Source organism: Eulemur rufifrons, chromosome 7 (genome assembly GCF_041146395.1).
Source record: "Eulemur rufifrons isolate Redbay chromosome 7, OSU_ERuf_1, whole genome shotgun sequence".
NCBI classification, from domain to species: Eukaryota; Metazoa; Chordata; class Mammalia; order Primates; family Lemuridae; genus Eulemur; species Eulemur rufifrons.
This window is the reverse complement of record NC_090989.1, coordinates 249,418,622-249,490,710: the sequence shown is the minus strand read 5'-3', so window position 1 is coordinate 249,490,710 and position 72,089 is coordinate 249,418,622.

Sequence of the window (72,089 nt, the reverse complement as noted above, 5' to 3'; positions counted from 1 at the left end):
ATAATGTTGTTGAGGGTCATCCATGTGGCAAGCATCAGTACTTTGCTCCTTTTCATTGTATTCCACTGTATGGAATAACACATCTTGATATTCACCCACTGGTTGATAGACATTTGGTTGTTTTCAGTCTTGGATGTATTATGAACTGTACTGCTATAAACATCACATAAAAGTCTTTGTGTGGGCCTGTGTTTTCATTTCCCTTGGGTAGATTCCTATGAGTGGTATTGCTTAATCATGTGTTAAATTTACATTTAAATTTTTAAGAAAGTGCCAAGTTGTATTATAAAGGCACTATACCATTTTACTTTCCCTTTTACAATATGTGATGCCAGTTTTCCACATTCTCACCAACAGGTATTGGTGTCTGTTTTTATTAGAACCATTCTAGTGGGTGTGATGTGGTATGTCATTGTTTCAATTTGCCATCTCCTAATTATGATGTTGGACATCTATTCCTGTGCTGATTGACCAATTCAAAGTTTCTTTAATGAAACGTCTATTTAAAACTTTTGCCCATTTTTGAAGTAGGTCATTTGATTTCTGGTTACTGAGTTATAAGTTTACTTTATAAATTTTGAATATAAGTCCTTTATCAGATATAGGATTTGCAAGTATTTTTCTCCCAGGCTGCATCTTGTCTTTATATTTTCTTAAAGATGCTCTTTGAAGTACAAATGTTTTTAATTTTGACCAAGTCCAATATAACAAATTCTTCTTTTATGGATGGTGCTTTTTGTATAGTATCTAAGAAATATTTTCTAATCCAATCACAGAATTGTTCCATTTATTATTTGTTATAAATTTAGATATTAGGTCTCAGATCTATTTTGAGTTTATTTTTTAGTATGATTTACAGAACAGTTTAAACTCATTTTTTTATATGTGGATATTCAATTGTTCCACCATAGTTTGTTGAAAAGACTATCATTTTCCCATTAAATTAGTTGCTTTTGATCCTGTTTTGAAAATTAATTGACCATAAATTTAAGAGTTTATTTCTGGACTCTCTATTCTTTCCCATTGATCTATATGACTATTCTTTTATCAGCACCACACTCTATTGATTACTGTAGATCTATAATCAAGTTTGAATTGGGGAGTGTAAGTCCTCACATTTTGTTCTTTTTCAAGATTGTTTTGGCTATTCTGTGGTCTTTGCCTTTTCATATGAATTTTAGGATTAACTTCTCAATTTCTGAAGGAAACAAAAGCCTGCTGGGGTTTGGATAGGGTTTACACTGAATGTGTAGATCATTTTGGAAAGAAATACAATCTTAATTATATTGAATCTCACAATCCATGAATGTGGAAGGTCTCTTCATCTATTTAGATCTCCTTTTCATTTCTCTGAGCAGTGTTTTACAGTTTCCATTTCCAGGTCTTGTAATTTGATAATTTTCCTCTGTTTTCTTGATGCTAATATATATGGAATTGCTTATTAATTTCATTTTCAGATTATTCATTGTTAGTATATGTGAATATAATTTACTTTTTTTATTGATTTCTTATCCTGCAACCTTGATGAATATATTTATTTTTATAGTAGCATAGTATAATACCATAAAATGGAACTTCTCTTTTTATTATTTTTATTTTAAAAAATAAATTTTATTGTGTATATTTAAGGTATGCAGAAAGCAGTCATGGGATATATACCCATAGTAAAATGTTTACTATAGTGAAGCAAATTAACATATCTATCATTTCACATAGATATTCATTTTTGTGGTAAGATCAGATAAAATCTATTCATTAAGTGGAAATTCCTAATACAGAACAATTTTATTAACTCATGAATTAGATTTCTAGACTTGTTCATCCTACATATCTACTACTTTTTATCCTCTGACCTACATCTCCCCTTTTCCTTCCCTACACCCCTCTGCCCCTGGTAACCACTGTTTTATTCTCTCTATATATTTGACTTTTTTTTTTTTTTTTTGAGACAGGGTCTTGCTCTGTTGCCCATTCTACAGTGCAGTGGCATCATCATAGCCCACTGCAGCCTTGAACTCCTGGACTCAAATGATCCTCCTGCCTCAGCCTCCCAAGTAGCTGGGATTATAGGTGTGTGCCAAAACACCAAGCCAATTTTTCTACTTTTTTCTTCAATTTTATTTTATTTTTTTCTGGAGATGAGGTCTCACTCTTGCTCAGGCTGGTCTCTAACTCCTGGCCTCACGTGATCCTCCTGCCTCCCAAAATGCTATGATTACAGATGTGAGCCACCACACCTGGCTATATTTGACTTTTTAAAAGCAATTTAGATTTTACATACAGGTGAGGTCATGCAATATTTTTCTTTCTGTGACTGGTTTATTTCACTTAGCATAATGTCCTCCAGGCTCATCTGTGTTATAGCAAATGGTAGGCTCTCTCTTTTTTCCAGGCTTCAAGGCTAAATAATATTTCTCTGTGTGTGTGTGTGTGTGTGTGTGTGTGTGCGCGCGCGCGCACGTGCGCATAACTTTCTTTATCCATTTGTCCATCTGTGGACACTTACATTTTTTTCCATATCTTGACTATTGTGAATAATCCTGTAATGAACATGGGATTGCAGATAACCTTATGATATAGTTATTTCATTTCCTTTGTGAAAAGGGATTGTTGGCTCCTCTGGTAGTTCTACTTTAATTTCTTCAGTAACCTCCATACTGTTTTCCATAAGGGCTGTACCAATCTACATTCTCAACATCATTTGTACTAGGTTCCTTATCTTTAAATTGTAATAGTTTATTTTGTTTACATATTCTTTATAATTTTGCACATATAGGGTTATATCATCTGTGAATAAAATCAATTTTATTTCACGATTTCCAAATGATGTTTCCAAATCCAATATTTTGCTGTTCAACAGTATTTTTTTCTATTATTTTTCTAATTTTTAAAATATATAATACAAATTTATATTTATAGGATTTAAGTTTTCTGTGTATGTTATTTTACATCTAACAAACAGTAAATTCATCCCTTCCAATTATTATACCATAAAGATAATTTTGTTTGACTTTCCAATGTAAATAAAGTCTAATAGTTCTTTAGTAGTTTTATTGAATTGGCTAGAGTAGTCAGTGTATTGTTGAATAGAGGTTGATTCTGGGCATGTTTGCCTCATATTTGACTCTAACAATCACCTTTAATGTTTCATTGTTAATAATGGCGCTTCTGTAGATATTGGAACAAAAGCTTTTTTGAGGGAGTTAGTGCTGTATCACTTTATCTCTTTACATAAAGAATATTTTGGAGATTTTTTCATATATTAAGGTAATTATATTTTGGTCCTTCAATCTTAGTATGTTGAAATACATAATTACATTAAATTAAGTATTCACATATAGACTTAACGGTGTTTATGTTATATAATTTTTTGTTGTTAATCTATTTAATCATTATTTTTAAAACTAGATATTTTTTTTATTTCTCTCCCTCCATTTATGTTCTCTTTGCATTGTTCTTCTCTAATTTTGGTATCAAAGTTTTATTAACTTCATTGTAGAGATATTTTGGCAATATTTTTATTTGAAAAGTTCTCTATCCTCATGAGTCTTATAAGAAAGGCCTCTTAATATAGAAGCTGAAATTGCCAAATATTCCTGTTCTAAGTCTCTTTTTCATGAAGCCTGTGGACATTCTATCTGCACTCTTAAATTACTTCTCCACTCAAAGTCATGAGTATCAGATTATGAGACAAATCATTCATTGCCAAGGTCAAGAATTTGCTGGAAGATTGAGGTCCTGGGATAGTGGTGATAGCATAATTAGAGCAGTCTCCAATGTTCAGCATTTTTATTATCATTATTTTCACCATGATATTCAAATATTTAACAAGGGCTGAAGGGCATTGATTAGCTTTAAGGGACACCAGACCATAAATAAGTGGTGCTTCCTAATTGTTGCATACGCACTCACTGTGCAGGTGGGGCCTGGTGATAACAGTGTTCTCAACATTTATTTGGTGTGGCTCTGAGCATTGCTTTTGTATGTATAGCCTGCAAACAAACTCTCCAACCCTTTTCATGACTGTACAGTCCTCCCAATATCCCTTTAATACATTTATTTTCTGCTTACATTATCTGAGTTTATTTCTCCTTTTTGCAAACAAAAACCTTGTGCAGTGGTGTGCTGGAACCAGCTCCTACTAGCTTGCAGGAACCCACAGGGTACATCTCTTTTTGACTCTGTATTTAGTGAGGTTATTTTTAATAATTCTGAAATAAACCATGCTGGAAATATCTGCATCATGGAAATCAATAAATTCTACAAATCAAAGCTTTTGTTGCTAATGTTTGTTTTTTGAAAGGCAGTTATTAAACATTTACTGGTATACCACTGCTTGACAGACACATTCATGAGTTGGATAGAAGTTAATATTGCTTATGAGTAAACAAAACGCCAACACAACTTGTATCAACAATGACGAAGATACTTTTGACCAACTCCAGAGAAAGGGAAAGCTATAGGAATAGTTAATTTTACAACTCAGTAACATCTTAAAAGAACCTCAGTTCTTTCCATCTTTCAGCTCTTTTCATTTTTTTATCACAATATGGATATTACAGACACAAAAATACAGTACAGTAGTAGAAGAGAAGCTATTTATAATTCGTTTTAAATGTCAAGGAGAATTTTACTAGAAACCCTAGCAGACTGTCTCCTATCTCTCATGCTTATCCCTAAACCAAATATTGGCCAGCATAAAAGGACTACCATGTCTAAAGAGATACAAGTAGACCTACCATTTGATCCAGCAATCCCATTACTGGTGATCTACCCAAAAGAACAGAAGACATTCTATAAAAAAGACACCTGCACTCGAATGTTTATAGCAGCACAATTCACAATTGCAAAGATGTGGAAACAACCCAAGTGCCCATCAATACATGAGGGGATTAAAAAATGTGGTATATGCATACCATGGAGTATTACTCAGCTATAAGAAACAATGGTGATATAGCACCTCTTGTATTTTCCTAGATAGAGCTGGAACCCATTCTACTAAGTGAAGTGTCCCAAGAATGGAAAAACAAGCACCACATGAACTCACCATCAAATTGTTTTCACTGATCATCACGTAAGAGCACATATAGGAATAACATTAATTGGGTGTGGGGCAGATGAGGGGGGATGGGTGTATACATTCATAATGAGTGCAATGTGCACCGTCTGGGGGATGGACATGCTTGAAGCTCTGACTCGGGGCGGGGGGCAAGGGCAATATACGTAACCTAAACTTTTGTGCCCCCATAATATGCTGAAATTAAAAAAAAGAAAAAAAAAGAGGACTACCATGATTGGTTTAGAAAAACAAAGACTTACCTTTGAATGGGAGAAGAATGTTATACAGATAAAATCCTGGCTCTGTCAACAAGGGAGAAAGGGGGGAGTAGCTGCAAGGCAGAAAATCAGCAGGGTAGATAACTAGCTGCAGGTAGCTCTCCACTTACCCTCTTCTCTGAAAAAGAAATTTATTTTCATCTTGAAAGTTTGGTAAAACTCAGTTTGAAAAAAACATCTCCACCTGGTACATTTTAGAAAGAATTTAAAAAGCATCAGGGAGGATATCTATCATGATCAATTTAGGTTTACCATTTTTCCTCTTGGGGATATATGATAATTTCAGGGGTCAATAAGTGATATGGAAAAAATTAAAATATACAATATGCTTGAAGTATTATTTGGTGGTGAGAAGTTATTTGACATGAAAATGGAAAAGGTATGTTTTGATCTGAGTTTTAAGTACCTAAGAGGTCAGTGCTGAAGAAGAAAATCCAAGGTCTGAGAAAATCTCCACTGGAGTGGACATGGTTGATACTCATCCCAAAGGAGCTAGTAATCCATTCACTATTTCTACATGTTGCTTTCCAGGTTTTGGTGTGTGTTTGGGTCTAATGGCATTCACCTGCAGCTGAGAGAACTGCCATCAATCTGTTGAAGGGACTTAGCCCTTTTCACTCAGTGGGGAAAGTACCTGTGAGTTTATTGTGGGGTCTAACCAATGACAGATGGATGAAGTATAAAAGCCCAACTCCCTCAGGTCCAACTGAGAAAACATTGAGGGATAATATATATTCCAGAGATCCCTTCAGGATCAGGATGAGGTTCCTCTTTAAGAGACTTGTAGGAAACCATATCCTTTCTTGACTCTGTCCTCCCCTTTTCTCTCCTGTCTCCCCTACTTTTCTACAAGTTTCCCCAGAGAGCACAAACATTTGTCTGCTTCTGGGGAACCCAGCTTTAAGACATCTTTTCCATACTGTGTGTATGTGTGAGTTTGACCATATGCATACATGGAAGCCCTGATGGCAGGGGAATTATTTAATATTGCGTGATTTTTATTGCTGATCTGTCCCAAGTACTGTCAGTGGAGCCTTAGGTAGAGAAAGGAGTGCAATGCTGAGAAAATAGATCCAAGGAAAATAAAATGAGACTAAAATTAACAAGTTTAAAGTTTAGTAAATAAAACAATGTGCAATAAGTCCATTAGCATTTACAATCCCAAACAAAGGAAGTAGTAACAGAAATGCAATCAGGAAATACAGAGTTTACATAAGAATAGTCCAGGTATTATGTGATGTGAGTTAGAGAACTAACTCTAATTGGCAGAAATGCTAGTGGGAATTAGAGCAGGTTTTTTTCCAGCTTTATTGAGGTATTATTGACAAATAAAAATTATATATATTCAAAGTGAACAGGGTAATGTTTTGATGTACATATAGATGTGACTAATTACAATAGTCAAGCTAATTAATGTATCCATTACCTCACATACATTTTTTGTGGAGAGAATACTTAAGATCTACTCCCTTAGCAAATTTCACGTATACAGTACAATATTATTAATTATCATCACCATGTTGTACATGGAATTAAACCAGGTTTTAAATGAGGTATAAAATTTGGATAGACAGAAAGGAAGAGTGAGATTATTCACTATTTGTGGCACTCTGGGGGACAAAGATGTAAAGGCTAAAGCATTCAAAGACCATTGAGGTGATGCCAATATGTTAATAAAAGTGACAACAGTAGCTAATCATTATTGGAAGTTCCCTGAGCCAAACACTCTTTCAAGCATTTTACACGTGTTGTCTTTATTTACTAACAACCCTGTGAGGCAGGTATTGTTATTCTGCCTTATTATACATAATGAGTCCAAGGCACATGAAGCATATAATTTGCTCAATGATATGTGGAAGATTAATATTCATGAATAGCATATTTCTGGAATAAAAAATTAGATATTATTTGAAGAAGTTGACTAGAAGTATACTTTTAACTTTTAACTCAGATTGAGAACACCGAGTCTTTAAATTTGCAGAGAGAGAAGCTAGAGGGCTCACAGTGTATATACTGTAAGTATGTTAGTTTCATCATATTCAGATTTGTCAGTAATGTAAAATAATTAAGAAATTCTGGGCGAGAAAAAAAAGGGCCAGTTAAGAGGCCTTTACATCCACTTATTCATGAGATAAAGACTTGAACAGCAGCAATAGATGCCAGGCTATAAAGAAAAGAAGAGGTACTTGATACATTACAAAAATAATAATAATAATAATTGAAGGAAGGAGGTGTGTGGAAATGACCAAGTTGTTTAGAGTACTTAGACCTACATTTATTTAGAGCTACATTTGAACATTTCCACCTCCGCCTTTGGGCATAAAGCAGCAATAATACCAGCCTCTGAAGCACAACATTATAAACCCTACTTGAGATCTGAAAATCCATAGGATATTAATTTATTAGCCTGTATTTAAACCTATGTCTCTATAAATCACATGGAATAATATTCTTAGAACATTAATTAAATGGGAGTGAAATGCACAAAAATAAAACTTCAGTAAATATATTGGCTCATCAAAACAATTTATATTGGATTTCTTCCCAGAAATTAATAAGAAGTTAGAAATATGTGATTATTGTGGGCATGATTCAAATTGTTGCAAATATTTTTATCAAATTTTAGATTATGAATACTTTTTTATTAGTTTTAGTGCTAATGTTGTCTATATAACCACAATGTGTATTTTTGTTCATTGGATCATTCCTTTCTTTCTGTGATTCTATATAGAAATTAAGTATTTGAGGGCATTCAAGAGGACTATTTCTCACATCTAAATTCATAGGCCCTTTTCTAGCCCTATAAATGATTATCTTTGTCACAATGGTACTTTTCAGTTTCTTTTTTTTTTTTTTCATAAAACTACAGAAATAGCAACCTACATCTATCCATGATGCATAAAATTATTCTTTTGGTTTCATTTTTAGGTAAATGCACATTTCTATTTTATAATTTTCACTTTAAGTCTAGATCAAGTCCTGAAGCTTACTTTATTTCTGTGTAATATATAATAAGTAGCCTAGCTATTCTTTTTTAGGTACCCCATCAAAAATAAACCTAGTCCTATATAAAAGTAGCACCCATTGGGTGACATATTTTTATGAATTTAGATCTTATATTGTATTACCGAATCTCAACCACCCCATGATCTTGTATTTAGATTCTCTTATACTCCTTTGTTGGACATCTTTTCTTAAGTTGATTCTCATGGATCCTCTTTCAGTTTTATGTCTCTGGCTTTAGATCCTTTCTTGACAATAGTTTGCACTTTTCTTGCTTAGAGGATATTTTCTGGCAGGTATCTTGCCTCTCACATATTTACTACTTGGATGTGATAAAAATATTGCTAATATCTCCAATAATGAACTATAGTCCTGGGAAATATCCCTCAAGAAATTATTCAGAAGACCTATGCTATATGTATAGGTAAAATGTGATTTAAGATTTGAAAATTGAGTCTATAATAATGGAAACATTTTATAGGTTCCTATGGGTTATAACAGGTGATTTATTCTAATTTTAACACATAATTGACTAAGACTGTTAAGATTTTACTCTGGCCAAATAAGTTATAAGTTTAAGTTTGGAGGTAGCAACTACATATATGTTACATCTTTTGAAATTGTCCTATAGTTCTTGGATTTCTTTTTCATACTTTTTTCCTCTTTGTATTTAAGTTTGAAAAGTTTCTGTTGACATATCTTTAAGTTCACTAGTTCATTCCATGTTCATGTCCACTATACTGATAAGCCAAACAAAGTCATGCTTCATTTCTTTATGGTGTTTTTCATTTCTAGCATTTCCTTTTGATTATTTCTTAGGTTCCAACTCTCTGCTTATATTACTCATATGTTCAAGTATTTTGCATAATTGTTGCATTACAGTCCTTAACCTGCTAGCCATAGTTATTTTGATACCCTATCTAATAATTTAAAAACTTTTGTAATATCTGAGTCTGGTTCGAATGGTTACTTTGTCTCTTCAAATTGTGCTCTGTCTTTTAACATGCTTTGTTTGCAATTTTTGATTGAAAACCAATTGGGATATGTCTGGTAGTAGGAGATAAGGTAAACAAGTCTTTAAAATGAGGTTTTTGCATCAATATGGGTAGAATTTGGTCTGTGTTTAATCCTTTTACTGGATGATTAAATTTCCTTTAGTGTCTTTATGAGTTATTTCATTCATTTATTCAATCAATTATCAATTATCATAACTCAGCATTGTTATGATCTCAGTATACTTGTAGATGCTGGGATACAGCAGTAAAAAAAAAATGATGGGTGAAATCCTAGTCCATGGTTTATATGCTAGTGAGAAAGACAGAAAATAATCATTGTAAAATAAATTACTGATATACTGTATCAGATAAGGATAGTACTATGCAGAAAATACATCGTGAGTGTTTAGCAGAAATAAGGCCTATTTGGGGTCATTTGTCATCAGCTAAAAGAAGGGCCAGTCAACATGATTTTATCTTACTCTACCTAAATTCATTTAAGATAGATGCAGAAGGTCTGGGGAGGTATTCCTAAATGGTTGGTTCTGACAAAGCAAGAATGTGGCATAAAATTAAACATATGCAAGAGAATAATTTTAGTTATGGACAATAGATTTTGAATAGTTTAAGGAAGGAAGCAAAGACATTAGGAAGGTGAGGAATGTAAATACATAGTATCTATAATGGAGTACATTTGGACAATGGAATGTAATTCTAAAAGTTTTTGGTAAATTATTTGTGTTGGAGTAAAAGACATAATAAGCCAGGAAGATGGGAGATATTAGTAAAAGAATATGGTGCATGAATGAGTATATTGACATGTTACTGGTTTTGCTAGTAAGGAAAAGGTAGGGTGTAACCATAGATAAGAACAGTTAATAAGGGTGTGATAAAAAGTCACTGGAGGAGAAGAATTTAAAATATTAAAGTTTAGGATATTGGAAACATCATCAAAATGAACATTAAAATCACCAACAATGAAGACAAGAGTAGAGACTGAGGGTGACCCAGGTGCTAAAATATTCCAGGAACTAAATGAAGTCCTCTTGAGGTACGTAGAGGACCAGAACAGAGAGGGGTAGCATTTGTGATGATCTGAAGAAGTACAAATTAAAGCTCAAGGGTTCGGGGGAGAGAGAAGGGAGATGTTGCCAAAGTAGCAATGATAGATGAGAATGTAACTGTCCTATTTCCAGGTCAAATGATACAATATATATAGAAAAAAAGTCAGTTATTCAGCCAAATTCTCCAGTGGCAGAGCTGGACTCACATTCAGATCTTCCTGTCTTGAAACATAGGCTCTTTTTACTTTTTCTTGGCTTTGCAAAACAAAACACATGACTCATGGTCTAAACCTACTTCAAATGGTCTGGGAAATGTAATATTCAAGTGGAACCAAGAAAACAAAATGAACTTGTGAGCACCTCACCATTCTTTGCTACAGGTATTTCTCTCTCTCTCTTTGTGTGTGTGAGTGTGTGTGTATTATATATAGTACATAGTATTTGCATTCTTCTGAAAAAAATGTAGGTCTTGGATAGGATGTGTAAATTTTTTTTTGAAAATACATACAAATATGTTGAGAAAGAACTAAGGAGAAGAGAGTCTAAATATACCAATAAGCGACAGCAAGCTGTTAGATGAGCTCAAATATAAAAACAGCAACTCATATGTCAAGAAATCTGAATGACTTGAGTTGCTTCAAAGGTCAAGAGAATCACATTATCTATGCAGAATCTAGAAAACGTCATGCCATCATAGAAAATTTTAAAAGCAATATAATATCTAAAAGAAGGATTTAAGAATTTTTGCAAGTGAGATCATTTTAGAATACTGTCTTTTACAGATTTAAAAACACTGAGAAGGTTGCCATACTCCATGAGATATTGTGAAACTCTGGGAAGTATCCAAAATAAGGGAACTGAAAGGAAAAGGTTAGCAAATGATCTGGCTAAGTGAAGACTTGGCAGGGGAGTGCAAGCTGAGCAGACTTCCAGCATGGAATGGGAAAAAAAAAACCAGAAAAAGTAGCGCATACCAATGCAATGTTAGGTTTAATTTTAATGATTTGGGAGTCTCTTAGCAGTTAGCAGTAAGGTATTAATGATGACAGCAAATAGACTTTGTCTCCAATGAGATTTGTATAGGGAGATTTTGACCTGCATAGACATTAGCAATATATTTTTAAAGAAAGTGAAGTTAAAAAAATCCCATAGTATTAATTACATATATTTACAGAGGACTGGACACTTGGTACACAAACAAGTCTCTGTCCTATTGAACTGTTTTTTAAATAGCTATGCATCTTTAACTGGAAAATTTTAAAAGAACGAAAAACAATTTCTGCAGGTCACTTATCACTGGTCGAGTTTCAGATATTTTGAGCTTTCTATTACATTTTGCCTCTCTAGATATTATAATGTTTGTAAAATGAACATATTTTTTGAGTAATAAAAATAATACATGGAAAGGACTTATTAAAAAAAGGAAGAAAATTCACAGGGGAGGCTAATCCAAAAATGGTAATATACTTATTTAAAAACTGATTTTTTTCAAACTATTTTTACCATACACGAGGTGAACAGGACAGCTAATACCATCTTTCAGCCCATGGCCCAGAGTGACTGAATTACTTGCCAAGTTTTTACTCCCTCAATTCCCAAAGTAGATCCCAGATGCTCCCACCCCTTGTTCAGGGAACTCTTTCAAATCTGCAGGGGGTTTCAAATTAACCCTTTCAATGTCATACCTCTTCCTAGGAAGCTCAGGATTGCAGACACCTGACATGACTCATAGGGGAAACATAGCAACTGAAGTCCCAGAATGGAGTAGAATAATGTATCCATGGGGTTCTAACCCTTATGTGGACAGTTACATAGCATATCATTTCATAAAAAATAAATGAAATGCTGAAGAATCCTAAACTTTCAGGACTAATCTGTTTAATTATTTATTGAATTTTATTCTTTTTCCAAATTTTATAAAGTTGAAAAAATTATACAATTAACACCCATTTATTCTTTGCTTAGATTTAGCTGTTGTTTACATTTTGCCATGTGTGTATAATTCAATACACAGGTTTATTTTCAAATCATTTGAAAGTAAGTTACAGGCATCATGTCACTTTTGCCCCAAATACTTCAACGTGCATCTCCTAATAAGGACATTTTCACACATAAGGACATATCTTTTACATAACCATCATCTCCTAAAAAAATGGTGCTTATAAATATCATTTGCAATACACATCATATTTAAATGTCCTCTTTTATAAATAGTCTTTTTTTTCAATTCATGATTCATGCATTTGGATGCTATATCTGTTTAGACTCTTTAATCTAGATTAATCTCTATACTTTCTTTTTAATAAAGTTTTTATTTTAAAGCAGTTTTCGATTTACAAAAACGTTGTGAAGATAGTGTACAAAGAGTTCTCATATACCCCGCACTCTATTTTCCCTATTATTGACATCGTACATAAGTACAGTATATTTATTACAAATTATGAGCCAATATTGATTCATTATGATTAACAAATGCCCACAGTTTATTCAGATGTCCTTAGGCTTTTTAAAATCTAATGTCTTTTTTCTTTTTCAGAATCCCATCCAGAATATATTTAGTTATCATATTTCCTTAGGTTCCTCTCAGCTAGCTGTGACTTTCCTTTCTTTTGATGACCTTGACAATTTTGAGGATTACTGGTCAGTTATTTTACAGAATTTCTCTTAATTGGGAATTGCCCGATGTTTTTCCTCACAAATGGACTGTGGTCATGGGTTTTTAGAGGATGACCACAAAAGCAAAATGTCATTTTCATCATACCGTGTCTTGCATTTCCTATGAGATGCTAGGCTTGCCATAACAAGATACTGTAGACTGGTGGCTTAAATGATAGAAATACACTTCCACACAGTTCTGGCTGCTACAAGTCCAAGACCATGACATTAGCAGGACTGATTTTATTCTGAGGGCTCTCTCCTTGGCTTCTCTCTTTGTCTTCACACGGACATTTCTCTGTGCGTGAGCATCACTGTTTCTTTGTGTCCAAATTTTCTCTTTTGATAAGGGCACCAGATAGACTGGATTAGGGCTCACCCTAAGGGCCACTTTTTTACTTAATCATCTCTTTAAGAGCCCTACCTCAAATTATAGTCACATTGTGAGGTACTGAGGGTTAGGGCTCCAACATATGAATTTGGGGAAGGGGCATAATTCACCTCATAACAGGTTCATATGTTAACATGACTATTACTATTGACGTTGACCTTGATTACCTGCCTGAGGTAGTATTCATCAGAGTGTTTTCCTGTAAAATCACCCTTATTTTTTCTCTCTTTTCATACTTTACTCTTTGGAAAGAAGTCACTATGTGAAACCCATACTAAATGAATGGAGAGTTATGCTCCATTCAAATACATAAATTATTTGAAATTCTTCTGCATGGGAGATTTGTCTATTCTCCCCCATTTATTTATTTTATTCAATAATTTATGTATATTAATACAGATTTATGTATATTTATTTTGCACTTTGGGTTATAACCTATGCTTTTTATATAACTTTTTTTTTTTTTTTTTACAGTCAAGGCCATTGTCTTAGAGAATTCTGTCTTTTTTTTTTTTTATTTGTAGTTTTCCCACAGTTAGATTCAGATTAAGTTTTTTTGGCAAGAATACTACTTGTATTACTTAATTACTTAATACATCTCATCAAGAGGCATATAATGTTAGATTGATCCACTATTGTTGATACTAAATTTGGTCATCTGATGAGGTGAGTCTCTTTTGAAAATGAGTATTTTTCTCCCTTTATAATTAGTAAGTAGTCTCTGGGTTGATTCCTGGAGAACACATTCCCCAGCATCTTCCACCCAATATTTTCAACATCTATTTCTGTTATTAGATCGAAAGGTTTCAAAATGATGATTTTTCTAATTCTAGCACTCAGTTACATTAGCTGGCTTCTTTTGTAAAGAACTTTCTTTATTTTCCTTCTTTTTTTTTTTCTCATTCTTTTTGTTGTTAATATGACTATCACTGATGGATTTTTTTTTCAATGCACTGTAATCCAGAGTTTTTATTCTTCTTTTTAAAATATTTTTTTAGAGATGGTGTTCTGCTCTGTCTCCCAGCCTAGAGTGCAGTGGCACTATTATAGCTCACTGCAACCCTCAACTCCTGGGCTCAAGCAATCCTCCTGACTCAGCCTCCTCAGTAGTTGAGACTACAGCAGTGCACCACCAAGCCCAGCTAATTTTTCTTATTTTTTGTAGAGATGAGGTCTCGCTATGTTGTTCAGGCTGGTCTCAAACCCCTGGCCTCAAGCAATCTTCCTGCCTTGGCCTAATGAAAAGTGCTGGGATTACAGGTATGAACCACCGTGTCACCCAGTCTTATTATTCTTTTTTGATGCTAAAATTGCATCAAATTGAGAGCATGGAAGCCCCATTATACTGGCTACTGTGTTCTGTTAGCAGGACTGCATTATTCTTTGAAATCATCCTTTCTCATACATTAGTTGATTTTTAAGGACTTTCTTTTGAGTATGTTGTCATACGGGAGCAGGCAGTTTAGAAGAGTGTAATAATTCTTACTCTACTCATCCCAGTACACATGTAGCACAGACTGCGCTTCCCTCTTCAGGTTTGATAATGGATGAAACTTCTCAAATTGGAACCAGCCATTCTCACAACATTATTTGTTTCTTATCTCTTTAGTCCTTCTCACCTGAGATCAAATACCTCTTGTTCAAATTTATGGTGACCCCATTTTCCATTTACAGAAATGCACCCCCAAAATTATTTTTATATTGTTTAACCTGGTAGAATTTTACAATAAAATTACTCACAAACTATTTGGGAATTTTGTTATTTAATTTTTATTTATTTTCTTGAGTAAAACATTGGTTAGTATGCAAAACTAGGGTAATAAAAGCCAGTTAGTAAAAAAACGAACAAACAAACAAAAAAAAAACCCTGGGTTTTAGGTGTCCTAGGCTCTTGGATGATCAGGAATTTTGTAACAGATTTATACATGGATTTTTTACTAGTGGTAGTGATTAATTTCACTTGAATCAACCATCATAGTTATCTAACTTTCTTGTGACCCAAATAACAAAAGGTAGGGTCAGGGTCTATTACCAGGGAAAAAACTGGCCATTGCTACTAATTGACCAATAATGTCACATAAATCAAATCCTTAAGGTCATATTCTATAAACTCATTTTGAATAGTTAACAATGTTGAAAATCAAATATTATTTTCTGTTACAGATTTGTACAATTATTTGTTGATACAACTATGGTAGTTGTGGAGTAGGAGAATCGGTAGAAAACCACTTTATGTGTACAAGCATCTAACTTACTCTGGAAGAGTCCAGAGCTGAAAGATGAAAGGAAGAGCGAGCTGACATATAAGGGGTTGACTCTGATTTGTGAGGGTGAGAATGAAATATTGTTGTGGAATATGGAGCGTAAGAGGGATACAAACAGGAATGGGGTGTAGAAGATTTTGTGACTGAGGTGAAGAAATTCATAATTCTTATGATATCAAATTGTTATAAAAGGGGTCAGCTATCAGAAAGCATTGAAGTTCCAAAGTATCAGACTTATAAAGAAATTCAAGGAGCCAATGCAGGGCTTTGAAAAGAACTTGGTTTGAACTATATGCACTTTGAATAATGATACAATTCAATTCCAAAATCTCTGGCATTTATTCATGTGATTTTAGGGTCAGCCAGTAAATGGGATTAATATTGATAGCAAATTGGATTTTCAAGAAACACTCAAGGAGCATTCATTTTATTAAATAAAATAGATTCATTTTTTAGGAAATAAAAGCACTTTAAAAATGTGTTGCGTTAGCTTTAATAATATCAAAGTTGGTGGCTATTCGTACTAGTTTTTGTTCATTTTATCACACTATGTTCTTATTCTCTGAGGTCATTTTCAATTCATTTTGTTTGAAATGAGATTTATAAAACATGGTGATGCTTTTTAGGTCTTTTCTAGTTCAGGATTGGAATACACATTTGTAGATAAATCTTTCTCATGCAACTTCTTTACTTATCTATGACTAGTTCTTTGGAAATAAAGAATACATTATTGATTTTTGCAGTGGTTTCTGGGACCATGATTAAGTTGACTATCTTTATTGTACCATGAATTACTAATTCAATACATTCAAGTTAGACAAACATACTTGGCTTTCCTTGATGGAAGATGGATTATCATGATACTTGTTTTTAGGGTAAAAAAAGACATTTTGATTAAAAAGATATTTAGTGTTCTCTCCTCCCCACACACACATTAGTGAACAGAAAGATCATATGAGAATATGTGTTGTTCATCTGAGCTAAAAATCATACAATTAAACAATAAATACCAATATCAATATTTTGCACATGATCAAAGAGAGCTATTGGAGTCGTTATACAGGAGAGAAAAGTGTTTTTTTTAAGTAGATAAATAGATTAATGCAGGTGTCCCCAACACATGTTGAGTTGTATAATTATTTCATTATATATTACAATGTAATAATAATAGAAACAAAGTGCACAATAAATGTAATGTGCTTGATTTATCCTAAAACCATCCCCCCTCTCCCTGGCCTGTGGAAAAATTGTCTTCCATGAAAATGGTCCAAAAATGTTGGGGACTGCTGGATTAATGGACACACATCATCCATACAAATGAATAATTCTATTTTAATTAGATCTATTATGATGGATTCCTAAAAATTGCAAGGTTGAATATGAATATTTTAATGGCATAAATGAGTTGTAAATTAACAAAAATCCTCTGTGGAAGAGACCAGGAGTCCTAAGCAGATCTGTTAGAATCTTGCTTAGGACTCATGGTAGGGAGGGTGGAGATTCAGTGAATAGGTACTGGCTTATTTTCCAATTAAATTATTTGGCTTTACTTAAATCTTTGTTTGCACAGTGCTTCTGTCGGATTTTGACTTTGTCCAGCTGCCTGACTTTCCATGTTACTCAGACATTGGTTGTAATATAATGTGATGTGTTTTGCCTGCTATGAGGAAGTGAGAATAAGTGCGTATGAAGCATAGGCCAAGCGGCAGCCATGGTACAACAGCACGTGTTGCATGGATGGAAACCCAAACTCTGTCTCCATGCAGACCATAATGTGCAAAGGTCTGGGGAAAGGGCAGTTGTCAGAAATTGCTAAAACATATTAGACATGATAGAACACCTAGGCATAGGGTTGAAGGTTTAGATGAGCACTTTTCAAATGTTTTAGCATCAGGGACCCTTTATGCTTTTTGAATATCAAGCTCTCTAAACAGTTTTTGTTTATAAGGATTTTATCTTTTGATATTTACTGGTTAAGGAATTAAAACTGAGAAAAACTTAAAACACAGGAATAGAGCACAGGTTCTATTAGTGAGAATGGAGATGTCATCACACCTCATGTGGCTTCTGGAAATTTTCACTGTATTCTTATGAAAGTATGATACCAAATTGGTGTTAACATCTTAGCATTATTATGGAAATGATGTTGCCCTCATGGATTCCCTGACAGACTCTACAGGATCTCCAGTCATATTTTGAGAATTACTTGTTTAGAAAAATTTTCCACAGAGAGCAAATTTGTACTTAATTCTGAGGAACAGATAAGACTTAGTAAACAATAAAGAGGAAATACTAACTCGATTTCTTATGGAAACAACTAAACCAAACAAAACCATTTGATATGTATAAACTTATGTAACTTCCATATACTTGGTTTTGATGTAATAATTTATAATTTTTGTGATTTAAATACATTCAATATATAACTGGAATCAACTGAATGTCAATCATTGTCTAGAACACTACATCTACCAAGTGAATTTAACATATGCCATGTCTTCTTCAGATAGTTTTAGAGGAAATTAAGCCAAGATATGATGTCTTACTCAGACATGGGGACCTTAGAAGTTGGAATACAATTTTCATTTTAAATCTGGATTTCCTATAATAAATATTTTAAAATAGATGTCATGTTTGTCTAGTTAGCAGCAGTTATAAATTGTCAAATATATGCTTGGTGTGTTCTATTTGAATTTATCTTTGTTCTCTTAAGTTTTATGTACTGACACTTTGTAAGGCAGAAAAAAGTAGTTTCCCATTGGATTTTTTAAATCTATTACATAATATTTTCTCTTTTTTGTTATTAATAAATGTAAAACACAAAAATTGATAGAGGTATTTACATTTAATTGGCTTTCTCAGACTGGATTTGGTTTAGTGGAAAGATACATTTGGAACCAGTCATGATGGTTCAATGTCTTAGAGAAGTCATGTTTCTCAACATTAGCTGTAGTAATAGGAGGAACAGATATTTTTCCCTCTGGGTAAATAGTTACCTATCCTACTTGTACTTAGTAAAAAAAAAATTAATTTATAATAAACAAAACTCTTGTTTTATTATAAATTCAATATGTAATTAAATATGTAATCAATATAAATATATAATCTCTTCCTAAAATTACATTCATAAAATTACTCCAAAGTATTATTTATGGCTATTACAAACTTAAAACTATGGTTACTACAGCAATATTCTACTTAATATACATTAATATATCTAAAGCAATTCTGTGAAATGTATGTGGAAAATATTGAATAAAAAAAGATCAGGACAGTATACCAAAAGTTTGATGGCTTTAAGTTCTAAATAACAATATTTTGCCTCAAAGACTTATTTATATGTTAGCAAATTATCTACATGAGAGGAACAAACTATTAAAATATTTCTGTCAATAGAATTGTATAATTGTGGTAAAATTATACAGTGGAATGATCTTGTCATAGAAATAGAGTCTAATATTACGTTTCCCACTTAATCTCTGTGAACCTTTGTTTTCTCATCTCTAAAATGATTATGCCTTCCTCTCAGAATTGTGACAATTAGAGTAATATTATCAAGGTCACCATCTCAATTTCTAGGCAATAGTGAGTTAGTTTATGCATATATATATTTTAATATATTTATGAATTTGTTTTTTCTAATCTTCTAATTAACCTTCTTTCTACTGAATACAACTTGAATATTGCCAAGTATTTAAATCACTTTAATAACATCATTTATGGAATAATATATTTAGCAATATATGTACATAATATATAATATGTTTATTTTTTTCTGCAGGTCTATCAGTATGTTTGTAACAGTATGATTTCTTTATTTTCAGTAAGAAAATCTTTTCCAATAATATGGCTATGTCAATATTTAAAATACTCCATACTGTAAAATAACAAATAAATGTTCAAATTAAATTATGAATTTAAATAATATAATTTTCTTTCAATAATTATGTATTTCTTTTGAACCATATTTTAATTTTCTTGTCTCTATTATTAGTTTGTTATTATGTTCTCCACCATGAATTCTAAATCATGAGGGAAACTGTGCTATGGATAGCATTGTTTTTGACATTGGAATGATTGTTTTACACTTATTTTTACGTAAATCTGTATTAATTAAAATGCTTAGATGAATGTAGGTAGGTTTTGAGGTACCCTGCGGTGGAAGCTTGATCTGTGGGTAAGTTCTGGACCAGGTGGGTAACACTATATTAGGAGCCCACTTCCTCTAACCCAGAGTGACATAAGTTAAAAACAATCATAGGACAATAGGACAGATTATGCCATTTTTATTCCTTTGACTTAAATTTTTGTTCAAAAATGATGACATCTAAAGATGAACTGAATTTAAAGTTTATAACAGAATCTTAAACATTGGGCCCGGCAATCTTTATTTTTAACTAGCTCCCAAATTGATTTTTATACATACTCATATTTAATTAAGAACCACTGCAGTAACTGAATTTATCATTAATGATTTCTGCTAAATACAAATTTAGGAAAACAAATTGAAGAAGACACATTTTCAAGCCAAATGAATTGATTACCAGTAAAGTAGTCTCAAGAAATTCAGAGAGAAACAACTGAGATACAATTCCAAGGCTGTAGTTATCCACTGTCACAGGTATCTACTCCCTACAGATAGACAGAATACTAGAAGAGAGTCATTTTATACCTATTTTATGAACATAGAATTCAGACATTACTCAGAATAAAAAAAATGTGGTAAAGAAAATTGCTCTTTGTGTTGGCCAGGGTTTAGTGAGTGGAGAGGAAGCACCATATAGTTTAAGAATAAGAGATTTACTACAAGAATAAAAAGAAGTCACCATCTATTCACCCCAAGAAGCCAAGCAGTCTGGCTGCTGAATTGGGATTGTGAACAGAAAGCTCCTGGACATGTTTCGGGGAATTAATTCCTCTCTGTAGTTTCCACCTCTGCAGGTCTATAGATAGGTGAGTGACGGTGGGCATGGGAACACCAAAGGTCAGAGCAGTGACCTTGAGAAGGATTGGATGCAAAGTGAAAGAGAGCACAGCAAAGTTGGAAGCCACTGGGCACTTCTGTCTGCCATCATGTCTTACTATACAGGAAGGAAAGAAGACAGATTTCAGAGAGTTTTGGGCATTGTTTCACTTCCAGACTCCCAATCTCATGCAAATTTCTCTGTTGGCCAACTCCAATCCAGATCCATACAAGGAAGGGGATTCTATGAAACATAGTTCCTGGATTAAACGAACTGACTCAGCACAAACCAACACGCACTCTTAGCATTTCCAGACAAGAAACAAGACTAACTACATAACACTATCTGAATTCAAAAATGATTAAGCATGCAAAAAACAAAACTTAAAGAATAGAAGGCAGCAATTAATAATAATAATTGATGAAAAGAACATCTAAAGAATAGAAACAATTAATAATAATAGTAATTGATGAAAAGAACATCTGCAAATTTTCCTCCAGGAATTAGAAGAAAAGTTAAGCCTTTGCCAGCTCAGAATTTTCAAGAAAGTTAAATAAAGCAAAATCCCTTGAAATCATATTTAGTAAGACTTTCATGATAAGAAAAGAAAGGTGGCAAGGACATATACTAAAAATGTTAGCTATTGATTAGAAAATTTTAAAATGAAGAAGAAATGCAGAAAGGAGACCCTTCAGTAAATGAAATTACTTTTGTGGAAGGCAGGTTTAAGATAAACTTAACATCATAGAGAGGAAAAGATAAAAAAATGAAAGACAATAGAATGGCAGCAGATCTGGCAAATAGATGAAGGAGATTCTAAAATAGATATTATATGGAGGATATAGGAGAAATCCAGCTGTGTGTTTTTTTCAACTGTATATAAATGTAGGTCCAGGACCAGATGCCAATCACCACTGGAGGATGTGGACCTTGAAATGTGGATTGAGGCCACAATAACAAAAGATAGTTGAGACCTCTATAATACTGCTTCTCCAGAAGTATATAATAAACTTTAACAAAGATCCATAAGCATGTAATATAAAACAAAATTATTTTACACAGACAAGAAAAATTCCTAAATCCAATGCCTTATAACTGAAAGAATAGAGGTAACATAGAAAATTAAAAATAACCTAAAATAACAATATAATAGTGATATTTAATATAGAGTATGGAGATAAAAACAGAAACTATAAAAAGTTATTGTGGAAAAAGAAAAAATCTGAAAGTTTCATAGTTTAATAAAAATATTATTAGGCCCAGTTTCACATTGCCCCTGCTCACTGCATCAGTCATAAGCTGACTGCATCAGGGAGTGAACATGCAGAATAGTCAGCTGCAAGAGCGAACATACTTTCTGTTCATTGTGGCAATCATTTTCTTCCTTTTTATCACTGTCCTTTCAGTAGAAACACTCCACATGCTGTGCAGTTTGTTAATGTTATTACTTGTACGTTTTTTACATACTCTTCTAAGATTGGCAATGTCCAAAAAATGCAGTACCCACTAATTAAATATGAATAATATAGTTAGTCCACTCTCAGAAGAAAATTTCCTATCACTGAGGATCTTTAAGTATCCTAGACAGCGGATCTTAGTTTAATGGTTTTTCACCTACATTAGCAGTATATACACTCTGCTTTTATCTATTTTTTCTTTCTAGCCTACCTCACTTTTCTGACTTAGGATGTCAATAAAACTCCTATAAATGCTCCATCAATTAATCACACACAGAGGAAATAGTGATAAGATATGGGTCTGTAAAAACATGGACTTTTTTTTAAAAAAGAGCAATGTCTGCAAATGATATATCTAGTCACATCACTGACATGTTTGTTGAATAAATATATCATTTTCTCATCACCATATGTTTTTGAAAGTGGATGCAACATAAATATTTGCAACTGAATGTTAATATAGATCTCTTCATTTCATCAAAGATGACCTACCTTTGCTCATGTTTTCCATTGTTAAACCAAAAATGCAAGTGAATGTCAGCAACACTATATGTAATAGAATGTTACTTTGAGCTATGAAACTTCGTATTGTTTATGTGTGTGCTATTAGAAAACAATGTGTTTATTTATGAGGTTTTGAGGCTATCCAATAATTATTAAACTATGTTTCTCTGGATAGTAAATGGGATAAATCATTTGTATTTTTGAGAGTACGTAGTTATACTGAGGAATTTTCTGCTCTAGACAGTTATCTAAGATGAAGGCACTGAGTTTTTGAAATATTGAACAGACTAGGAATCACATTTTTGCTTCACAATATGATTTGTCTTTTACTTACTACTATAAAGGTGGAATGTGTTCTCTTTACAAAATGGATAATTCTAGGTGTTTTTGGATTATTTATTATTAAATTTTAGAACTTTGTATTTAATACATTAATAATTCTACTTATTTGAGAAGACTGAAAATTTTGTTTTCTCTTAACATCTGTTAAAGAAATAGATTGTGAAAGATCATATCCTAATTGAATTTGTTCAAGGGGGTTTTTGGAAGTCAATATCTCCTACATAGGGACATAAGATAGTTACAGGTAATCATTTCTGCCACTTTTGAATTTCTGTCTGAGTAAGTGACTGTGTAAATAAGGTAGCTGTTTCCTTGATGGACCAGCATAATTTAATGCCAGTAGAAACTACGGAGAGGAGATGATACAGATTAAGAGACATTATATTACTCCATTTTCTCATGTGAATTTATATTAAGAAGGGTGATTCAGAATTTCATGGTAATGTGGTTTTATTAGTACAGAGTGCATCAGCAGCTTTGTACACAGAATGCCATATGTCCTTTCTGCTCTTAATTTTAATAGTTCAACATTTACTGGAATTTGTAATAAATTACCTGTGTGATAGTAAGATTCCACTTTAATATTAAGTATTATGATTTCAAGTTGTTAATTATTACAATCATATGATCATAGTTTCATCTAGCTTATATAGAATCCAAATTATACTAACCCATATCCACATGTTATAATATTTAATATAATATTTAATATAATATATATAAAATACACACATGTGTGCAGACATGTATTTTATTTATTTTTAAAACCAGGTAACTGAATAAAATGTCTGTTTCAAATTGATGTTTGAAACATCAATTAGGCAAATTAAATGAATACCCAGTACTTAAAAAAATAAAGATTCTAAAATTAGATAAGGGGAAAAAAAGGTAGAAATCAAATTTAAATCCTCTGATAAAGTAGTGAAAAAATTGGGAAGGAATAAATATAAAGAGATAACAAGTCAGTAAAAAGGCATAGTAAATAAAATATATGATCTAATATTGTGAACTAAAATAAAATATTAAGTCCCCCAGCTAACTGAATGGACCCCTTCTTGGCCAAAGGGACTCCAGAAATACCCTAAAGCTGAGTTTTTGGCCATGAGAAGGGAGGCAGACATGCCTTGTCATGCCCCCTTCCTTCCCTGGAAATATCCTTTGAAACTTATTAACAGGTCTAAGGCTGTACAAGCAAAGCTTAAACTGCACCTTCAGATCATCCATTTGCTTAACAGATTACTTGATTCTGGGTATATATGTCTAGTATATGTCCAGCTGCTTGTCTCTGATTAACAGACTTCCTTATTTTAAAACATTCCAAGCCTTGAGACGTAGCTTCATTTCTTTAACCAATTATAAGTCAAAGAATCTTTAAACCCATCTATAACCGGTAATGCCCCACTTTGAGAGGTCCTGCCTTTTTTGGGCAAACCAATGTATACCTTCCATTGTATTCATTTATGACTTTATGTATAATTTCTGTCTCCCTGAAATGTATAAAACCAAACTATAAACCAACCACAGTGAGACCACTTACTCAAGGCTTCTTGGATGTGGCTTTCCAGGCCATGGTCACACATATTTAGCTCAGAATAAAACCTCTTTAAATTACTTTACAGAGTTTGGGTTCTTTTCCATTGACAGTATTTTAAGAGAATAAATAACCTTTGTGAATATAGGATAATGCATGAAGAATAAGATTCATAACAGTAAGAATGGTGCAGTGACTAGGATTATGGCTTTTACATTCAAACAGACGTATAAAAAATGATATCTCTAAACTTTGTATTAGTTTTACAAAGTTATTTTGTGAAGGAATTTGTCCATTTTCTCTCTTAAATGATAAGTGACAGAAAATGAGAGTCACACTCAATTGAGGTTTATTAAGCTAGGACTTTGAGGAAGTGCCCAGGAAAAGCACAACCCACAAAGTATCTGTTGTGGACGAGGCTCTCCATAGAAGGGGTTGAGAAGTTTGCATTTAAGGGAAAAAAGGGTACACAGGAAAAAGAAGAGGGGTGAAGGAGGTGAGCAGTGAGGCAATTGATGGTATTCTTATGAAGTTCTAGTGCTCAGGAAATCTATATGGATAACATGAACATTCAAAGAGGAGGTAGAGTAAATCGTCAATGTTGTGATCTTCTCAGGGTGGGTAGAAGAGTGATCATATCTCTTCCTTGGTTTGCATCTGTGGAGATATACTTGTAGTTGACATTTAAGAGTTTATTTAGGCTACAGTCCTAAGGTTATAATTGACATGCACTCATTTTTATAGGGGCTGTATATCTTGAAGGCTTTTTTTAAGGCTGAAGGAAAGAAGAAATATTTTACCTCAAAATATATTTCTTTGACATATTTTGAGATAGCTGTGGGCAAACAGGAATAATTCTCTAAGGCTGTCTAGGTGGGGAGGTTGGGGGAGAGATTCGCATCTGTAGAGAATCTGTTAAATGCAGCCAGGTCCTGCCTATTTGATGTGGGACAGGTTTGCTGAAAGTCTGACACCCTAAAAAGTCTGAATAAAAACATTTCCCTGAGGGCTGTTATTGTGAGGCTTATCTGCACAACAAGACCACCTTGCTAGCCAGGCTTGCTTTCTCCTTTTCATACCCTGTCCACCAAAAAATCCCTGTTTAGTCATCATCTAAGCCCCTTCATTTCTTAAAAGAGGACCCCTATACTTGACTGGGGAGAGGATGGCAGTGCTTGTGTGACTCAGTTCTCAGGCTCAGTTCTCCCTTTTCCTTACAGCCTTACCAGGTTCATTGCCTGTTGCTCAAGAGGAAGCCAATACACTGAGACAGCAGAGTTACAGGAGAGAAAGAGTTTAACATTGCAGGCACCCTGCTAAGAGATGGGAGGAAGTTCTCAAATTTGTCTCCCCAGGAATTTGGGAGATAGGGTTTTTAAAGATAGTTTGGCAGGCCAAGGGCTAGGCAATTGGGTCTGCTAATTGGCTGGGTTCGGGGCAGAACCATAGGGGTATAGAAATTATCTTCTTTGCTGAGTCAGTTTTTGGATGGGAATCTCAAGACCAGTTGAGTCAGTTTCTTGGTATAGACCCCTGGTTTCTGTGGGTCAGCCATTCTACCAGAATGCAGTGCCTGTACGGTATCTCAAAAACTAGTCTTAGGTTTCACAAGGGTGATGTTATCCATGGGAGCAATGAAGAAAGCTAAGAATCTTTATGACCATCAGCTATATGACTCCTGAGTAGTCAGCAATTATAGGAAAGCAAGGTAGGGAACAATGGCTGGCTTATATATATTTCCCCTACCACAGTTCCCACCTTGTGGCCCTTTATTAATTTTGTAGTTAATTTTGTTTCATTTTGGCATAATGAATTTTTGGGGATCCTGAGATTTTTATTTTTCTTTCATATATCTAACCATAAAATTCATTGTCATATATTTGTTCATAATGGTTCCTCTATTAAGCATTTTAAATATCTATAGGGTCTACAATTATATCCTATCATTATATATATTATTTATTTTCCTACATTTTCTCAATTATGTTCTCTAGATGTTTATCAGTGTTTTTAAACTTTTCAAAGGACCAAATTATAGCTTTCTTATTTTTCTTCCTCATTTTTATTTTCTATTTCATTGATTTCTGCCGTCATTGTTATTTTCTTGTCTACTTGCTCTGGGTTTAGTTTGTTCTTCTTTTCCTTGTTTCTTATGATTGATATTTAAATAATGGATTTAATGCATTTTTCCTCCTCTAATATAAAAGCATAAAACTACATTTCCCTCTTCAAACCACAAAATATATTATTTCTTCTTTTCTTCATGATTCATTTAGATGGATGTTAATTTCCAAATGCTGGAACTTTTCTAAATATCTTATTATTTATTTTCAATTTCATTATATTTTTGTCAGAGAACATATATTTCAATGTTTGAAATAATTTACTGAGAGTATTTTATAGCTTAGCTTGTATTCCAGTTGTACTTGAGAAGAATTGCTTTCTATAAGTATTCAATATAATGTTTTATAAATATCAATTCATATTTTATTATTAATACTAATCACATATATTTTGTCAGTTTTTCTCATTGTGTTTTTCAAATCATCTGTATATCCCTAATCTCCCAAGCAGTTGCCATACCTGGGGAGGAGGGAATACCCTACGAATCTGCCAATCATAACTTAGTGTGCCAGCTGCAAAAGAATGCAGAGGACTCTCAAGCCCATGGGCCCAGCAACATAGGTACCATAGAGTCTGGAAATTGAACTAGAACAACCTGCATGTGTAATTAAGGCTCAGGTCATGTGACTCCCAACAGTCCAATCAAAGTGGTTCCATGGTGACATCTGAATCATGAGAGTGGTCCAATCCAGGCACTAAAGATAAGACACAGACCATAACCAGACCCTTTTTTGCACCCTTCCTTTTGCTTTCCCTTTACTGTGACAGTGCTTCCAGTCGTCACCTGTGGCATATGTATCATGCTCTGTAAACCCATATCTTGCTTTTGCCCTATAATCCTATCTTTCTCCCCTCAATAAACCTCATTTTCCTGCTTGCCTTACTTTGGTGTGTCTGGTCATTCTTTGGCCGTGAGCGCACCAAGAACTGACATTGTCACACTGAAACCTATCAGGTTTCTCAATTACTCTGCTTAGTCCTGCTAACTTTGCTTCATAAATTTTGAAGCTGTGTTATTAGATGCATACTGTCGGGGAAATATAATTAAAAACAAACTCTCTTGCCAATCTAGAAAACCTTTCCACAAAAGTGGGAGAAGAAGAAAAGAGTTTCTTTTTGAATAAGTATTAATCAAGACATGTACATTACAGGCACTCAGCTAAAGGGTTTGCAGTGACAGAAAGAAATCTCAGTGTTTTATGTAGTCAAGCAGTTGTAACCCATTTTATACATATTCTCAAGATAAATGGTAACTAGTTCTTAAGTAAGAGGATTTAATAGCACCATTTGTCACACATAGTTCATCCTAAATTTATCTGGTATTGGGCAGCTGCCTGTGTTTGGTAATTCCCTTTATTTACAGGAAATATGATATTTTTGTATTTTTATGTCAGGACCTAGGTTTCTAGCTTGGAGCTAGCTGAAGTTAGGCTTCCATCTTCCGCAGGAGACTGGAGACAGGTGCACTACCTACCTCCCTTGATGATTATGTCACAAAGTGATGAAGGAGCTCAGGGATTTCACCCAAAATATGACACCTTGGAATAAAGGGTATTCTGAATTAAAAGCCCTTAGAGATCAACAGACTTTCTCTCTATCTGCATAAAACCAGCTGCACCCAACAAAAAGAACAGTTGACTTCCCTTCTCCTCCCTGTTATCTCAATATATTGCTGGATAGGAGATCAAGAATGCAACCAGACTTGGCCCAACCCATCTTAAAGATAATACCTGTCCTTCAGGTTAATTTAATTTCCAAAGAGACTCATTTACCCTAATCACTGTTTCCCTCTCTCCTTTCATTCTCCTAAGTATCTATTCATCCTTTCCAGTAAACATTTATTACCCCTAAACAGAATTAATTAACTACATTCCTCATCTCTCCCTCCCCTCTATAGTGAGGACATACAAACTTCTGGACACCATTCGGATTTTGGGTAATCACTGTGATATTCCTCATGTCCATGATAAATCAATTTGTAATCTATTTATTTTATTAATCTGCCTTATAGTGATTTGATCTTTCAGCAAACCTTCCAGAGGCAAAGGGAAACCTTTTCTTTTCCCACACACTCCCATGTCCTTGAGAAAAAGATTCCTGGGCTTTAAAACTGGCAAAAGGTATTTTAAAAGATTTATATACATCTTTCAATTAAAAAAATTCAAAAATATTTACATATATCTCAAAAGGACAGAGAAAAAGTTTGCAATTACAAATTTTTTAAAGTAAATGCTCTAAGACTGTGGTTCCCTAATCCCTGGTCCTATGGAATGGTACTGGTCCAGTGGCCTCTTAGGGACCAGACTACAGAGCTCTGCCACCCCCTGTAACACCTATCTGCAGAAAAACTGTCTTCCATGAAAAACCTGTCCCTGGTGCCAAAAATGTTGGGGACCGTTGCTCTAAGAAACAGAGTAGGGGAAGGGAAGACCCTTCTCTTCTTTCACCAGAGAAGTTTTCTACTTTTTAAAAAAATTTCTGTTTACCTTTAAAATACACATTTAGGTTTGCTATGTCTTATACATTACTAACTTAATTGATTCTTTAACATTATAAAATGATCTTTATTTGTAATACTAGTCATACTACTCAACTTGGATTCTATTTTGATATTTATATAACTATACTAGATTTTTCTTTCTTACTTTTGCATGCTATTACTCTTTGCATTTTTCTTTTTTTCCTTGATCTTCCCTACAACTGTTGATTGAGCTAAAACTAAGTACGTATGCCCTTCGTATCCTTGAGTTCCACGTTTGTCGATTCAACCAAAGATGGATCAAAAATATTTTTAAAAAATATTTAAAAATGACAATACAACAATAAAAACAATACAAATTAAACAATAAGACACTATAAAACAATAAAACAAGTATTTACGTACAGTTTACATTGTATTAGGTATTATAAGCACAGTAATCTTGAGATGATTTGTGCATATGTCATATGTAAATGCTAGCCATTTTTTATGTGGGACTTGAGCATTGCAGCTTTGGGTATCCACAGGAGTCCTGGGGGAAGGGAGGAATGTATTTACTAGCTTTCATACTATCTTCTCTATTGGCTGTCTTCTTCCGTTATGTTCACTTTGATGTTAATCTCATCCAGTGATTTTAAAAAAAATTCAACTGGGCTCAGTGGAATGGGTCTATAGCCCCAGCTCCCTGGGAGGCTGAGGGAGGAGGATCCCTTGAGCCCAGGAGTTCAAGGCCAGTCAGGGCAAAATAGGGAGACTTTATCTTTAAAAAAATAAAAATAAAAATAAATTATTTTAGTTCTCAGTGCTAGATTTTGCATTTTGTTTTCTTTTACAGAAATATTAATAGATTCTAAATTTCTCTAAATTTTCTATTTTCTTACCTGTTATATCCATGTTATCTTATAAACTCTGTTATTTGTCATAATCACTTTTATGTCTTTCTGTGCTAATTTTAACCTTGGGTAGTTTGTGGATTTTTTTTCTATTGAATAGTATTTCACTTGCCCATAGTTTCACATTTTCCTATTTTTCTACACAGATAGCAACTTCATATTATAAACCAGATATTTTATCTTTTCTTTCATATAAACTCTGGCTTCCATTTTAGTCTCCTGGCAGTAACCCTACAGAGGATCACCTTGAACTCCAGTAGGGTATTGTTGTTTTGTTTTGTTTTGTTAGGGTAGTTTTATTTTAGTTTGCCCCGAATCCTACAGTGAATCCCATAGTCTGGGAATACAATTTTTGCTTCTAAGGCAGTGCTCTTCAGAGTTTGAGTAGAGACACAAAATGTTTTCTAAACTAGTTGGGGGAATCAATATCAAATTCTGCCTTCCCTGTGGTGGCTGGAAATGTAAATCTTTGCTCAGCTTTTCCTTGAACTCCTTACCTTGCCTGCATATGTACAGTTCAGGGGTTAACCAAGGATTTAGTGGAAGTTTTTACACAGATTTGGAGTTCCCTCTGCTCTGGCTTTGTTCTTTTCCTGATTTATCCAGCCCCGATTTCCAACCAGTCAGGCAGTCCCAATCTCCTCTGACCTGAGAGACCAATCAGACTGCAGCTCTTGACTTGAACCTCATAGGCAGAGTACCCCATAGACATTATGGTTCCCTCAGTGGAAACTCCATCTAAATGTGGCCCCTTTCTTCCAGGTCATATTCCAACAATTTCTGCCTGCTTTTGTTTACTCTCTAGTAACATTGAAGAAACTTCCCTACTAAGTATTTACTTGCTGTAAAATGACTATTAGTCTAATAAAAGCTACTTCACCATTACCAGAACTAGAACTTTTTGAACATTTTTTCTTTGTATATAGATCCATTAAAAAAAAAAGGAAACAATAGGATTCAATTACACAAATTATTCCTGTGTAAAATTTTGTAATTAACTATTTCCAATTTTTAGATATTGTCTTTTTTCCTTCTAAATTACTCAATCTGTAAAACACTCCAGTCTCTGTAATAGGACTTGAATTTTTAGGCTATAACATCATTAATAGTCATGTTGACTCTGTACATAGGGATTTTAATGAGCTTTATGATCATGAATTTCTAGTTATGATTTTAAAAAATGTTTGCTCTTGCTTGTAATGGGTAACAAGAGATGCATATTTTTATTTTCCTCAGCAGTTTGGTCTCAACAACAGCTTTAAAGGTTCAGGTTCACTTCAAGTTCAAGCAGATAAACTGACCAAACTATTATTCAGCCCAGATATAATTAAACTCCTTGTTAGAGCATATTACTTTACTCGTGAAAATGGTGTGAAAGGACATGAGCGTATATTGGATGACAAACAAAGAAAACAGAAAAATAAAATAGAAGGATCAATATGTTATATCACCTAGAAACTACCAAATTATTGACTTATATGTATACATTTTCACAGCAGAAAGTGAAGGAACCAAAATGAGTAAAATAAAGTTTAGGTTGAAGGTTTCTTAACTAACATGAGAATTGAAAAGGAATAAAAAAATATGAGGATCCTATATGTGGACATGATGCATAGTCAGTTTAGAGTTTTGGTAGATTTTTCATTCCATTTCAAACTGTTGGTCTAATTTGTTTTATCTATAATACTGTACCATATTGTTCTGCATGCAGACCATACCATCCCTACTTCACCATACTCACATGAAAGAAAAGGAAAGGGAAGGAGTGTGGCAAGTGTGACATTCTATATTTAACAACCTCACCAGTCAGACAACTGGCTCACAATCCCTCTTTAAATCCTGGTCCACACCATCTTGCAGGTGGCTAAGACGAATACAGCAACAGCACTTCACACTTGTCTTTCTCACTTGTAGTAAGCTAAACATGTAATTATTATGTTTCTTCTTTCCCTATCCCCAGTTCTCTAATGGTCTATATCACCTCCAGGTATATTTTCATTTTCTAGCTTTGATGTACTTCAGCTTTCACCTTAAAGATCATTCTGTATGCCCTTTTTTTGTCAATTTTTCTCTCTTACCTAAACAATGGTCTGAGTGGGGTTTTTCTTCAAGACAGCCCCTAAAACACAAAAAGCCCGTTAACCAGAACTCCTCTTTCTGTCTCCCATAACAAGAGACAGTTATCAAAAGCCTGACATTGCCTGTCCTTTTTCTGTATCTCCTAATTCAGTAATTAAGAAACACAAATAAATATTTCAATTTTTTTTTTCCTGTGTTACTTATTGTATTAGTAAATTTTTCTTCTTCCTGGATTAAGAGGTACACACACAAATCCTGCTATGGCTTCTTAACTATTTCTGGGATTTCCAAACTTTTAGGGATAGGGAAAACTAGAGACAAGATTATATGTTTCTAAAGCTAGATTAGATCTCTCAGTTTTGCCTAATTCAAGACAGAAACCATCTCCTCATCCCTGTAAATTTTAGGTATTGCCATAAAAACAAATTAATACGATAAAATGTAATGGCTTCCTAACAGAAAGCACAATCCAGAATTTAATGCACTATTGATTCCTTGCCAAAAGGAGAAAGATCTCAAACTGTCCTTATCTAAGAAGAATTGCACTTTGAAGACTGGCTGTCAGTGCACAGCATGAGGCAAATGTTTCAAACAAACAAAAAAAGCTGCTCTTGAGCTACAACAAGTATGAGAAAGTGAAAACTATCAATTCTATATTTTTCAGTTTTTCCATTTTTCAATAGACATTTATAAAGCAAATCAGTGTTTCTATATTTTGACATGACAGTAAAAGTAAACAGGTCAAATTGTTTGCAGCAGTTGTGAGCATGACAAACTGACATCTTGGTTTGATTCTTCATAATAAAAAGAAGCAAAAATTAGGAACATATGGGATATAAACAGGCCACCTGAATTTAGACACAAATTGTTAAATCCCAGGTTACTAATTGCACAACTCTTAAGTTTTTTTCTTATTCTATCATTCAAGGAACCTCTATGATGATGCCTTACTATGACTTTTCAATCTTTCTCAAATTATTCAACTTAAATTGCTCTGCAGCATTTTCACTTTTTCTTCTTCTTCTTCTTGTTCTTCTTCTTCTTCTTCTTTCTTCTTCTTCTTTTCTTCTTTCTTCCTCCTTCTTCTTCCTTTTTTTTGTCTACATATAACTGCCCTACATTCTTTAATTCTTTTACTCTATCCTCTCTGTTCTCTTTAATCTTTTTGTACACATCCCACCCAATTCTGATAAGTTCAAAATCTACTTCTCCCTCAAAGCTTAAGTCCCCAGAGAAAAGTATAATTCCTGTACCTAAACTAGCAATGCATTCATCTGAAGCAATATTTTAGCATATAATATTGTATTATATGATGCATGATAAAAATCTAATCACTTCTTTCTCGATTTTAAGTATCAGGGTGAATTAATCCTCATAAATCTCACAATGAACATATCAGTTATAATAGGATCGATATCTACTTAATTACCAAATGGTTACTTGGTTGCACTGGAAATGACAAGCCATTATGGATAATAAAGTGCATCCCTGTAAGGGCTCCAGGAATAGCTTTTGATATCTGTTTTGATAGCAAAGGTCCAAAGAACTCGTGGGAAGGTGGACTGTTTTATGAATTCACCATAGTTCTCAAATTGCTTCAGGGAACTCTGAAGGAAATCATAGAACAATTAGGACCACGTATGTTTACTCAGGATTACTTTTATAAATTGCTATAAATATACTTTTGGAGCAATTAGAGATTGTGTGTGGTATGGTTTTCTTAGATACCAGATTCCAAATATTTCCAGCTCACCTTGCCAACTGGTATGTCAGAGCTTGCTGAGAGAAGGCAAAATCCTATATATATATATATATACACACACACACACACACACACACACAAACTGACAATTCTTCAAAAAAATTCATTGTTTCAAAAAAAGCAAAATAATAGTCCTAGGTAGTTATTGAATACTAATAATTCATTAATTCATAATCACCATTAATATTTGTCTATTAATAATTACTAGAGTAATCTACTATTAATAATTGTAGAATCACTAAGAATTTATAAGTAAACAATAAAAATGTTTTATTTCAAGGATATTTGCATAGATTCTTTTTTTTTTATTTCAGCTTATTATGGAGGTACAAAAGTTTAGGTTATGTATACTGCCCATGCCCTCCCCCCCGCCGGCCCCCCATCAGAGCTTCAAGCGTGATAAAAATGTTTTATTTCAAGGAGATTTGTATAGATTATTTTTCTTAAATGTAATTTTCAATATATACATAGGAATATTAATATAAACTACATCACAAGCCAAATTTTATTCAATGAGAGCTGGCAATTTTTCTCTAAGCTTTTTTTTTTTTTTCTTTTTTAAATGCAATCACTTGAATAGCTTTTTGTAAGCTCTTAGGGTCAAATACACAAATTAGGTTTTCTAAAATAAACTGAGATTGGTATGGCTTTGAAGTAAAACAAAATACACATTTTAATTCAAAGGGTTTGTAGTCTCTGAGAATCAATGCTAGGTTGCTGACATTATCAAAGAGGTCATTGATACATCCTCTGAATACATTTTATTTTTCTGATGAATGTTTATATTTAGTAAGCATAAGAACTTTATATTATTAATTAGTTTGTATAAAGTTATAGTAATATTTCTTGTATTCAACATTATAAGAAATGGAATGAAATTTTCTGTGGAACTAATCCTCCAGTTCACTAAAACTATTGCATCTAAGTACCAGTGTTTATTTTAAAATTTTGATAAAATATTTTATGAATTTATTTCCTTGGTTTGTAAGCATCTTATATTGAAGATGAAACCTTGAATAAGGAGAAAATCTTAGCAAATATTTAGTCAAGCTCATTGACTTTACAAATAAAGAAAAGAAGTCTTGTCAGAGGCAGAACGAACATTAATTGAAATTCCCTATTCTTTTTGACATTCCATGTTGATTCCCAATAATTTAACCTGTACTAAATATTTCAGAACAATCTCTGATTATCAATATTCTGCCTTTTGGTTGAATGTAATGTAGCTTCTACAGATGTGTTGGTGTGATCTGGTTTGTTGTGCTTTAAAGTAAATGATGTGCTTGGAGTAGAGTTGGCATTGGAAATACCAATGTTAGAAAAGTGGGTTGATTTTAATTTCAAATTTATGACCAATCCTTAAATAAATAGATAATAATAAAGACAATTAATATTTTCTTTTCAATATTTAGGTATCATGTTATTGTTGAACATGTCTCAAATAGAAAATACAAGGCCGAGATAAGAATTTCTGTGTCTTTAACTGTGTGCGATAACCATAATTCTTCAGAAAGATAATAGACATACTCTCTAAATAATCAATATTTATTTATATTGGCTTTTGTTTTCATATCCTTATGTCATTCTTCCTCATTGGCTTGTATTATTTGGCTGATATCAGATGTAACTGAGTTGATAGTTACAAATGTAGATTACATTTGGGCCCTGCTCAAAATTGATTAAATAAAATCTCTAAAAGTGGTGTCAGAGAATCTTTAAAATCACCAACAAAAGTATTCTTGTGCAATTAAAAATAAGAACATCTGTCACTGTGGTTGCCTAATTAGGCATGTATGAAATATAAGTAAACATTTTATTCATTAAATTTTGGCTCAGAACTTAAAATAGGATAAACACTATCTCTAGATTCCATTTGCATTGGGCAGAAGCCTTATATTTGGAATCTGGCTTTTGATTTCCTTTCTATCTGATGACAGGAAAAAATAGGCAAGAGAAAAGAGATTCTTAACTATAGTAAAGACTTCTTTGTTCCAATCCTTCTAGAAATGACAGTTTTTGTTGTTTTTTTTTTTTCCTCTACTTTGAGCTGTATGGTTGTTCCAAGCCATCTGGGTTAAGTTTAGACTATGTAATCAACTATTATGAAGATCAACTGCTGTTTTAAATGGTGAGCTTATGAAGCTCTCAGTGTCTACTGAAAGGCAAAGAAGTGTTAAATTAATTAACTCATTTATCCATTTTTTTCACCAAATATTTATTGAACACTCACCAGGTGCTGGAAATAGAACAATGCAAAAAGACTAATAAAATTGCTATTCTTATGGAAATTATATTTTTAATGGGTGGAAATACAATAAATGTATCTTCTGAGATTGTAAAATGTAAGCAAAGAAGTGAAGGAAATGAAAAATTAAGTGTGTGGATATCTGAAAGAAAAAGGAACAGCAAGTACAAGCACTCTTAGGGAGAAGTGTTCTGAGTATGTGTGAGAAATGGCAATAGTGAGTCAAGAAAAATAATCTGGGGACATTAGTAATGGTGGAGAGGTAATGGTGAGTGGTAAAAAGATCGCTGAAGGAGGTGGTTGTGCCCCCTGAGGATTACATGTGTGAGCCACTGTGCCCAGCCGCAAAGTTTTCCTATACTACTCATCCTAAGGATTTTAACTTTTACTCCGAGTTGTATAGGAAGGCTTCAAAAGGTTTCTAGCAGATATTGACCATGTTGTGAATCAAAATAAAATACTGTAGATGCCATGTTGAATAAACTGTAGAGGAAAAAGGAAGGAAGCAAGAGGACCTATTGCTGTCATCCAGCTTAGACATGATGAATGAGTTAGGCCAAGGCAGCAACAGTGGAGGTGGCAACATGTGGTCTGACTGGGTACGGTTTGAAGTTGGAATGAATGTGGATCGTTGGTGGATTTTAAAATGGAGTGAGAGAGAAAGAAAGGTAAAAACTAACTCCAGGGTTTTGTTTTGAAAATTGGAGGATTTTCATTAACAGACAGGAGATGATTGAGTTGATTGTTCTTGAGCGGAATGTCAAGAGTCTGGATTTGGAAATCTTAACTTTGTTTAAATTTAGGTACTTTTTAGACATCCAAGTAAAGAGAAAAAGCAGTTGAATATGAACTTTTTGTGTTAAGGAGACAAATTATTTGAAGGCACAAATGTGAAATTATCAGCATCTAGGTAGTGCATAACACCAAAACCCAGGATGAAGTCACCAAAGGAATACAAACAAAGTGAGTGGTAGAGAAAGTAAGAGAACCAAAGATTGTATCACGGGGCACCTGGACTTAAGTCTGGGAGATGAAAAGAAACTACTGAATGATTCTGGAAAGAACTAGCCAGTGAAATAGGAAGATAGCCAGAAGTCGTCGTGCTCAAAAATGTTTTAATTTGACTAAATACTGTTTTCTTCCTTCTTTGGTATGCATTTACACAGAGGGGATGATACTTTAATTCTATCAGGGCTGAGCTGAGTTACTCTGCCTGTTTCTTTCTGCTGAATTAGTTTTAGTTCACTCCTAGGTTCATATTTCTTGAGGATAAGATGTGGTCCCCTACCTTCAGCAGGATACTGTGATTTAAGTACAGCAAGACTGCAAACACTTCTTTCTGTGTTTCAGTTCATCCTCCAGCCTTACATTCTATTATGCTTTCAGAAAATTTTCTGTATAAAAGAACTGGTAATCAGGGAAAATTAGCTATATGTTGGAGATCACACATGCTCTAATGTGTCGCATCACCTCAAATGGTTGTTAACCGTTCTGCTTGTTTCTTATCCCAGAACAGTCCCTCTAAGTCTGGCAAGCTTGTTCCTCTTCCTGCCCATGGCAAGATATGCTTCAGGGAAGAAAGGAATCACTGCTCTCTGTTTTACTACACAATTTCAGTACCTCTCTATAATTTAACCTTTAGACTTTTTTTTGAATTACCAGTACTTTGTTGGCTTTAAAAAATACATGACTTTTAATTTATCTGCTTGTTTTCTAATTTTTAGAATGAAACTAATTATTTCTTGAGAATACTACATTCTGTCTAGAGTAGCATATCTGGAGACAGAGATTTATTTAAGTATAATAGTGATAATTGCTAATATTTATTGAATACTGCTATAAATTCTACTCACTTTATATATAATATCTCATTTAATAATTGAATATAGTTAGTTGTCTCATTTTAAATGAAAACGAGACTCATAAATGTTAATAATTTTCTGAATATCATACATCTAAAATAGTGTGCCCCAACTGGGCTTTGAATCCAGATGGAATTTGCTCCAGAGACAGTGCATTCTATTGGCTTTGCTTGTTGTACACAACATATAGAGCAATGTCATCGACCTGGAACCTGTTTAAAAATCTTATATGGAGAAGATAGCACCTAGGGTTGGAGAGTGACAACTATTGTTTAGTATTCATGTAAAAACACATGGACTGTCACCTGGCACATCTGAGATGAGAGAACCATCTGTTTTAAGCTATTGGTGATACTAAAAGTATTCTCAGTGTACTGACCAGCATGATAGTCATTGAATCAGAAAATAGGAGAAATCAACCTTGCAAGCCTTCATTCCCTGCATCTAGACAAGTCACACACAGTGATGGTCAAAAACTGCTGAAAATAACAACTGATTCTAAGCATTCTACAGATGATTGTTAATTTGGGAGCAATAAAGAAGTATACTGATTTACCTTTTAGAGATAGGTACTAGAAGAATGCAAAAAAAATTCCACAGGATCTGAAGATCAGTGTAGTCATTGAGAGATGCATTAAAATATGAAAAAATTAGAGAAGATATAAGCATCTAGTTGAGTAAAATGGATCCAACCCAAACAAGTGTGTTATCAGTATGAGCATGAAACAATGTAATAATCTGAATACAAAGGCTTTCTTTTTTTTTAAAAAAAAGTGTTAGGATAAAGGACGTCAGAAATATCCCAAGAGCAATAAAACTCTAAGAAAGGAACAGAAATTTGAATATTTTTCTCTGAATTAATCTTTTACAATGGCAGAATGATACTTCTTCAAATTGACATTCAGATTTTCAAACTAAAATGTGAATCTTTATCTTTCCGGCATTCATTTTTTTTCCTGTGAGCCAGACTCATAAAGACAAATGCAACATATGTTAGAGACAGAAATAATCATTTTGGCTATACCTACAATATCCTGAAACTCAAGCAAAATTATGTCAGTTTTAGTTGTTTTTCTCACCTTGGTGTAAATTCTCCCAGGGTGAGGGTGGGAAAAAAGTATATCACTTTAAATACTAAAGAATTAAGACAATTAGATTTAAACCAAGGCAATTTTCAAACACTTTGCTTTCTATATACTTGATTTAAATGCAATTGGATTTTTAAATTCTCACTTTAAATTCTCATTAAGTATAAACCAATTCCAAATAAATTCTTTCTTAATTTTTGTTAGTATTTAATTGGTAGGTGTGATGGACCAATACATAAACATTTGCACTAAAAATTATGCACTAAAAATTAGTTGATTTAACTATTATGCCATTAAATCCCCCCTTAACCAGCCTTTTATTTTACTATATCTGGTTCAATAATCTCAAGATCTTTCCAGATGTGCTCCTTCACTCCTGCTAGTACATATGAAACATGTACTATATATTTAAGCAACAATTTCAGTGAGTAAACTATTTCTTAAAATAGCAAGAACTGGACTTTCAAAATATGCTATAAAGCAATTCTAGTTATTAATCTGGAGACAAACAATAGAGATGGGGCCTCGTCTTGTGGAAGAAAAGCAGTAGTGTGTGAACTACATAATGCAGGTGAAGTTCTTGCAGATTCTCTAGGCCAGGGGAGAAAGATCTCATCTGAAAAAGGAAGAAACTGCACCTTCTATTCTGGAAAGTCCAGTGGAATCTGGGGTTTAACACAGTGACTGCCGCACTAGAAAAAAATTTTTTTTTTCCTTGGGGCCACAGTGTTTTATTACAAAAACAGAATAAAAACTTTGAAAACAAAACGATCCTTTCTAATTTAATGAAAAATTTAATAAAAACAAAATTTATTGGCTTCTACCCATTTAATTCATGTTTTTAGAATTAATTCATTAATATTAATTGTAACAATAAGAATATCAACAAGTAAGATTTTCATGAAGCAACTGTAGGATTTTGCCTCACAAGGCCCTGGGCTCAAAACTAGCATGAGTTATGGCGTGAAGGGGCGGAGCTGCGCTAAGATGTAAAAAAAAAAAAAAAAAAAAAAAAAAAAAAATTGAATCACCGCTGGGGACCCAACCCAGCGGGCGTGAAGGGGCGGAGCTGCGCTAAGGCGCAAAAACACAATCATTGAGTCGCCGAACTATATGCTTCAGATTTGTGTATCTCTTCGTTTAGCGATGTGGTGTGGTGCTGTGTAGTTTCGTTTTTGTTCTTTTGTGTTTGTGTTTTTGGTGTTTTGGGTTAGGTTTTTTGTGTTGTTTGTTTGTTTTTTTTTTTGGTTTTTTTTTTTCTCTTTTTTCTTTTTTTTCCTTTTTTTCCTCTTCTCTTCTCTTTTTCTTTTCTCTTTCTTTTTCTTATCCTTCTTTTCTTTCTTTTCTCTTCTTCTTTTTATTTTATTTTTTTCTTTCTTTCTTCTCTCTTTTTGCCTTCTAACTGGGAAGCCACGGTGAGCTTCAGAATGGGCCAGGCCCCTGGCTCTGGTACATATCGGAACCTGAGTAGTCACCCCCCAATGCCGGCGATCTGCGGGCATGCAATCGCCATCTTGGGGCCCAAAGCCAAGTCACTGCGGAGCAATAGGATGCCAAGAGGCTCCCTGGATGGCCCCCTCTCCTGGTCCACAGACCTTATATAGGGGCCCCGCCCTTGTGTAAACACTGAATACTTCTCCTGAAGTGAGAGTGTGGAGCCTGGTTCCTGGGGACATTGGGCCAAGGCAGACTTTTGCCCATGGGAGCTGCAGCAACTGGGGCGCTGAGCAAGCGAGGGCACCGTCCACTCCCCATAGCTAGTATCTTGCCTGCGGATAGAGACAGAAACCTCCCCTATAGAGGAAGAACCAAAGGGAAAAAAACAAACAAACGAACAAACAAAGAGAATTTCGGTCTACTACTAGTGTGGACCCTGCCTATCTTCTGAAAGACCACAACACAGTGTCCTAACTCGCCAAAGCGGTCTTGGATCACTCCAATCCTCTAGGATTGGACCCATCAGAAGCAGTCCCCCAACTGAAATAGAAAAATCTCTAAACAATTCACAACAGTCTCCCCCTCTTGCCAAAGGAAGCAATATACCTAGACTGCTTCACAACCTAAGAATAGAGCACAAAGAGTGCTGTTAACCAGACTAAATCTATAAGAAAAATCCAACGATAAATCTAGATGGGAAGGACCAAGCGAAAAAACACAGGGAGCATGAAGAATAAAACAGAAAGCTCACCCCCAAAGAGAAATACCAGCTCTCAACCATTTGATACAAACCAGACTCAAAACACCAACATGTCACAGGAAGAATTCCAATTATGAATCATAAACAAGCTGAATAATATACAAGAATCAATGGATAATCAACACAAAGAAACCACAAAAAAAAAATACAGGATTTGGAGGAAAAATTGAATAAAGAAATTGAAATATTGAAGAAAAACCAAACTGAACTCCTAGAAATGAAAAATTCACTCAGAGAGCTACAAAACACTGTGGAAAGTCTCAAGAGCAGGGTAGATCAAATAGAGGAAAGAATCTCAGAAATTGAAGATAACTCTTTCCAACTAAATAAGTCAGTCACAGAGATAGATCAAAGAAGTAAGAGAAATGATCAGAGTCTTCAAGAAATGTGGGATTATGTGAAGAAACCTAACTTGAGAGTTATTGGCATTCCTGAGGGTGAAGAAGACAATAAGCAAGGGTTGGACAAGCTATTTGAAGACATAATCGAGGAAAATTTTCCAGGCCTTGCCAATACTCTAGACATACAGATTCAAGAAGCTCAAAGGACCCCTGGGAGATTAATAGCAAATAGGAAAACACCACGCTACATAGTCATCAGGCTGACCAAAATATCCACTAAAGAGTCCCTTCTCCGAGCTGTAAGGAGAAAGAAACAAGTAACATACAAAGGAAAACCCATCAGAATTACGCCAGATTTCTCAGCTGAAACCTTACAAGCAAGAAGAGGTTGGTGCCCCATTTTCACACTTCTGAAACAGAATAATGCCCAGCCTAGAATCTTGTACCAGCTAAGCTAAGTTTTCTATACGAAGGAGAAATCAAGACATTCTCAGATAAACAAAGGTTGAGGGAATTCACCAAGACAAGACCAGCCCTCCAAGAAGTACTCAAAAGAGAGTTACACATGGATCAGCTCAAGAAAGTCCCACGAATGTAAAACTACTCAAGAGCTAAAGATCAAATTCCAGATACCACAATGCTCAGGAGAGAAAACATCGCAATGAAGTTCTACCCAACAAGCGGAACAAAAAACCGTCTCACTTATCAGTTTTCTCAATAAATGTGAATCGCTTGAATTCCCCGCTCAAGAGACATAGACTGACCCAATGGATTAAAAAAAAACACAATCCAAGTATCTGCTGTCTTCAAGAAACCCACCTAACCTGCAAAGATGCATTTAGACTGAAAATAAAAGGATGGAAATCGGTATTTCAAGCAAACAGTAACCAAAAGAAAGCTGGTGTGGCAATCTTAATTTCCAATAACTTAGCTTTCAAACCAACAAAAATAATAAAAGACAAAGATGGCTACTACATACTGATTAAAGGCACAATTCATCAAGAAGCCATGACTATACTCAATATATATGCACCCAACCTAGGTGCACCTAGATTCATAAAGCAAACCCTACTAGATCTCAACCAAATGATAGATAACAATACTGTAATAGCTGGAGACTTTAACACCCCACTGACAGTACAGGACAGATCCTCTAAACAGAAAATAAACAAAGACATAATGGACCTAAATAGAATGCTAGAACAAATGGGCATGGCTGACATCTATAGGACATTCTACCCAAAGTCCACAGAATATACATTCTTCTCATCAGCTCACGGGACATTCTCTAAGATTGATCATGTCCTAGGACATAAATCATGTCTTCAAAAATTCAAAAAAATAGAAATTATACCATGCATCTTCTCAGATCACAGCGGAATAAAAGTAACAATGATCACAAACAGAAACCCTCACTCTTACTCAAAGTCATGGAAGCTAAATAACCTTCTCCTGAATAATTATTCTATAAAAGAAGAAATCAAGATGGAAATCAAAAATTTCTTTGAATTAAATGACAATGGAGATACAACTTATCAAAATCTATGGGATGCAGCTAAAGCAGTCCTGAGAGGAAAATTCATATCCATAAATGCCTATATCAAAAAGACAGAAAACCTGCAAATAGACAACCTAACGAATAGACTCAAAGAGCTGGAGAAAGAAGAACAGAACGACCCCAAACCCAGCAGAAGGCAAGAAATTACTAAGACCAAATCAGAATTAAATGAAAAGGACAACAAAGAAACTATAAGGGAAATTAATAAAACAACAAGTTTGTTCTTTGAAAAGGTAAACAAAATAGACATACCTCTTGCTAGACTAACCAAGAGCACAAAAGTAAAATCTCTAATAACCTCCATTAGGAACATGAAAGGAGAAATCACAACCGATGCCACAGAGATACAAGATATCATCTATGAATTCTACAAAAATCTTTTTGCACATAAACTGGAGAATGCGGAGGAAATGGACAAATTTTTAGAAACACAGTCTTCCCAGGCTCAACCAGGAAGAGATAGAGTACCTGAACAGGCCAATATCAAGAACTGAAATCGAAACAGCAATAAAAAACCTTCCCAAAAAGAAAAGCCCTGGTCCAGATGGGTTCACACCTGAATTTTACCATACAAACAAAGAAGAACTCATGCCCATCCTACATAAATGATTCTCCAATATTGAGAAGGATGGAATTCACCCCAACACGTTCTACCAAGCCAATATAACATTGATACCAAAACCAGGAAAGGACGCAACAAAAATAGAGAACTACAGACCAATTTCTCTCATGAATATAGATGCAAAAATTTTCAATAAAATACTAGCAAATCGAATCCAAGTACTTATCAAAAAAATAATCCACCACGACCAAGTGGGCTTCATCCCAGAGATGCAGGGGTGGTTCAAAATACGTAAATCTATAAATGTAATTCACCACATAAATAGAAGCAAAAACAAAAACCATATGATACTCTCATTAGATGCAGAAAAAGCATTTGACAAAATTCAACACCCTTTTATGATAAAAACGCTTAACAAAATAAGCATAGATGGAACCTACCTAAAAATGATACGAGCCATATATGACAAACCACAGTCAACATCATTCTGAATGGGGAAAAATTGAAAGCACTCCCAATTAGAACTGGAACCAGACAGGGCTGCCCACTGTCCCCATTAGTTTTCAACATAGTATTGGAAGTCCTTGCAAGAGCTATCAGGCAAGAGGCCAGAATCAAGGGAGTCCAAATAGGGAAAGAAGAGATCAAACTCTCACTTTTTGCTGATGATATGATGTTATATCTGGAAAACCCCCAGGATTCAACCATGAGACTCCTGGAATTGATTAACGAATATAGCAAAGTCTCTGGCTACAAAATTAATATACACAAATCAGAGGCATTTATATATGCCAATAACAGTCAATCGGAAAACCAAATTAAAGACTCAATACCCTTCAAAATAGCAACAAAGAAAATAAAATATCTAGGAATATACCTAACTAAAGAGGTAAAGGACCTCTATAAGGAAAACTATGAAACACTAAGAAAAGAAATAGCAGAACTTGCAAATAGATGGAAAACCATACCATGCTCGTGGATTGGAAGAATCAACATTGTTAAAATGTCTATACTACCCAAAGTGATCTACAGATTCAATGCAATCCCTATTAAATTACCAACATCATTCTTCACAGACATAGAGAAAATAATTATACACTTTGTATGGAATCAAAGAAGACCCCGTATAGCAAAAGCAATTTTAAGCAACAAAAACAAAATGGGAGGTACTAATTTGCCTGACCTCAAACAATACTACAAGGCCGTGGTTCTTAAAACAGCCTGGTATTGGCACAAGTGCAGGGACACAGACCAGTGGAACACAAAAGAAAATCCAAATATAGAACCATCCTCATATAGTCACCTAATTTTTGACAAAGCGGGAAAGAATATACTCTGGGGACAAGAATCCCTATTCAATAAATGGTGCTGGGAGAATTGGTTAGCCACTTGTAAAAGACTAAAACAGGACCCACAGCTTTCACCTCTCACAAAAATCAAATCACGGTGGATAACAGACTTAAACCTTAGGCGTGATACAATCAGAATTCTAGAAGAAAATGTAGGAAAGACTCTTACAGACATTGGCCTAGGTAAAGATTTTATGAAGAAGATCCCCAAGGCAATCACAGCAGCAACACAAATTAATGAATGGGACATGATTAAATTAAAAAGCTTCTGCACAGCCAAAGAAACAGTCACGAGAATAAACAGACCACCTACAGAATGGGAAAAGATATTTGCATACTACACATCAGATAAAGGACTGATAACAAGAATCTATTTAGAACTCAGGAAAATCAGCAAGAAAAAATCAAGCAACCCTATCAAAAAGTGGGCAAATGACATGAATAGAAATTTTTCAAAAGAAGATATAAGAATGGCTAACAAACATATGAAAAAATGCTCAACATCCCTAATCATCAGGGAAATGCAAATCAAAACCACAATGAGATATCACTTAACCCCAATGAGAATGGCCTTTATCAAAAAAACCCAAAACAACACATGTTGGCGTGGATGTGGAGAGACAGGAACACTCATACACTGCTGGTGGGACTGCAAACTAGTGCAACCCCTGTGGTTGCATTATGGAGGTATCTTAAACAGATTCAAGTAGACCTGCCATTTGATCCAGCAATCCCATTATGGGGCATATACCCAAAGGAAAAAAGGTCATTCTGTAACAATGACACATGTACCCGAATGTTTATAGCAGCACAATTCACAATAGCAAAGATGTGGAAACAACCCAAATGCCCATCAATACATGATTGGATTAGTAAGCTGTGGTATATGTATACTATGGAATATTACTCAGCTATAAGGAATGATGAAGATACGACATCTCTATGGTTCTCCTGGAGAGAGTTGGAACCCATTATATTAAGTGAAGTATCCCAAGAATGGAAAAACAAGCATCACATGTACTCACCAGAAAATTGGTTTCCCTGATCATCACCTAAATACACATGTAGGAACGACACCAATTGGATATCAGACTGAGGTGGGGGTTGGGGGAGGGGATGGTTGTATGCCTACACAATGAGTGCATTGCTGTCTGTTTGGGGAATGGTCACGCTTGAAGGTGCTGACTCAGGAAGGGGGGGTGGGGAAGGGAGGGATAGATACCTACATGATGGGTGCAACGTGCACTATCTGGGGATCAGACACGCCTGGAGCTTTGACTTGGGGGGAAAGGCGGTACATGGGCAACGTATGTAACCTGCAATTCTGTATGCCCCATAACAATAAGATGAAATAAAAAAAAAAATAAAAACCAAACCAAACCAAACCAAACCAAAACTAGCATGAGGTAAATACAACTCGCATGGCAGTTAAGGTGTTAAAGATCTTCAGGTTTTTCTTCCAAAATGTGTACATGCCAGTAATAAAATCCCAGTTTTTCTACTGGGGCTCTGAATTTGGACAAAAAGTCTTGTCTAGAGGATGTCTTCAGTCTCCTCTGTAGCTGTGCTATCCTTATAAGTATAAACTGGGCCAGATTTTTATCAAAGTCTACCCTGCAGTTGCAGAAGATAAAGTGCTGTTTATACACTGTCATGAAGTGCCTTCAGTTAATAATTAACTAATGTGCACTTGTCATCTTTTTCCCCCCAATGCTTTTTTAAAGCTCCTAACACAAACAAGTCAATTCAACACTCCTTGAAAACACCATTGGCCACTTTAAAACATATTAAGGGCATAGATCTCATGAAAAGTGTTCTTACCTCAGGGTGGAGAGGGCACACAAAAGAAGACAAGGACATTTTTAGAGGAGATAGATATGTTTAGTACCTTAATTGTGGTGGTGATATCATGGATATACACGTGTGTGTGTGTGTGTGTGTGTATGTCCAAACTCATCAAAATATATAAATTAAATATGTACAGTGTTTTGTATATCATTTATACCTCAATAAAGCTATAAAAAATATAATTCCCCAATATTGTCTAAGTGCCACGACTATCATAGGAGCCAGAGTTTCAGATTCTACCCACACAGGATTCCAATCCAACACAAACGATACTTACAAATTTTTTTTCAACTTTATAGAGTTTTTTTTTTTCTTTTTTAATACTGCCACAGGCCAGCAGTTGTCATCTTTCCACTTTCCAGCAACAGGGTCCTTATCACTGTGGCCAATGAAAGATTCAGATCCAGAATCATTCTATCCTGAAGGTCTGCTTTCTATGTCCACCCCTCCTTCTTTCTTACTCTGGGCTCCCCCCAAAGATGAGATTTAGCTAAATGCTTGCATGCAGATTGTTTATTTTGGGAAGTGATTCCTATGAACAAAAATCAATGGACACTAAAAGAGTGAACTGAAGGGAGGAAAGGCAAATCAAGTTGTGTTAGCGAATGGGTTATCATTGTGGGAAAATGGGGCCTGATTCCACTGTAGAAAGTACCCTGGAAACTGAATGTGAAAAAAGAAAGAAGAGGATATTTTACCCATACCTTTCACATCCCATTAATCAAGTCTTACCCTTAAAAACTTTCAAGTTTAAGCATGTGTCAAAATCACTTTGTGGATTTCCACAGTTATCCTAGCAGCAGAAACCAAACATGAACATTTCCAGTGCAGAAGATGAAAGTCCTGCTGCAATGAGTGAGAAACTTTCAGGTTATACTTGCATATAGCTGGTTCCTGCATCAATGGCTGGAAAAAAGAATGACTAAAGAGACTTGAAGCAGTTTACAAGCTATAAGTTTTGTACTCCATAAATCCAATAAGAGAGTCAGGACTTGAATTACAGCAGTCTCAACTGCTTTGTCCTCTATAAACTTAGTAATGCTTTATTCTCAGTCATCTCTTATGAAACACCATCTTTGCCTCTCAAGGTACTGACCAGATTCCTCAGATTTGCTAATTCTAGTAAACTGCCTTATATCCGTATGAAACCAAGAAAACTACTGCTTCTTTAGAAGATCCGGATCCTATGTAGGAAATGAGTAATATCTCTTTCAAATGTCAATGTTGCAGAACTCTTCTTTATTTCTGAATCAGTTTTCCCAATCACCAATTTGGACATTGAATTTGGTTTCCCTCTATGGCCTTGGAATTTATCTTTTGTCCTTTCAGGATGTTACTTTCATCCTGTCTGGGATTGCCTCATCTACTAACATAAACCAGTAGCAACTGAGGATTTTCTCAAGACTTCAGGTCTGTATAATCTAACAGTGACATCCACCTGCAATATAGGATAACACAATTAATTGCTCTCGAAGGTGAAGATGTTAATACATCACATCCAATTTTTATATAACTGTAATATTTTATTCATTGAAATAATTTCCTGTAATTTATTGAACTTTCCCTTAGCTTATTCCCTAGGAATTTAGTTCTTGTGCCATTTCCTAGGAAATCATGGTTATGAATTTCTACTTAAAAACACTAGCTTTAGACCACACTGACTATCCACCTCCATTTTTCAATTAAAAATAGTTAGCTTGTTATTCATGCTTCTTAAGTTCAATTAAAAAATAATTAAAAAAAATACCTTCTATCCAAGTTACTTCTTGCCAGTTACATCTTTTTTTTGCAGTTACTATGTCAGGTACTAGGAGTATGAAATATATTACTCCCAGCCTCTTTTATGGAGGATATTACAACTGAACTAGGAGAAAAACACGCACTCAAAATGAAATCATAATGTGGAAAGGGTAAAATGTGCGATGCCATTATGCTTTAAAGGTGTCAAAATCTATATTTAGATTGTGTCAAGGTGGTTAAAAATATCTATATGAGCATTTGTTTAAGTGACTAATACTTTTCATGACAAACAAAATCAGTTGTATAATACTTTAAGGAAAATAAGGAAGAAAAACCATTTCCTTATGCAAAGTGTCAAGTCATTGCTCTGTATGCTTGCCATGATACAGGAAAGTGGACCCCAAAACTGGGGTCCAGCCCGAAGGCCAAGTAGGTTCTTGGTTTTTTGTGAGAAAGAATTCAAGAGGAAGCCACAGAGTAAGGCAAAAGCAAGTTTACTGAGATAGAAAGGAATCTGCCCCATAGGCAGAGTAGCTTTTATGTACTACTGCCTGTTTATTTTTATAGTTATCCTTGGCAGCATGTTAATCAAACGGAAGATTGTCCTTGAGTTTCTTGGGAAAGGAGTAGAGAGTCTCCAGACCAGGGATCCCCCTCCCATTTAAATATATAGGGCAATCTCTGGGACTTGCCATGGCATTTGCAAATTGTCATGGTGCTGGTAGGAGTTTCTTTTAGCATGCTAATATATTATAACTAGGGTATAATGAGCAGTCAGGTTAACCTGTCAGGTCCTTTTCTGCTGACTAGTGTGGGCCACTTTTTCCACCTTCTCTTATTTTGTCAGAGAGCTTGGGTGGGGGCTTATGAGCTTATGATTCTTTATTGAGTAAGGCCGGCCGGTTCCCTATCTCAGTCATATACTATAATATTTCATTCCTACATAAGAATGACAAACCATCAAAGTAAGTATGATAATATTTATCTTGTCTTATAAATGAGGAAACAGATCAATATCAGTTAGGCTGTTAAAGGCCACGCAAACAGTATGTGGCATTGCTCTCTCCCTCTCTCTTTTTATGGTGTATCACAGTTCTAACATACTGAACAATCTACTACTTTTCTGGTTTTTGACTTTCTATTGTCAACTACTGGAAACTTTAAGTATATTTATATACTAATATGACTACTACTTTTGCTACTCCTATTACTGTTTCGTTAGCTTCTATTGTTCCTCTACCACTTCCATTGATATTACTACTAGTATTACAATCTGTATGAACACGACCACCACCACAAAACAAGCAACCACAATCGATTAGTGCATACTTAATAAATTTCAATCATAGTTTAAGTGTTTACACCTACCTCCTACAATTCATGTGATACTGTTCTTCAAAGATATCACAAATGTGAGTCGGATGGGCCTAGGGTTAAATCCCAGTTGTGTCACTTACTTCTCTTTTGCCTTTGGAAATTACATTAAAATAATCAACAAAATTATATGAGGGAAATCTGCTCATAAAAACACATATAATTTTAGCATTCAGAAATATTTGTGTTAATATTCTTATGTATTTATTCATTTTCTTCCCAGTGTATGTGTTAAAAAAGGGATCTTATAAATATGTAAAGAAAATTCTTGCATTTGTGCGTATTTCCTTATATACTTGCCTATAATATTATTATTTCTTATGTTGTAAAATTAACTAAAGAGTGCTCCTTGTGTTTTTTTATATTTCTTCAAATATTAGTAAGTTTGAATATGTTTTAGTAATTGTTGATAGTTTAAATTTCTTTGACATTTTTTCATATTTTTGTTCATTGCTATTAGTGTGTTATTTTCTAATTTTTAAATCTTATTCTTGATATGCAAACTTATCTTCATTGTTATGATATTGACCCTCACTTTTTAATACCTTGAAGATATGTATAATAATTTTTCTTTTTTTTCATTTTATTTGAATGTTTACTATTTTCTTTGTTATGGCATTAATTTTCATGTCTAAGTTAATTGTTTTCCTTTATGATTTCCTATATAACTTTTATGTTTATAAACCCTTGCCTTTGTATTTTGGATTAATATTCATTTATATGTTGCTTTAGATCTTAGGAGATTTTATTTAAAAAATAATTATTAGATTCCTTAGGTTAATTATAATTTGATACATATTGTGAGAATGGAATATAACATTTTGGTTTTTATTATTCTAAATCACTGCTTGTCCTAAGAATATTTTTCAAAATGTCATCGTTATTATATGGTAATTAGCTATTTGTTAGTGATCTACTTCCAAGATTTCTATTATTCTGTCTACTTTATGCAGGACAACAGATATTTTAATAATTATTTATTATATTTTAATTAGTTTTAACATAATTATTTTATCCTCACTCATTGCTTTTTTTTAAGCAATTGCTATAACTTTTCAAATTCTTTTTTATCTGCAAGAAGAGCTAATACTAGTATTTTTTTAATGAGGTAATCATAATGTTTGTACCCCTATAATATTCTGAAATAAAAAACAAAAACAAAAACATGAAGATACTTCAAGTAGTGCTTGGGATATCCTTGGAGCTCAATAACTACTGCCTCTTTCATGTATATCCTGATAATGATATGTATCTAGCTTTCACATGCTAGCAAAGCCCGCTACCTTTAAGACAACTTTCATCTTAGTGTCCTTTGCCAACAACATGCAGTGACCATTCAAAGTTCTCTTGAATTCCGGTCCTTTCCCCTTAAGTCTCTAAACTGGCACTATTCAACAAATTAAATTTAAACCAATTCATTATTTTATTTTTACTAATCAAAAGTTCTGCCCTTTTGATATTATCAACCTCACTTGTTTTCTTTTCTAGTAGGGAAAGACTGAAACCTTTTCTTCAGCATTCATCAAATCCCATCCAAGTTTAATCAATTACCACAACCAGAACTTCCATATCTACTTGAGCTTTTTGTTCTGATTTTCTAGATTTCTTTTTTAGGCTCTTTCCAAACAACTTAGTGCTTCCATATATATTGTTTACTATTAGTCACTGAATTATGTCCCTCATTATTATAAACTCATTAGCTCTTTGAGAGGAAATAAAACAGTATTATTCTTTTCTCAATATTGCCTGTCATGGAGTATACACATTACTCAATAGTTACTGATAAGTAGATAGAAACAAATTCCAATCCATGAAAAAATGGAAAGACTACGTAGCTCTGGCAAATGAGTGGTACAAAGCTAAAATGAGATGACTTTCTTTTCTTAGTATGCTTCCTTGCTATCTCATAATTTGCAAAGATTGTTATAAGACATTAAATGTTTTAATCAAATATAATAAACATTACTTCAAAGTTTCCGTGGGGAAGTAAGGATACAGGGAGGAAATCCTAAAAGTAAATGGCTTAATTATAGCAGGATTTCTTAAATTTAAATGAAAATTCTCAAAATCCATTTTCTTGGATAGCCCACATACTACACAATATACCTATACATTATCTGTAATTTTATAAAAGTGTTTGGCACATAAAAGCATTCCACTAAGGCAGTGAGGCAATTAAAGAGGTAATTCAAAGGAAGATCCAAGGGTATATGTTAGGTTAAAAAGAGCACAGCATTAAGATCTATTTTTTTTACATTAATGGTTTGGTACTAGTAATTTAAATAAAAGAAAAATAGCTATTCAACCAATAGAAACAACATCTATATTCCTTACTTATACTCTCCACTAATAGTTCCACATTAATTCATTATTGTCCTTGACCGTGGGTGTGTGAAATTAGATGAATCTTATTGTGTTTACATGTGATAAAGAGAGTTATACCTGTGAATATTATTTTATTAGGAAAAGAATAAAGAAAAAATGAAGTATGCCATGAAGGTCACTATTTACACAGATGTATTCATTTTCAAGAACACATATAACAAATCTGTTCATTTATGTATTAACAAAGTAATTTCACAGTTGAATAAATTTATGTAATTAGGTATCATGTTTTAGTATAAAAGTGCCTTATTCCGTAGCTGGTGAGTGATATTTAAACTGAGAACCCTGATATGCTACCTATGAATAACACAGTAGCAAGTGTTTTTTAATAATAGTAAAATGTGTCTATAGCACACTTAGGTTTTACAAGGCATTTCTGTGTACATTATCTAATTTAATCCTCAAAATAATACAGAAAGTTATTTACTTAGGGTGGAAGTTTTATTGCTAATAAACAGTTGAAGAAAATGAAAAACAAGAATATTTAAGACATGTTTCCTTAAAGTCACTTGTTACAGAGTTAAAACGAGAATGCACTTCTCCTAATGCCTAAAAGTATGGTATTTCCCTAACCAAGTATTTTTCCTTTTCTTATTTGTGCCCTACATTTTATTAACTGCAATATATGTTAAATCTGGCAATAGTGCTCTGACTTCTTTTCTCATAAATGGAGTGAACCCCCCACCCCTGCTTTATAGATCCTTATTCTAACTTCTCAACTATCCACTGTTTTAAATTCTATACAAAATTTTTGGCTCGTGTTGATTCCATTCAATAATAGTGTCTAGTTACATGATGAGTGTGATGTGCACTGTCTAGGGAATGGATACACTTGAAGCTCAGACTTGGGGGGATGGGGAGGCATGGGCAATATATATAACCTGAACTTTTGTACCCCCATAATGAGCTGAAAAAAATAGTGTCTAGTTAAGATAAATTTTATTGATATCCTTGGTTATTTATATTATATTGGGATTTAAATCTTACCACCCAAGTTTCATTCTTTGCTTTACTCCTAAATATCTGCTTGACTGTAAGCACTAAGTCTTGCTGTATTTATTGTCAATGTACTACTTATTCCTGTCTGTTGTGCTTATAATAGCTCTCTCTTATTGTCACTTGAACTAGAAATAAATTGATAAAATTCTATCTTAAACGTATTAATTCATTAAGAAGACATTATTTTTAAAATGTCAAGTCATTGCTATTTTTAGGCATTCTCATCTCTTGTCAACAATAATTATGTTTAGGCATAAAAGTTAAATTATTTCCATTACTCTTATAATAACATTATAACTTTGTTTACAATAACAACTTTAGCAGGTTTCTGCTTGTTATCAAGAAACAATAAGTAGATAAGACTAATACTTTTCAATAAATTTAAGTGGCCAAAAAAATAAAACATAAGACAGGTTAAATAACAGATGAATTATCCAAAAGAGAGTTGTATTCAAAGGATCAGGTTATTTTTGTTGTTATTACTTTGGTTTATTTGGTTATTGATTTTTATGTCTAATAATTTGTTTTATTAATGTAATTTTAAGAAATCATTGAAACTGTACATGGTGATAAAACTGACTATGGAAAATATGACCATTTTCAATATTTACTAAAACTATTAACTTATATATTCTCACATTAAAAACACAACAACCACTTTTTGTTTGGTTTTTTTTTTTTTTTTTTTTTTTTGTTGAGACAGAGTCTCACTTTGTTGCCCAGGCTAGAGTGAGTGCCGTGGCGTCAGCTTAGCTCACAGCAACCTCAGACTCCTCGGCTTAAGCGATCCTACTGCCTCAGCCTCCCGAGTAGCTGGGACTACAGGCATGCGCCACTATGCCCGGCTAATTTTTTCTATATAGATTTTTAGTTGTCCATATAATGTCTTTCTATTTTTAGTAGAGACGGGGTCTCGCTCAGGCTGGTCTCGAACTCCTGACCTTGAGCAATCCACCCGCCTCGGCCTCCCAGAGTGCTAGGATTACAGGCGTGAGCCACCGCGCCCGGCCCACTTTTTAAATAGTATATGAAATTATGTTATACCTGTCTCATTTAAACTATCCTTAAAATCAAGTTAGAATCTATCTTCAAAGAAATAGACTAGCCTTGATTGTATGATGGACTTGAACAACATAATATATTATTAATAAAAATCCTTTTGTTACTAAATGTAGTAGATTCATCAATAGTTAATGTTTTAATAAATTGGCTTTGAAAATGTTTCAAATCATCAAAATTAGCTTTATTTGCTTTATGTTTTCATATATTGCTCTCTATAATCACCATTAATGGGTGAAAGGGAATATGTGTATGTATGTGAAAATACCTCCATGTAATGCAAAAAGTAATTCTAATATTAATCATGATAAAATAATAGTAATCAAGATTCCTTGGATCTTTCCACATCAAAAAATAATTATAACAATGCAAGAGTCAACTGTCTTGATGTGTTTCATATTAATTAGCCTTTCCCTCTTAGAAGTCTCCCTTAACAATAGCATGAAGTATATAAGCTTTAACAAATATTTAAATATATTTAAACTATCTTACAGAATACAATTTTACTTTTATTTGCTGTTTGAAAATGGGTTTTTAATATATAGAAAGAAGCAAAATAGAAGAAGCATATAATTTTATATTGTTTCACCTGAAAAATGTGCATCTCCCTGTACCACTACCCCTTTAAGTCTTGTGTTCTCCAACTCTCCAGGGAGAAGGAATTGGCATTTCATTTTCTATTTCAAGGCAAATGCTTAAGCAGATTTCTTCTGGAGGGCTTCTTTTTTTGAATTTGTTAAAAATTCAGGATTATGATCTCTTCCTTTATCACACATCATTTTTTTTATATTTTCCAGCAATCTCCAAGCCATACCAACCTTGAGCTACAAGGACTTTAGCACCTGACTCAAAATTCTCTTTTCTTCTGGATAATACAGTTATATTTTCTCAGTGGATTTCTCTCATCCACATGACCTACACTTTCATGATCACTTGTACTTTAAATGCCCTTGTGATCTTTACCTCCACAAGAGATAAGCAAATAATCCCCACAGTACCATCTTGAAAGTTCTCAGCTTTGGGAGACAGTGTGATTTTTGGAAGTTGGATTTCGGAGGTAGATCTGTTTTTTATTTATTTATTTATTTCAGGAAATTATGGGGGTACAAACATTTGGTTACATGTTATGACTTTGCTACATCCCAGCCATGATTTGAGATGTGCCCTTTCCCCCCTTACAATGCTCACCGAGTCCATTAGTTGTGAGTTTACCCACCCCCAACCCCTCTACTCCCAAAGAATATTACTACTGTGTGAGTACCTTAGTGTTGATCAGTCAGTGCCAGTTTGATGGCGAGTACAAGTGATGCCTATTCTTCCATTCTTGTGATACCTCACTTCGGAGGATAGGCTCAAGCTCTATCCAGGAAAATATATGAGGTGCTAGATCACCATTGTTTCTTATAATTGAGTAGTAGTCCATTGTATACATATACCATATATTGTTAATCCACTCATGGGTTGACAGGCACTTGAATTGTTTCCAAATCCTTGCTATAGTGAATTGTGCTGCCATAAACATTCGAGTGCAGATGTCTTTATTATAGAATGACTTATGTTCCTTTAGATAGATCACTAGTCTTACATTAGTTATCCAGTATTAGTTGGTGATTGACAATGTACTTAAGAACAAATGGGGCTTTCACGTTTTTGTAGAGTGGAGAGATAAAGATAGCTAACTTCTAGAGAAGATGTAAGGAATAAGTGAGTCAATGTATTAATATGTAAAGTATCAGACAAAATAGATCATGAACAATCCTTGACTCCAAAAACTTGTCCAATACATGAAGAAAAAAATCAAAAATATTTTCCTTATACTAGTCTCTAATTCCGGGAAATAATTCTTCCTCTTGTTCTTCCCTGGAAACTTAAATCCTGCTCAGGATGTCTTGCCGATGAGAATTCTTTCCTATTCCACCCAGCGAAAACAGTAGCTCCCAGTTCAGTTAGTACCCTCACAGCACATGCTTTGGCATCTATTTCATCCCTTCCTTTTTCTTTTCTTTTTTTAAATTTTAATAGATTCAGGGAGTACAAGTTGAATTCTGTTACATGTGTGTATTATATAGTGGTAAAGACTGGGCTTTTAGTGTGCCTATCATCCAAATAGTGTACATTGTACTCCTAAGGTAAATTTTCATACTTCTATTACACTGTGTTATACTGATTTTACTTTATGTTTCTGTATTAAGAATCTTAAGATCAGAGATCAAGTCTCATTTACTTCTACATCTCCCAAAGAGTGTTTCTCACTTAAAGGCCTAAAGAGTGGGCCGTCCTTTAATAAATACATAGATAAATCGATCTTGAAAAGATGTTTTAGTTGTTTGGAAAGAAGAGGATTGGAAAACAGGATAGGTTAAAAAAAAATCTGATTAAAAATATACATATTATCCCTGGTCTGCCCAGAAAAGGAGTAATCTTGGCATAGATGGCCTTTCCATCTTCTTCCCTGCTTTCTGTTTATCCATATTATATTTTTATTTTCAGAAATTCAATCCTCTAAGAATTAAAGGATTTGGAAAACCAAATCAGCATGGGGAAAAAATGAAAACAAAAGGAAAAAACTTCCTCTATCATATGTTAAGATAAATGTATAGTCTAGTTTCTCTGAAGGCAAGAACGAATTGCTTCATTGACTGCATCCAAAGTGCATAATTGGGAATGTAAAATTCATACCTTTGATCTTAGATCTGCATTCTTTCATTTTCAGGTGAAAGTTTGGGGGTGGAAGAGGACTCCCATGGATTTATAGGACAAAAACAGTTTTAAAATGTGCCCTGCATGCAGAGTTTAAGAACTTGCTATGTCATGTAAATGAAAAGCTCAGAAATAATTCCACTCAGTTATACACTCACTATGGACATCTACTTTCTTATGATGCAGAGGAATTTAAATTTATTTCTTCTCCCATATAGTGCTGGATGTCTTCCACACTTAGTAATTGTAAAAAATAAATAAATAAACCTGCTCTACATTTACTTCTTTGTACATCAAATGTGAATGTGGGATTTAATGAAGCTTTAAGATTGTCTGGATCTTGTCCTATGTTTTAATTGTATTTAACAACAGTGATTTGTCAGACAATTAGGCTGAACAAGGGAAATGAAGAGCTGCGGAGTTAAAGAATGGTTTTGAATTAAACTACAATAAATAGATAAATAAATAAGTAAAAAGCTTTTACCATGTTAATGGATGTTTTCCCTGGGATAAATTGATATATTATTTAAAGAAAATCTATTTTCATAGTTGTTATTTCTCTTCAAAGAACTTCACAAAATATTTAAACTATATAATTTTTCTACAAATATAATGGTATCTGTCATTATTGTCCACTTTATATTCAAATTTTTGAAAGGGAAAAAGACATGACACATGGTGCAAAGCATTTCTGACAAAAGAAAGTATGCTGGTTGGTTTCAAGGACAATTTAGCTTGGAGATTATGATTACCTTACTTGTCTAAAAACTATATATTGTAGCAACACCAAAGAACAAAATGACTTTGGGGGCTAAATTCATCATATGTCAATTGATAGAAATTAATTGTTTTTTATTAATAACAAAAGAGCCATGGGTCTTTTCGGTTATGAGGATGCTTACATTCCCATGAAGTGAACTTCTTTCCTGGTATGAATAAATTTGGAAAAATAATTAATGATGATGACATTGCTTGTAATATTGCAATAAAAGAAGAGATAGGTAAATATAGAGTGATAGTAATACTTCATTCAAAACATGAGGAAGTTGACATGGTATCTAGGATTCATTATAAAAGACTTGTCAAAATCATTGTTCTCTCTCATCCAACACAATTTGCTATGCTCATTAATTACACATTTCTTTTTCAGTCTATAACCTCATATTACAACAGTGATGTGTTCCTAGACAATAATCCCTGATGTGTCCATATTTGATAAAATTCACTTATAGAAGACAGGTTTTATTTATCTATTTCCAAATTATCACAGAATATCTGATATTTTTTCTAACTCATACATTCTATAACTAGATTTGAATGTTAGTCTAACAATTATTCAATACACAATCAGACATTTTGCTTTTTTAGAACTACGAAAGCTTTAGTGCTCCATACTCTCATCATTGTGTTGAAATGAAGTTAAATAAAGCAGCAGATGTTAAAGTAGCTAAACTGAATACATTTCAGTTTTCTTTCTAATATAGGATACATATATAGTACCTATATTTTATATATATATAATATATATATTCTATATAGGAAAAATTATGACTCATGGTTAATATTCCTTAGAGCAAAGACTGGATCTGAAATTATAAACCATGCTATTACCTGTATTGTTTACAACATAATTTTATTTTCCATACCAGGAAATTTTCTTTTTGGTAAGTTTTGTACATGTTATGTTTGTCTACCATTCCTCACTGCTTTTCTAGAAATAACAATAATTTGCATCTTCAGAAAGGAATAGATTATGTCAATCCATAATTCAGGACTACAGCAGGTACTTCTTTTTTTGTAGAAGACTGATCAAAAGTCATTCTTACTTTGATAATGGGTTTCTTGTCTATATAACTTTTAAATGTGAGAACTTACTAACTGGCAGAAATCTAGTTATATAAATTAATAACCATGATCTTTGGCAAGTTATTACTGTGCTTCTCCATTTTGTATTCTTATAATAATACAGTACAAAAATGCTTAGAGCCTTGCCTGGCATATTACAATGGTTGTGCCTAATGAAGTTAAGCTATTATGATGATCACCATTACATAAAGGAGATTATCTTCACAAATACATGTATACAAACATATATATATACACATAAACATACACAATGCCATATCAAGTATTACTCATTGAGAACTAGAAATAATGTGTCATCTTTAAAGATACAACAAGAATTTAGTAAGGAATATTGTACATATTTTTCATTATAAGATAGGAGATCAAAGTGCCATTTTGTGAGTAGGCAAAATAAAGCAGTCGTAATTATCTAGTGCTATTTTAATTGGGTGTTTCTTTAACCCATCAAGCCCACATTGAATACTTTAATAAGGCAAAAATTAATGGCACACAAAGACATGTGCATATAATTATTCATTGAAGTATTGTTTATAAGATTAAAAATTGAGAAACAACCAGTCTTTTCCATACGAACTTATTAGATAAGTTATGGTACAACCATAATTTAATGTTGTAGTTATTAAAAATGCTTGAGAAAACAAAATGACATTAGTGAATAAAAAAAAAAAAATATCCAGGTTCACACAGCCACATATCCACATATGACATGTTGGCCTAACTAGGTATTAATATTTAAAAGAATTTATTTAAAAAGGATCAGAATTCATATCTAACCATAATTCATTTAGTAATTAACTAATATTTTATAATCTAACATTTGAGAGTTTCTTAATAATTAAAGATATTCTGAGCTAAATGATTGAAATGCAGACATGCCACTCTGTTATAATGTTTAAATTTTATTTTGATTGCCTTTAATTCTTTCCATTAACCACTTTTAAGCTTTTTTATATCAGAGTACACATGAAATTTGAAGTAAATATCTCAAGTACAAAAACTATGATTCAAAACTGGAAACACATAATAATTGATTGGATTCCTTTGCCCTTCCACTTAACCAAAAACTAGGTCAAAAGATTTTCTCTACTTGAATCTGTTTGAGGTATCTCCATAATGCTTTCCATAGAGGTTGCACTAGTTTGCAGTCCCACCAGCAGTGTATGAGTGTTCCTGTCTCTCCGCATCCACACCAACATGTGTTGTTTTGGGACTTTTTGATAAAGGCCATTCTCACTGGAGTTAAGTGATATCTCATTGTGGTTTTCATTTGCATTTCCCTGATGATAGGGATGTTGAGCATTTTTTCATATGTTTGTTAGCCATTCTTATATCTTCTTTTGAAAAATTTCTATTCATGTCTTTTGCCCACTTTTTGATAGGGTTGTTTGATTTTTTTCTTACTGACTTTCCTGAGTTCTAAATAGATTCTTGTTATCAGTCCTTTATCTGATGTGTAGTATGTGAAGATTTTTTCCCATTCTGTAGGTGGTCTGTTTATTCTCGTGACTGTTTCTTTGGCTGTGCAGAAGCTTTTTAATTTAATCAGGTCCCATTCGTTTATTTTTGTTGTTGCTGTGATTGCCTTAGGGGTCTTCTTCATAAATTCTTTACCTAGGCCAATGTCTGAAAGAGTATTTCCTACATTCTCTTCTAGAATTCTAATCGTTTCACACCTACCATTCGATCCAGCAATCCCATTATTGAGCATCTACCCAGAGGAACAAAAGTCATTCTATAAAAAAGACACCTGTACCCGAATGTTTATAGCAGCACAATTCACAATTGCAAAGATGTGGAAACAACCCAAAGGCCCATCAATTCATGAGTGGATTAGTAAATTGTGGTATATGTATACCATGGAGTATTACTCAGCTATAAGAAATAACGGAGATATGGAGTCCCTTTTGTTCTCCTGGATAGAGTTGGAACCCATTCTATTAAGTGAAGTATCCCAAGAATGGAAAAGCAAGCACCACATGTACTCACCAGCAAATTGGTTTCCCTGATCATCACCTAAGTGCACATTTGGGAATAACACCAATTGGGTATCTGACTGAGGTGAGGGGTGGGGAGAGGGGATGGGTGCATAACTACATGATGAGTGCGTTGTGCACTATCTGGGGAATGGTCACGCTTGAATGTTCTGACTCAGGGGGATGGGCGGGACATGGGCAGTGTATGTGGCCTGAACTTTTGTACCCCCCCATGATGATAAGCTGAAATTAAAAAAAATAAAATAAAAGCAGGAGGTTTACATTAAAAAAAACATCTGGACTGTCAAACCCCATGTGGGAGCTGTTAGCTGGGCCTGAGTCCCATTTGACAGTCTCCGGCCTTCCCTATTCAGTGCCTCTATTGACTTGGGCCTGACCTGATTTACTCACGGCGGTTACCTTCCTGGTTCTATGTGATTTTCAGCTGGAAAAAAAAAAAAAAAGATTTTCTCTAAACTTAATCAAAACAAAACAACAAAAACAACAAATACTTTTTAATTGATAGATGTATAACATATTTAGAGCACAAGATACTAGAATGACAAAGTCACAAGTTACACTAATTAGGTGAGAGGACAAAGTAAGGCAGGCTAAGCACTTGGTATTTAGCCTTATTTTGAACATTTAGAATATATAATGTCAAATGTCAAATAACAATTTCTGAAAATATCTCTACTGTGCTTCTACACTTACCAGGAAAACCACATTCAGGCATTTATATTTTAGTGAATGCCTTGTTGATCTTACATTCAGGCAAGGAAGATAACTTAACCAGCAATAAAAATAAATTGATGGGTGTGCATCACATGCCATGAGAGAATATAGCACAATATTCTCTGTACTTCTTAAAACATAGTTTTTAACATAGTTCTTAAAACACTAGCAGAATCGTTTTTTCACTAGAAGGAAGATGTACCCAGAGATATTAAAATAATACACTAAAGTGCTTTAAATGTAAAACATCAATGAAACTATTAAGATTAACAGTTAATAGATATGTTAAAAGCCTCCAGTGTCATTTACATGCAGTTTTTGGTAAAAGTATTAGAAAATCAGAGCCACCAATACATTTTTTCCATATATGAGAAAGAGAAGACGTAAGGGCAAGTACCAAAATGACATTTCAATTTACAAAGAAACTACTTAGGGAAGAAGCATACTTTATATATTTAATTTCTAATGTGTATGATTTACCTCAGAATTCCAAAAACATAAGATAGAGCAATACAGGATTAAAAGTGGAGAAGGTTCTTCAAGAGAAGATGAGGTATATTTAAATACTTCATTACTTAACATTTTAATAATAGAAAACAAAAGTATTTTAATGATATAAAATTCTTTATTAATTTAAATTTTAGTAATGGAAAATATCCAGTGCAGATTTTTTCTGGAAAGAAAATTTGGAGATACGATGGAAGCATTCTGATAAAGGTCATAACATTACCAAAGACAAATGGGACAGATTAAACATTGAGTTAACTCAGAGAAGGAGACTAATTTAAATATGGCAGAGAATAGATGTTGGGCCGTAGTAAAAACGAGATTGGAAATTTCACATGGGTTAATTTGAATAGAAACTTGAAAGTCAGAGTTCAAGTTTAATTTGGTAGACAATAAAATCATAGTACCATAGTGTGTAATGCTGAAAGAGAATTCAGACGTTCACTCCAATTTTGTGAAATATTTGAGAAAACTGATGCTCTTAGAAGTTTAAATAGCTTGATCATAATGATGGTGTCAAGACCTGAACTCACAGCATATTCCTCTCAAGAAGATAAACAGTGGGGTCTTGTAATAATGTTTTTTTTTGTTTGTTTTTTGAAATAGCAATTGCTGAATTATATTGAGGAAATAGCAGAGTTGAATGGAAATAAGAACATTAGAAAGATCAAAGAACACTTCTGAAGGAATGCATAAACATAGAAATTTAAAATATCATTTGGAAATGAGAGTGCGATGTGAGTCTTAAAGAATTCTCAAAGGAAGGTGTGACATAATTTAGTGAATATAAGAACTAAAAAGTGAAGAAAAAGCTATTAATCTTAAGTTTCTGAGCTAGAAGATTTTGATGTAACTAGACATTATTCAAAGCTAAACTGCTGAAAGCAATGACATATTTAGGGAAAACTAATCCACAGACCAGTTATTATGAGGGAGCAATACTGTCAATTTAAGTTAACTCTTCAGAGATGTATGTGGAATCAAAATAGTTTGTGCACTGCTTCTGCAAACATTAGATGCTTTTGCACTGTTTCTACAAGCATTACATTTTGGTTTAAATAGAAGTTTACCTTCCTGAAAATCTTGAATTATGTGCACAATTAAAAAGGGGATCATGGGCTTCAAGGAATACACTTTCAAATATTCAGTTTGTTATTTGTTCCTTAGAATTATAAATATTCCAATCAAAAAGGATTAAATGAAATGGCAATTATTATTAATGCCACTGGGCCTTTCATTCCAAACAAGACCACAGACCAAACAAATTAGGATTCTCAGAAGATAAAAATGAAGCGTGCGCGCTCTCTCTCTCTCTCTCTGCCATTTCTCCTCTGTCCATCTCTCTCCTTCTTCTCCCCCCTCTCTTCTTCCATTCCTCCCTCTTTTTTCCTCCCTTATACATACACACTAGTAGCATGAGTTTGCCAGAAAAAGTAGATGTATTACACTATAGGTAAATATTTGGTCATGTGCTATAGTTAAGTAATTTGCAAAGCATAAGTTACTAAATTCAAATTTGCAATGTGCTCAGGTTTTTGACCTTTGTTTTCCTCTTAATCCACTCTTAATTAATTCTTGATCCTCTAAATGCCCAAGACATGAAATTATCTGTTTTCTTTTAGCTACCTATCTCTGGGGAAATCAGGTGCTCTTATTCTGGTTTCTTGAGGTCTTACCTTGATGTTCAGGCTAAATTGCATGCAAAACATCCTTTGATATTGCATGATGCTGCTCATATTATCAACATTTTTCTTTTGTGGCAAGTTTCTTATTTTTCTGGCTTTGTTATAGCCTTCACAGTTTCCCTTCCAACTTTTCTGATTTGTTTCTATTTCTCCCTTCCCAAAGGTTGATTTAATTAAGTGTGATTCTTTGACAGCAGAATAAGGTACATCCACTTATAGAAAATATAGGTATTCAAATTATGATGTATAATTTGAAACTAATAGAATAAAAATGAGATGACAAGAAAAAGCAAAAAAGCCATGACTAATCTACCAATTAGTTTACCAATCTAAATAAAGTACACTCAAAGAAATTTTCAAATCATTTAAAATGTGTGGAATATATGAATATATTCTGCAAAATGTCCAAAATGTATCCATAATTGTTAATCTTTACATTTACTGATCTCTTAATTCACTTTGAAATCCTCTATTGTTTATTTTTACTCTGAAAACAATGGTTAATAATATACAATCATCACATAAAACATGCAATACAAAATGAAGTGTATATTAGCTTTCATAGGACCTATAAAAGTGTCTATAAATAAGTTTTAAATTGCATCATAAAAAGCAATGAGAAGTTAAAAATAAGTAGAATGAGATTCACTTCTCTATCAGAAAACCAGAGCAAAGCAATACTTTGACATGTAAAATAGTTACTTTCTGTTTGAGAGGTAAAATATACTTGTAATCAACTATAAACTAATGCATAAAATACTAATATTTCTTCTAGAAGTAACTGAAATAATACCTATAAATTCAAAATTTTAAACAGATATTTTTATCAGTAGATAACATATGGCAGTGCAAATCCTATCAAAATTATTGACTACAATTGAACAGGATGAGCCCATTCTTTTATTTGATACTAACTGATCTAATTGTTTTTGGATTATAGAGTTCAAACAATACTTTTAAAAATTGTATACATCTATATCATATATCTCATTGTTTTTAGCCTCCCACCCAAAGATAGAATAAGACATAGGGAGTGCTTTTCTAAAATACAGAAGTCTTACTTTTTTATATATTAATCCTATTAGGAATATCATCATATGCCTTTGGCAGAGACTGTGAGGGCACACTCAGCTTTTTACTGCTCCTTCTGATTCAAGGTAGGGCTGATGACTTATCCTGTCAAATGGGAAGAGATGTCATTTGTCTATTCTATATTAAAACATTGAAGAGTTAGAATGATGCCTTCAGGGTGTCTTCCTTTAATACAGCCACTAGGAGGCTGCATGTCCTAGCTGGTGAAGTTATTAGATGTGGGAGCTTCCATCAGCCTGGATCCCTGAGTGATAGTGTGGAGCAAGGAACCTCTGGAATATGTAGCATGAATGAGAGATAAACTTTTATTATGTTAACCCTCTGAGATTTGGGAAATGTTTGTTATCACTGCATATCATGGCCTGATAAATACGTACTTTATTATTACCACTTCTATATACCATGTACCAAACATGCTCATTTATTTATTTGTGTTAAGATTTGTCTCATTTGTCAATTTTACTCACTTGTCTATCTTATCTAAATATTTGCCTTAACTTTTTCAATAATGTAAATTTACATAGTCAAAATGATATTCCTACTTTTACTTTCTTATCCAATTGAATTTTTAACAAATATGTGTTCATCCCTTACTACTTATCCTATGATTGTGTCACAAATGTTTCTAATCACCAATAATGTGGTGGTTAAAAAACAGACACATCTCTGTTTAAACATACAGCATAAATTCCAACAATGATAAATAAGATTAATGAAGAAAGGAAAACTGGATGGTGTGATAGTATATGATGGGGAGGGGGTGGAACAGCATGGGGGTTTTAGAGTGGGCAGTGTGATGAGGTCTTGCTGGCAAGGTGCCATTTAACCTGAGAGGTAAGAGACAAGAAAGAACATGCTACAGCTGAAGGAAAGGCCAGCTGGACAAACACACCAGAGAGACTCTATTATGAAGATGAGCTTGGTATTCAAGGAGTAGAGAGATATCAAGCTTCTGAGCCTACTGGGTCATGGAAAGAGTTCTGGGAAACAAATTCAGAATTAGATTACAAAATCTTTGAGTATTTATGGGCCAAAAGCTAAGAAAAATGGATTTCACTTCAGGTGTTGTTGTTAAGAAGCAGATGGGGCTGGGAGCAGGGGCTCAGACCTGTAATCCCAACACTTTGGGAGGCTGGAGGATTGCTTGAGGCCAGGAGTTTGAGACCAGCCCAGGCAATATAGTGAGACCTCATCTCTACAAAAAAAATAAGAAAATTAGCTGGGCATGGTGGTTCGTGCCTGTAGTCCTAGCTACTTGGGAGCTGAGGTGGGAGAATCCCTTGAGCCAAGGAATTTGGGGTTACAGTGAGCTATGATCACATCACTTCACCCTAGCTTGGGTGACAGTGTAAGACCCTGTGTCCAAAAAAAAAAAAAAAAGAGAGAGAGAGAGAGACAGAAGACTTTTACCACCAAAGAAAGTAATGTGGATTTGCCTACATTTCAGAGATCATTCTGGTCTCTTTGTGGAAAATGGACTGTCCAAGGAGCTTACTGTTACAGCTTAAAATTTTAAATCTTTTAAAATGTGAACCTGAGGGAGGTGTTTTAATGTTTTCTTTTATATCTCTCTGTATTGTTTGGATTTTTTTTTTTTTTTTGGTGTTGAATATTCACAAATATATTTGGAGCATCAATTGAGATAAAAACATTGTCTTTAAAATACTAGTGAATCCACTCATGTATTTTTTTTTTCATCTTATTGTTATGGGGGATACAGAATTGCAGGTTACATACCGCCATGTACCGCCTTTCTCCCCAAGTCAGAGCTCCAGGCGTGTCTGTTCCCCAGATAGTGCGCGTTGCACCCATCATGTAGGTATATATCCCTCCCTTCCCCACCCCCCCTTCCCGAGTCAGCACCTTCAAGCGTTACCATTCCCCAAAGGGTGTGCAATGCACTCATTGTGTAGGCATACACCCATCCCCTCCCCCCCCACCTCAGTCTGATATCCGATTGGTGTCGTTCCCAGATGTGTATTTAGGTGATGATCAGGGAAACCAATTTTCCGGTGAGTACATGTGATGCTTGTTTTTCCATTCTTGGGATACTTCACTTAATGTAATGGGTTCCAACTCTCTCCAGGAGAACCATAGAGATGTCGTATCTTCATTATTTCTTATAGCTGAGTAATATTCCATGGTATACATATACCACAGCTTAATAATCCAATCATGTATTGATGGGCATTTGGGTTGTTTCCACATCTTTGCAATTGTGAATTGTGCTGCTATAAACATTCAGGTACATGTGTCTTTGTTACAGAATGACCTTTTTTCCTTTGGGTATATGCCCCATAATGGGATTGCTGGATCGAATGGCAGGTCTACTTGAATCTGTTTAAGATACCTCCATAATGTTTTCCACAGGGCTTGCACTAGTTTTACAACAACAATTATGTCTATAAATATAAAAATATAATACACATTTTTTTAAACAAAAATATATAAAAAATTCATTCCATCTAATTTTGTAACTATATTTTTGCACTCATTAACCATCCCCTCTTTATGCCCCTCTTTCTGCCTCCCTTCTCTTCCTCTGATAATGATCATTCTACTCTGTCTCCATAAGATCTATTGTTTTTAATATTTAGCTCCCGCATATGAGCAAGAACATGAGAGATGTGTCTTTCTGTGCTTGGTTTATTTTATTTAACATAAAGTCCTCCAGTTCCATCCAAGTTGTTGCAAATGACAGGATTTCTTTTTTTTGTGGCTGAATAATATTCCATTGTATATATGAACCATGTTTTCTTTATCCATTCATCCACTGATGGATACTTAGGTTGACGTTAAATCTTGCCTATTGTGAATAGTGCCGCAATAAACATGGAAGTATAAATATCTCTTCAATATGCTGATTTCCTTTCTTTTGGCTATATACCTAGCAGTGGGATTGTTAGGCCATATGGTAGCTCTATTTAGTTTTTTGAGGAGTCTCTACATTGTTCTCCACAGTGAACAATGTAGTGCACTAATTTACATTCCCACTAACAGTGTATGAGGGTTCCTCTTTCTCCAGTCCTCACCAGCGTTCCTTATTGTCTGTCTTTTGGATAAAAGCCATTTTAACTGAGATGAAGTGAAATCTTGTTGTAGTACTGCTTCTTTTAGGGTAACAGAAATCTAACACAATTATTTTCAGGTTTTGTTTCAAACACTATGCAGCATAAAGCTAATTTGAATTTCTTAAGACTAAACTGACTAAACCATGGATGACTGCACTCCATCTGTGAGCAAAAATTAATCTGTTCTTGATTTCATTTAAAAAATTAGATGGTATCACACATTTGGATGCAAAGAACATTTAAATTTTTATTGTCTAAAATAATACAATCAATGGTCATTCTTTACAATTTTCATGATTTCTCTTGGCTACTTTCTTTATCAAAATGCAGACATGAAAAGCATGGGTACCTTTTTTGAAAATAACAATCTTGTTTTTCTGAGGGGAATATGAAATCAGTATTTAGAAGAGTATTTGGAGGGGTTGAGGTGCCTCTGACATGGACTCACCTGTCTCACTAAGTATGTCTCCCCTCAAATTGTCTCCAGCCTCTGCCTTTCCAGAGCACACAGATTTTACTGTTTTCTGCATTCAGGTTGAATCATTAAGTTCTAATAAAATCCTCTGGGAAAAAGAAACTATATCTTTCAAAAACTCATATAAATGCAAACATTACCCAGACAGAATAAATATTAGCTGACACCACAAAGTCAGAAATGGTTTTGTGGTTAAAGTGTCGTGTTACTGCTGTTGTTTTTTATTTTTGTAATCGGCATCACTTCTTAGTCCCGTTGTCTTTTATACATGAGATTTCTAGGAAATAAAAAACAAAATACCTTCATTGGAGGGACTTATCTGGAAGTAAATGACTTTATCTTTTTCTTTCCATTATTATATTGAACGTGATTTATTGCTTAATATGGAGAAAAATAAAGTGAAGTTAAAGAAAAAATAAAAGAAACAGCATTGAATTGTAATTATGCCTTTTGATACAATATGATCAGAAAGTTGAGGCTTATTTATGTATTTTTACTGAACATATCAACATAGAGATAAACAAAGATTTATTTTCAAAAAGACATGGTATCATTATATGCAGAGCTCTGAGAACATAAACTGCTCATTCTCTTTTTTGCTTCTCATATTGCAAGGACTTGTACTGCTGTGTTTAATTCCATTCAGGTATCACATGGAGCTATAAGCAATATCACAGATGCCACTGGAACAAACATTAAAAAGAACTAATATAGAAATATCACCAATTATCTAGTCCAAACAGTATATTCTAAAATGACTTTGTGTACTCAAACATAGTGTATACTGGCATTTATAATTCCACATACTTAAGAATGATTTCAAAGCAAATCTGATCCTTACTATTTTAGAACATAAACATGAATTTTTATCATTTTGTAATGGACACTCAGATATTCTCTCGTCAGTCCGAAGCCTAGTTTCCTTCTTTAAGGGAGATCCTGCTGAGTGAAACCAGCCATTCCAATCTTTTATCAGGTTTACATAAAATGAAGGATGTAGAACATAAGTAGACATGTGAATCTCAAGAGTACTAAGTCTCAGTTACAAAATATGCCCTCTGCAGAGTCGGAAATGATTCAGTACTTCCCTTCCACTTCATTGCTTGGCTGGACTATTTAGGGCAGGCTGAATTGTTGGCTAAGTGTCATGCTATAAATTGCACAATCAATGCACTAGCCAGAACGGACACCTGACTTTCAGTGGTGGAAAGGAGCAACAATATTTTAGAGGCTGTTCCTTGAAAGATAGTTCTGAATGCAGGCACTTAGAAAGACTCCAAGTGTTCACCTGTGGCCTCTGGAGGAAAACGGCTTGTTTAGGTAACCTAATGTCTGTCTCATTGTGTATATCCAATACTTTGAAAAATAATTTGAGATTAAGATTTATTTAAATAACTGTGAGGTTGCTCAACAAATTTCAGTTTCATCCAGATATTAATTCCTTCTGGAATCTCCCTAGTTATAACTGAACAGACCATCTCCAAAAAGCCTCTTAGAGTATTTCAGTCACTGAAACTTATACCCAGGAAAATTACTAATAAATTATGGTTTTGTTGCTCATGTGGTTTCTCAAAATCTGCAACTTCAGAGTTTCTCTTATAGGAATATGAACTTGTATTCCCTCTAAAAATCTATTAGCAAGTTGAAGCCTTCACGTGTTGATACTTTATTGTTAAAAATATAAAAATTATAATACCAGTGCAAGTGAACTCTAACTGGTTTTTGATAGCTCCTTTGGCACAGTGGAGGTACAGTGCAGGCTATAATCGTTCTGTTATCTTTCATTATTGTATAGGTTTTAATGGACCTTCTGTTTATTGATTTCTCTTCCTAAATAATCATTCTTGAATGGATGTATAATGCTACTTGTGCTAAATAATTGATAGCATGGAGAGTTTCTGGGAAAACTATGACAAGCAGGAAGATGTGGCAGAAAGAGGCTTGGCAGCACAGCAATAAATATAGTCAGAAGAGGCCAGTGCTGTCAGGATAAGAATATCATATGATTAATTGCTCTATTACTTCTTTGTGTTCTGCAGAAAAGTAAGAGGCTATAAAAAGGGAGTGGAAAATAAAGCAGTTTGTTGAGTATGGCTTCTTCTTATTTGTTCATTGGAGTAGAGGGTGAAGGAAAATGTCTTAGTTTCGGTTATATCTTTATTGACTGAAAGCAAATACAATTATAGATTCTTTTGAAACTTTATAGAAAAGTATTATTATCCCCAAATGATAAATTAATTATTTTAATTTTACAAGTTTATTCAGAAAGAATGTCCATTACCATTGAATTACCTTCATTTAGAATGTGGGTTATTGAAGGAAACTGCTAATGCCAAAGCTGTTGTATAGTGAGTATGAACTGTACCAGAAAATAGTCACAGTGCCAAATAAGATGGGGCTTTGTAGTTAAAAGACGTGTTGTTTTTGTTTTTAGTTGTTAACAATAGATTATACCAAAATTTGGCTTATTTAAGGGTGTGTGATTATAAAGATATATTATAACTTTATTACATACACATGTCTTGATGGCTTCAATAGAAGGAAAAATAACTTACATTATGTTAAAACATATAATTTCAATATTATGAATTTTTAAAAGTTATCCTTTATATAATGATATAATCAAAATTATTGGTACTGCAAATAAAAATTTAAAAATTTCTACCGTAATTTCATTTCTCAGAAGGTAAATTATAAATTTTAATTCAATGTTATCAAGTTTCCAAAACTCCTCAACAGAGTGATAGGCCTGGCCATATGTGTATCATGGAGGCCAGACAGAATAGTATACATTGAAGCCACATATAAGTATGTATATTTTAGAACCCTTCGTTGCCAAAATAAGAACTTTGCGCCCTGGTTCTGATAGGATGAGCAGGGAGAGGGTGGAGGTTCATGCATACCAGTATTCAACTTTGTTTTTATGTTTCTTTGTTTTTTGGTTTCCGTCTATCCACCATCTCCTAATGTGTGCAAATTTTTACCACCTAAACCACTCCTAATTACATAACTGCTCACAGACTTATCTTTTAAGTAGAATATATTACAGCAGAAAACAACACAGCTCATCTGTTTAGCACAGTGTATAACAAACATAAACATTCTCTCCCATTCATCAAAATAGCATAAATAGCTGATAAGATTTTACTTCTTTCATCTATTTCCTGCCAATTCTATGGATTTTTACCGATGTAGGAAATAAACCTTGTGAAACTGTTAAAGTCTTCCTATAAATTTAAGCAGTAGCACTGGTTTTAATCATTTTAATATAATTTATTTTCTTCTTTAGCTTTAAAAATATTACAGTATACCCCAGACACTGGCATTTGTTAAAAATATGTGTAAATACCCTGTTTTTATTACTATTTGAACCTATGAGATAAATGACAAATATAAGAATTATCACTGCTAAGGGATGCATGCAGTATTTATTTGAAATAAATAACAGTTTATTCAATTTTGCTTATCCAGTATTCATTCCAAAATCTCATACTAGATATTTTTTCAACTTTTCCTAAATCAATTAATTAGTAA